Source organism: Chaetodon trifascialis, chromosome 10 (genome assembly GCF_039877785.1).
Source record: "Chaetodon trifascialis isolate fChaTrf1 chromosome 10, fChaTrf1.hap1, whole genome shotgun sequence".
NCBI classification, from domain to species: Eukaryota; Metazoa; Chordata; class Actinopteri; order Chaetodontiformes; family Chaetodontidae; genus Chaetodon; species Chaetodon trifascialis.
The window spans coordinates 19,635,197-19,707,285 of NC_092065.1; the positions used below are offsets into that span (position 1 = coordinate 19,635,197).

General features: G+C 41.2%; 3 protein-coding genes across 4 annotated transcripts in view; 2 read left to right on the plus strand and 1 right to left on the minus strand.

Annotated features, from left to right (window-relative positions):
- Positions 1–19,516: 19,516 nt before the first annotated feature.
- On the plus strand, positions 19,517–25,978 carry gal (galanin/GMAP prepropeptide). Of its 2 annotated transcripts, XM_070972618.1 has the most exons (7): positions 19,517–19,591; positions 19,754–19,834; positions 21,013–21,067; positions 22,799–22,870; positions 24,726–24,812; positions 25,329–25,400; positions 25,550–25,978. In XM_070972618.1, exons 2-7 carry the CDS (start codon positions 19,754–19,756, stop codon positions 25,609–25,611), a joined length of 429 nt encoding a protein of 142 aa, XP_070828719.1. In that variant the 5' UTR covers positions 19,517–19,591; the 3' UTR covers positions 25,612–25,978. The 2 variants fall into 2 exon arrangements, with proteins under 2 accessions (XP_070828719.1, XP_070828720.1); XM_070972619.1 differs by lacking the exon at positions 22,799–22,870.
- A 4,996-nt stretch (positions 25,979–30,974) lies between these two features.
- On the plus strand, positions 30,975–36,614 carry tesmin (testis expressed metallothionein like protein). Its single transcript, XM_070971942.1, has 10 exons — positions 30,975–30,983; positions 31,084–31,188; positions 31,742–31,865; positions 32,398–32,426; positions 32,571–32,656; positions 32,825–32,896; positions 33,965–34,067; positions 35,768–35,905; positions 36,197–36,291; positions 36,431–36,614. Exons 1-10 carry the CDS (start codon positions 30,975–30,977, stop codon positions 36,612–36,614), a joined length of 945 nt encoding a protein of 314 aa, XP_070828043.1.
- Positions 36,615–49,096: 12,482 nt separating this feature from the next.
- Positions 49,097–72,089, minus strand: part of pard6a (par-6 family cell polarity regulator alpha) — a 27,082-nt gene continuing 4,089 nt past the window's right edge. Inside the window, exons 2-6 of the mRNA XM_070971860.1 lie at positions 70,363–70,585; positions 53,341–53,630; positions 52,309–52,434; positions 51,389–51,588; positions 49,097–50,489 (exon numbers count right to left, since the gene is read on the minus strand). Coding sequence (XP_070827961.1) covers positions 50,168–50,489; positions 51,389–51,588; positions 52,309–52,434; positions 53,341–53,630; positions 70,363–70,585 — 1,161 coding nt within the window. The 3' untranslated portion in view covers positions 49,097–50,167. The remainder of the gene's footprint in view (positions 50,490–51,388; positions 51,589–52,308; positions 52,435–53,340; positions 53,631–70,362; positions 70,586–72,089) is intronic.

A 72,089-nucleotide genomic window follows, 5' to 3' on the forward strand; every position in this document is an offset into this window, starting at 1 on the left:
CGGGTCAGGCGGGGCCTTTCTGTGTGAAGTTTGCATGTTCTTCCCGTGCATGCGTGGGTTCTCTCCGGGCACTCCGGCTTCCTCCCACAGACCAAAAACATGCTCATTAGGTTAATTGATGACTCTAAATTGTCCGTAGGTGTGAGTGTGAGTGTGAATGTTTGTTTGTCCTTTCATGTGGCCCTGCAATCGGCTGGCGACCGGTTCAGGGTGTACCCCGCCTCTCGCCCATTGTAGCTGGGATAGGCTCCAGCCCCCCGCAACCCCGAAAGGGATAGGCGGTATAGATAATGGATGGATGGATCTAGTGATCAATTGCCCATTATGTAATGGGAAAATGTCATTCCATGTATAGTTCTGTGACGACAGCGACTGGGGCTGTCGGCTACAACTGAGATCATTTTCACTCACTCATTTACTCATATTCATGTCTTACAGGAACTGATGAAACCCTCAGCCTTATCACAGCGAGGGATGAAAATATATATACTATATACAGCATATATAGAGCAAGAAAAGAGATAGAAAATATATTTCTACGTAGGTATGCATATGTATAATTTGTATGGATGTGTTTGTGCATACATGTGTGTGTATAATATCTATCAATCATATATATACTATATGGTACTTATATATACTTTATGGTACTAATACAAACATTTGTTGTGCGTCACACAATAACATATGTAAAGGCTGTTTGTGTGTGTGTGTGTGTGTGTGTGTGTGTGTGTGTGTGTGTGTGTGTGTGTGTGTGTGCGTGTGTGTGTGTGTAGTGTTAAGTTAAAAAAAAAAAGAATATATGAAATCTGTGCATTCTTGCCTTATTATGCCACATTTTGAGTTGAAGGGGCTCTCCGGCTCTGCGGGTCGATGATATTGAGAAAGCTGCGAGCAGCGATACTGGAGGCCGAGCAATTAGTCCATTTTGAACCGGAATGTTTTGAACTGCACAAGCGACTTAAAAGGGATTAAGGTAAGATAAGACAAACAATGGGACAATATATGTGTTCTGAAGGTAATCATAAGTCATGATGAATGAAGGGCACCTTGAATAAGCCAACAGGTCCCCTGAAGATTGACCATGTAGTAAGGCCCCATACTTGAGTGTGAGTGTGTGAGAGAGAGATAGAGAGTGTGTGTGCGCACATATGAGTCACCTAATGATGTTGTTGGTTGTTATACAGGGCTAAATTACTGGTCGTGACTCATGCTGATCAGTCCAGGACAAAAACTGAACAAAGACGGGGAAAAAGAGCGGAGGTTGATAGGAGAATACCATTAAAGAATTCCTTCTGGAACCACTCAGACATTGACAGACATCACGCGGACCAATGGAAAAGCTGTTTGCTTTTCCCTGACTACCAAAAGCTCTTTCTTTTCTCTCAAATTTCCCTGACTACTATTTCAAAATTGCATTCTGCTAATGGCTGCAAAAGTAGACATCATGTAAGTTTGAACTTGTCTCCCAAGCAAAAGTCTTGGAAATCAGTTGTCCATTTCAGTTTAAAGCAGGGACACAGACATGTATTAGACAGTAAAGATCATAAGAAGCAGAGAGAGATGTTCCCACAAAGAAAGACAGCCATTATACCTTCTCTTTCCAAATAACACATAATTGCCGAAGCACAATATAATGTGTTTAGATGGCCGGCGTACGGCTCCATTTGAAGATGACCTAAATGACGAGTGATTAAGTGTAATTTGCACATATTATTAATAGTGGGAGGTGACAGAGTGGCGCTAGTCATCTGCTGGGTTTCATGCAGAGCACAGTCGATACTACTGTGATCAAACCAAGTAAAATTACCTGATGTTTAGTTTAGTTTGATTGCGATGACCAATTAGCTGAAAGAGAGCTCAATGATCAAACTCTGGCGTGTTTTCTCCTTTCTAAAATCTTGACTTGATAATGTGATATTCCATTGTGTTATATACGGTGATTCCGAGATTTTCTTTAACAATTAATGTGCACAATGCAAGTCAAGGTGCCCTGCAGTCGGGGCGATGTCATAAAACTTGATACTTTAAAGCGTGTTTCAAAAATGGAGGGGAGTGAAGCAACACTAAAAGCACCACTGAACACTTAATTACTAATTACAGAGCCATTCAGAATGAGAGTAAAATATCTAACAGTTAGGTTACTTAATTTGTTCATTTAATGTTTTTGGCAACCTGTTACTTCTGCCCCTGAGACTTCATCTTCAAAGCCTCGTTGACCTGATATCACCCTCAGGCCCCCCTCAGGAGAACACCCGTCTTTAGTGACATTAAAGTACGCTGACAGCTCAAGGGGCTTCCGTGAGATTGTTTCTCTGAGCCCAGAGGGAGAGTAACTCAAGCCTCTCTCAACCCACTACACACTGTGCCATGAAATATTGCATGTTGTAACTGTGAGACAAACACAAATGTTTTGTTTTTTTTTGGGAGTTATTTGGGAAACTATTTCAGCATGAACACTTACTTCACCTCTGGCTCAGTGCGCTGCATGAATCATTCAAAACTACCACGATTTACCAGTTTATTACATACAAACGTACAATCTATTTGTGTGATTTTTTTGCTCAGCTAATACATGAAAGAGACAAACAGGCCTCTAAATGCACCTTGTATTTGATTTGCTGCTACATTTTTAAGTTAAACCAGTACCTTCAGGGGTTCAACATGTATGGAAAGCTCCAGCATGTCAGTTTCAGAACAACTGCAGCTAAGTTACAGTCAAAGCAGAAGCACTGTGAAATCACATTATGATCCACCAACCAAAATACTTTAATTTCCCTGTGTGCATTATGTCAAACTGGGTCTTGGTTTTCAATGAGAATCGAATAACGCTGAGTCCATACTGCAATTTGGCTGCATGTCACCCCCCCCCCCCTCTCTTTTCTGCCTTTCCTGTATGTCTCCAGCTGTCACTATCAAAATAAAACAGAAATGACAAAAAACAAAAACAACAGATGGGTTGCAAATTGAGGAAAATGCTGAATGAATGAGAGCAGAAACACAGAGGGCACACAGAGATCCCTGAATGGTTTGATGTGAATCATATGCTGTGGCCCTCACTGTCACCAGCTGAAGTGACATGTTAAACAGCACTCTCCATCATCAAAACACCAAATTAAGGGCTATTGGTTTTATTTTCATGTGTCACCATCTCTAAGTCAGAACATAGCTTTACATTGAACTATATTTCATTTAGAAAGATAATTACACCACCTAGATTAATTAGTAGGAGTCTGGAATAACCAGGACTTTTGCATTTCACATGAGTTTTTATGTTTTTTAGTAGAGCAGAGAGGATGCCAGATGTTTCATAAGGTTGAAGAAGAAGAAGAAGAAGACATCCTTTATTAGTCTCACACACACACACAACATGCAGAGTTAGGGAGGGAAACTGCACACGCCATGCTTCTTGTGAAATTCTTCTCCGCATTTGACCCATCCTTGGTCTGTCCTTCCTCCACGACAGACCAGGAGTGGTGGGCTGCCAGCCAACCGGTGCCCAGGGACAGAGTTTCTTTTGTCACCATTGGTCAGGTGGTGGATCTTCTTGCATGTTTTTAGTGTTTTTTTTTTTTTTTTTAAGGAGGAAAACCCAGACGGAAACTCCACACAGAAAGGCCCCTTTCCTCAAGCAGCAGGCAGCGAAGGCATGGTGGAGGACACGCCCCTGGCACCCACGGCGGGAATCGAACCCAGGACCTTCTATCTGTGAGGTGACAGTTGCCACCATGCCACCGTGCCACCGTGAAAACTAGTTTTAATCAAGTTAAATCAAGTTAAATAAAACCCCCAAAATGCAGATAAACAGATAAAAGTAACACCCTAACAACGATAAAATAATTAAAAACAAGAAATTAAATTACTGAAAGCACAAGTAACAATTTATGAAAAGTCTGGCGAGCAGGCAGAGGCTTTTAAGTCCAAGGCTCCATGCCTCTGCTTTGGTGCTTGCAGTCTGCTTGTCCATAGAGCCTATGGAGCGCCACAGCGGGCCCTCGTCATCATGGTGTGGCAGCACTGCTGGGCCCTTGTCTCTCTTTTCCCCCATGAATCTGCCTGGTGTGCACTTAGGAATGCTGACAGAAATAAATACACAAGCTACCAGTCTCCACATGAGCACCTGGGGCCAGGTGCATAAAACTCTATGTAGACTCATGACTGAAAATGAGCACATGCACAAATTATTGTGGTTGGTGGTTTGGCGGTCTCAGTTTGGGAATCACAAGCAGAACAAAAATGACTACATTGAAAAAGTAACAGCCGATCAACCCTGTAGGTTGAGAGCAAAGGACCATGGTGGCTCTCAAAAAGAAATGATGAAACTACAAACCAGAGGTGAATAACTTTTGGTGCGCACAAAGAAAGCATGAGGGCAACAGGAGGAGGGCTGGCAACCCCTGCTTTATCTACAACCGTTGAAAGAGTAGAGCTACACAGCTCAGCGTGGAACTGTTGATGATCAAGAGAGAGACACAGATGAATGTGGTATGTTTGCCGCTTTATTAATCAGGTTACTGTAAATTCAGCAGTTTATTATATAAAATGTTCCACGGATTCAGGTGACGACGACAGAACATCTGCAGGGACACGAGCGAGAATGCATTGAGAGGCTGCTTCCATTGCCGGTGTGCACTCTGTGCCATTGTCTCCCCCTGCAGGTGGGCCGTGTGCGCGTCCTTACGGATGCCTTGATGGAGTCACAGAGAGACATTATCAGTGCAGCTGACGACATTGCAACAGAGTCAAGAGAGCCGCAAATTGTTCTGTCTGCGATAAGCAGCACTTTGAAAGAAGTGGCAAAAGAATAAACTTTATTGTCAGCATCTTTGAGCCAATTTTTGATACGCTTTGAATTACACAACTGACAGTTTACTAACCTAATATTGAGGCATTAGGCCTAGAAGTATAACAGCTGTTTAAACGACCCCTTGCTTTTTGTTACACAGAAAAGGGTCAAAATGTTCATATTTCTCTTTTTTTTTTCACTGTTTGTTTTATTCCCACCTGACTTTAATTTAGTGCAGTCAGCATCATAAATGTGTTGGAGCAGTTAGCGACTGTTCCAAAAATGTGCTCAGCCGCGGGGCAAGCTTGATTTTCTGAACTCCTGGCTAATTGTCCCAGTTTAATTTCAACATTTTTATGCCTCCCACTGCTGTTTTGTTGAAGAGAGCATCCCTTTGTGGTTGCCAGGGTTAGCCTTTTCCTGCTCAGCTTCCCGTCTACAGTCTGGAAGCCAAAGTTGATTCCAATCCCATCACCTCTCAAGCAGTTGGGAAAGAAGAAATGGGAGTTTCATTTTGGTCTTAAGAAGCTTGGGAAACTTTCTTCTCTGCTCTGCTCACATTCACCATAACTTTCTCTCTCATTTGACCACTCACTCACCACATAAACACACTACATACTGCCCTTTTCCTAAAAGAGCTGCACATCACGTGATATGCTACTTCAGTGCACTTTAAGAAAATATTAGATAAGATATTAGATAATATAAGAGAAAATGTAATATCCAGGAATTCACATTGTGATGCTACAACTGACTAGCTGTGTTGCAGTCTGGCCATGATATACCACATTGACCATACACGGACCAGCCACATAATAGGTTTAGATCTGCACCTGTTCCATTCTTCACATATTGACCCAAAGCGTCTTTACGCGTTTAGGAGTGATCCTTATGAGAAATCTCTCTCTCCTTTTTTTTTTTTTTTTTTTTTTTGTGGGGACAAAATATCTCTTTAGGACTTGTTATTGTAACAAGATACCTTACAATATACGCAGAACTTTTTTTTTTCCTGCTTTTTTTTCAGCTCTGCATTTCCATATTAAGGAGATGGAAGAAAGAGGAGAGGTTAGTTTAGAGCACACAAAAGAAGAGGAGATGAACGACTGAAGAACTTATACAATAACCAGTCCTTATCTGGCCTCCTCCTGTCACACTGAGGATGAAGTTCTCGGTGACAGATGCTTGCCATCCAACATAAATAGAATTTTAATCCAAATTTGCCGTTGTTTGTCCTTTTTCTGCTTTTGTGTGTGACTGTGAGTCATAAGATCTCTGATGGATTTCAAGTGTGTGTGTTGGTGTGGATCCCAGGATGATCCCAGCCTCTCTAAATGCTAATGAAGTGCACTGATGAATGATAGAGTATCCAGAAAGCCTTGCTTTAGACCAGCAGGGAAGCACAAGGAATAGAATCGACCTATAGCGACTGAGGTTTCCTCAATCACAATGACCCAGCAAGAGTTTAAATTTCAGCTTCAGCTTTAGGAGCTGTGTTACCTCAGGAGACCTGTATGCCTTATGTGTCATCTTTGTGACACGAGATTCATTTTATAGACACCCTCAGCTTGAAGATAGGAAAAGCTCATTCTGGTTTAACACAACTTTAAGTTTGACATCCAAATAAAGTGGTTGTGATACCGTATAAACTCTTCATTTGTTTGCAACCGGATCATCTGACTGCTTGTGTTTCTTGACCTGTTGACCTCACCATTGGTGAAATGAGCTCTTGAGCACGTTTGCCATTTTCACTGTCTTCGATTAGTTCGCTAGCATGGTAACACTTGCTAATTAGCAATAAAGACAAGGTGCAACCGATCCCGTTAGGAATGTCGTTAGTTTTGCATTATTTTTTCATAAACTAAAGTGGTTTGAATACAAATCCTGGTTTTTCATTGGATGAGACCCACTGTGACATGGACATGATGTCATGAAGTATACAAGAATCAGCGCATCCGCTGTACCTTGCCTTTCCGTTATGATGTCAAGTTGCTACAGGAGGTGTATCACTCCTAATCAAACGTTGTACTTAATGTATTGTAGGCAACAATCCTTAAACTCATTGGATGAGCAACTGACTGTGTTCACTGAAAACATTTGTGTTGTCTGCATGTTTCTGTATGCCTAATGCATTTCATTGATTGTGTGTCCTGTGCTGCTTCCTGTTAGTTTTCTGCTACCGTGTAAAGCCAGTTAGCGGCATTTCATCGGTTAAAGGACCAGTGCCATCGCTGATGATCCCCAGTTCACATGCTGGGTTTCTGGGTGACAAAAGAGACAGTTCCTGTGTTTTTCTGTAGCGGTTAAGATCTCATTTTCCTTCCCCTGCGTGCCTTTTACCTATCTCTCTCATTTACAAACCCACACACACACAGCCACACGCCTTTACCCACATTCACACACCTTGAGTGCATGGATAGCGTGGTAGTACAACTCAGCTTTGCTTCCTACCATCTTGTTGTTTGAGACGTATAAGCATGTTCTCCATTGTGCTTCTCGTATCTCTTTTTGAAGCCTTGTAGTCTTGAACCTTGTGACGTAGCCACTGACGTCCACCACACTCACACAAACACACACACGTTCACATGTTGCTTGCCTACTGTCTTTACATTTGCGAGTGCAGTCACTTGTGCTATAGTTGCTTGTGTTACTGTTATAGTTGGACAAGAGATGTTTTATTTATTATTTATTCATCGAAGGATTATTGATTGTTGGTCAGTATGGCTGAAGTTAGATGAACACTATTATATATTTAAAGAGCAGTTGTCTGTGATTATTTGTGTACATGTGTTGCGATAACAGCTGGTGGTGAGGGTCAGTGCTCGGATTCAACACTTCACTGTTCACCTGATAAATATAAAGTGGCATTTTAAACATTGGCCTTTTCAGTAAACAGCCTGTGAAACTGTATCCACTGTTTGTTTATTGGTCCCTGATCTTACGGTGGTGCCCCATTATTATTAATAATTTTATTGATAATATATACATATATATTGTCAGTAGCTATCCTCAATCTCTGTTAAAAACCCTTCCCAGTTCCCAACACTATCCACAGATCATATACATCATCATCATCATATACAGTAACTTACTATTCATGCAATATTTATACTAGCTTTCTTTGCATATTCATTCCAGCATTCCACGGCGACTACTATGGTGCTATTGTACCAAAACCATGTATTTAGGCCTACACTGCCAATGTGACCTGTATTTCGATATGGTTTCTGTCCAGCTCTTTCCATTATACATTAATTGCATGTCTAAGTTTGCTTACATTTGTTCAGCCTATCTTGTTTCCCTGTATGCCTGTAAATTTATGGCTGGAAATCTTGGTACTGTATGTGTGAACATACTTGTACTTGGCCAATAACGTTAATTCTCATCCTGGAAATAAAACCCAAGTTGTAATCAAGACTGACATGCGATGTACGATCCTTGGCTGTCCTGTTAAGGCCATCTCTCCATCTACCTTTCCAGGACTCATCCGTGATGTTGAAATAGCTCACTAGTCACATCCTTCCCTCTTTCCTCTCAGCAAGACCTCTGTTCCTTCTCAAAGAACAGAGGTCTGTTCTGCCCACTGCTGGATCTCCTTTGATGCTGAGGACAGCAGAGACAGATATGAGATCAAATGAAACTGGCCCTGATGGCCCCGTCTCCAAACTCTCAGCACCTGGTAATTGGGAATTCAGAGGGAAAAAAGGGCTTTTTTCCTAACATGGCTTGTATTCTTCTAAATTATTAATCTAAACCTGAGTTGAACCCATGTAAACCTGCTTGGTTGAATAAGTCATTCTGAATTGTGTTTGGATTATTAAAAATATAGAAAAACCATTGAAAGAAAAAAGCTATTTTTCAGTGGATTTGCTGTTTCAGAGGCCTAAATGAGCTTTTGTAAGGGGCCCAGAATGAGCATGATCAGCCTGGAGGGATTTGTCCCACAGAGGGAAGTCTTTTAACAGTACAAAACTGGAATAAAAGAGAAACATTATAGAAAAATGTACAATTGAAATTTCTCTTATCCTTAGGTTAGTATTAGTATGTATTACCACCTGAAAGTTATGGAAGCTTCAGAAAATCCTTCAGTATACTGTTTTAGTATACAGTATACTGCTTTGGCGTTTACACTCAGGTGTCCATTAGTTGCCACAGCAGGATATTAGTTACTGTTTATATCTTGTTATTTATTTTAACATGCCTCTTCAAACCTGTTGATCTCCATATTGCTGTAGTGTGTCTTCAGGGTATAAAATGTACTCTACCTCTGTTGGTTACAAACACATATCACACCTAAATGGTGCAGCCCTATTTGGAGTGTTAACACAGCGAGTAGTTAATGAGCGTCTGCAGGCCCTCTGGCCGCTGGTTGTCAGAAAGTTTTAACAGACCTCCATTGATGTTACCTGGAGCTGGATGTCCTGTGGAAGATTAATTTCTCACACACTAAGTAATACCAAACCTTATTTTAACGACATAGATCCAAACAGGTCGATAGTTCGCAGTGTACAAGATCGATTCATAACTGTCACTCTAACCAAATTCAGACTTACACAGTGGTCTGTACTGACAGCAGTAAGACAAGATTGAGGCAAACCAGAGCAGGAAGATCAGGTTCAGAGTGTGTATGCTATGCCGATTGTAACTTAATCCATCGAGCTCCACAATGAGGAATCATCCAGGATATACAATCTCCTCTTTGACTCTGTCTAATCAAACAACATCATGTCAGCATCAAAACAAGGCGGTATACAGTATTCTAAGTTCTTGGTACAGCTGATTAAGAAAATAAAGTTCCGATCAGTAATTCAAATATAAACCAAAGGTTAATGTACAAGCAAGACTTCTGACATTTCCTGATGCACTTACGATGTACACTCAGTCGTCACTGAACAGGCAACTCCTCCAAACTGTGAATCATGTGTCTACAGGCTCAGCATTATAAATCATGCAGAGTCAAGAGGTTCACTTAGTGTTTAACTATACATTAGAATGACACTTCGTGTGAGTGATGTTAAGTTTGATGCGATGCCATGACATGGTGATCACAATCGCTCCTGTGACTTCTGTACACAGTGTACACACTGTACACTCTCAGAATGTTGAGTTTGAGAGACACCACAGAATTGGTACACTGGTTGGGGTCCGTGCTGCTGAAACTGAACCGACATTGCTGATAGAAGGGCACAATCACTCCAAAAGAAATAGAAGAACTCGCTTTTAGTGATCCGAGTCTGCGTGCCAAAACCTAACTGACACTATCACCCCAACAAAAAGTGCCAGAACTAGCCCTTATAAGTTGGTCCAACTCCAGGGGCTAGCTATGGCAGAACGGGCCCACAAGCAAGCCAGTTGACAACCTGTATAATGTTATGGCTGACCCTGTATATGGCATACATGCACTTGTGCATAATGTAACACAAAATTTTATTGTGTTCAGCATGACACTAAAACTCCTCTTGTCATGATTTGCTTTTTATAGGTAGAGCAAACACAAATTATTCATTTTATTGAAATAGAAAAACAATTTATTTTTAGACTACCAAATCAAAATGATTTGATTTTTATGCTTCTGTAAAGCACTTTGAATTGCCTAGTGTATGAATTGTGCTATACAAATAAATTTGCCTTGCCTTGCCTTGCCTTACCAAACTATTGAATGTATGTGTTTTTCATTTTCCCATCAAGCCCCCATCCAGACATGTTTTAAGCCATATAAGAACACCTTGTTTCAATAATTTGGACTAATGTGTGATAAATGATATCTCCTCCCCCTCCCCCATGCATTGCCCCATACTTACCCTATAACATCCATATTGCATATTGTAGCCGTAAATGGGAAAATTCAATGAAATATAGTTACTAGTTTGACATATCCTGATTTGTGACAAGTTGATAATGGAGTCAGAATCTGATGTACACAGTCTGAACGCAGGGATTGATTCGAGTGTCAGAGCTGCAGGCTGCAGACTGTAATGGTGAGGAAAGTAGTTTCATGGCACACACTCAACCACTTCAACGGAGCATCAGTCAAATGGCCACAGTGTACTTTGGTGTTGTTTCTGAACAGGTGCATCCCTCTATCCACACTCTACCCGCATGGATGTGTAATGCCACGGAGCACTCACTGTCTCAGAATGGTTCCAAGAACATGATGGATAATGCAGTTTACTCCCATGACCTGCACAGTCCCAGTAGTCTCAACCAAACAAGAGTGCTTTCAGGTGTCGGGCTGCTCTGAAGGGGTGATTTACCTTGTACTACACTCTAATGTACCAATGTACCGTGTTAATACAAAGGAATTTTGATTGATTTTTCACAGGTGTCTTAGCTGTATTTTGAATTGTGTATTGCATTGTAGGAGCTAGAGCCTCCCCTAAGCTCGAAAGATGCCAGATGCAGGGGCCATCACACACACTGGTCATTAAGCTCTGCTAAGTTTCATTCAGATTTTGGACTTGGAGGAACCTTTCTCACACTTCTGTGGTAAAAATTAAGAATTAACTTTACATTTTTTCAACTTAAATGATTTATGTTTATGACTGATGCTGGCTGAGTATAGTGTTAGTTGGAAAGAGTTGTGTAGCTTTTGTTTCCTTGTGTCTAACGTTACCAAAGCCAGGAATATTTTTCCGACTGACTGCAGTGACACTGAATGTTAAGTAAACTGTTCAAGTAATGTTGACTTACCCGCTATCTTGCTTGTTTGGAAAAGAAATTTTGGAACCAGCACACTGATTATTGCATGCATATTACAGCACATTGAAAGGCATGATATTAACCTGAAACAGCTGATCAGGTGAGGCTGTGGTTGACTGCTAAATCTCATTTGCATATGAGCGTCTGAGAAGGCGTGTCATTTGTCCTCTTTGCAGTGTGGTTCCTCCTTCCTCTGGGTCCCCTCACAACCTGATCTTTGTCCAGAAGCATCTGAGTCAGCTGAAGCCCCGATTGACACGTCACCCTGTTAGCCTCTTCATTAGCCAAGTCGAACAGTAAACCTTCTTTTTCTTTGAACAATTTGAACTTGCCTGCTGCAAAAACAGATAAGTCAGTCTAACCATTAAGTTGGCTTGGAATGCTGAATATAATATTATTCACTGACTATCTGAAGCACTGCAGATCACACAAACATGTGAACAATGTGTTCTTTTATGTGGCGTAATGACTGTAGAAGAAGGTGTTCCTCATTCACCTGCTTTGCCAGACGCAAGGGCAGGAGAAACTTTGAAATGGAGTGTGTGTACAGTATTAAAGGGCTTGTATCTCAGTTGAGTTGCCACACACAAGAGGGTCTGACTGTTCCTCTGATGGATGTTTTAAGACTTTAGCATAAAGACATCCTTTTCATCTTGTATTTCCAGATGGGGTGGAATGTCACCCAGATAGCACCTGTTCATCTATGTGGAATTGCAAAACAGTCTTTTCCAGGTGAGGGAGCACGCGTTGCAGACAATGTACTGAAAGGAATTGATGTGATTGATACAGACCAAAGTTAGGATTGTGAGGGTGATAAAGGGCAGGATGCCTACACAGAGATCTGTTTTACTTTGCAGACAAATTATTTAGAGATGTGATACCTTGAGAACTTCAAAAGTATGGTGTTCGAACAGAGACATTAAAATGTCTCTGGAAGAGTGCATATAAGCAGAGCCCTGTGCACAAGGCCTTACGTTCAAATGGTCATGTAACTACATATCATTGAAGGCTGCGATTTTACAAGATGCATTAGAAGTATGTTCAGCCTGTTGAAATCACACTCGGGTACAACATCATAGATAACCCTGAACATCCTTTTCACCACCTCATGGACAGACAGCAGAGCTCCATCTCCAATAGACTGCTCCAGCTCAAATCATTCCTGCCACGAGCCATCACACTTTACAGCAGCAACATAAACAATTAATCCACCAACCTCACAAACCCCAATATTTTACTTATTATCTGCACTACTGCAATATTGCACATACTTCTTATTGTTTACATTTATCATCTGAAACTGCACAAATTTTTTGATGTAAATATCTGTTTATATTCTTTGTTATATTGTATTTTTATTATATTATTATAATATAATCTCATGTGTATCATACTTTATGATACACATTACATAACTATATATCTTGTTGAGTTAAATTCACTGCTGTTATTCCTGTCTATATTTTTTCCTACTTTTTTTTGTAACTTTTTAAACAATTCTTTTTACATTTTGTGTTTGTCTGTATGTTTAATTGCTACTGCAACAAAATAATTTACCAAATTGGGATCACTAAAGAAACAGTCTAAAGTCTAAACAATAGACGGCAGAAGAGGCGCTGTAATTACATTTCAGTACTGGAAAGCATCAGAGCAGTGCTACAAGGGGGAAGTGAAGCTTAGCAGAGTTATAACCCTCTTCTTGTTAAAGATGGTGATTTCACTGATGAGCATATCATTAGATCTAATGTCATAACAAAAGGAAAACATAGGTTGTATTCAGTAGCTTGTTCACACTGGCATATGGGGAGAGGTGGCAAGAGCGGACACACACGTACACACACATACAATCGTGGCTTATCACTTTTGAGGCCATTGTATTGACTTACATTCATTCCTGGAAACTAACCCTAACCAGAACTATAATGACAGCTCGCCTAACCCTAGCCCTCACTCTAACCTAAACCTAAACCCAAGCCTTCAGCCTAAAATTGAATGATTTATGCTATGGGGGCTTGCATTTTATCCACGTAAGAAAGGTGAGTCCCCGCAATGTTACTCTACTACACACAGCCTCTCGCTTGGCATGAGTCCATTTGATGTAACAAGAATATTTAATGTTCTGTTAAAGAAAAATGACACCAACACTGAAACATTTCAGGGTTTTTTTTTTTTTTGGTCTATTTTAGCCACGCATTTGAAAATCCTGAAATTTGTTCGGATTTCCAGTATTGTGACTGCAAATCTACTGAATTATCCATTTTAGGGTTACCAAAAGTGTCCGTGAGTGGAACAGAGAACATACTGTGAATGTATGGAATTATCCTTTTCAGGATGAATGGAAATGTCTGTGACTGGTACACTGAATATACTGTCAATCTACAGAATTTTCTGTTCCAGGGTCTGTTAACTTTGCAAAAAAACAGTAGTGGTACTTTTCTGCCAGACCATGGCAGACCACCTTTCTATGGATTTCTTTCTGGCACTGTAGCTTCTTCTGTGGATTTCCAGAGCAGAAGGAAATGCATGTGATTATTACAAAATCCATTTCATCCATTTCAGTGCAATACACTGTATGTAGCTTGATGAGATGGAACGCACAGGAGCATAAAGCCTTCTTTTTGTTCCCTCCACAATGGAAGTAAAGCATGTTCATGATCATTTATAGATACAGAATATATAATAATCAGCTTGTTTAATTATGCTGACACTTTTTTGTGTCTTTTAGCTTGTTGTTTTGATTTTACAGCCTGAAGCTTTACTGTTTTGGTTCACTCTCATCAGCCTGGTTTCCAGGGATGATACGGCTCATGTTAATAAAAAGGCAAAAATTGACTCCTGGCCTGTATTTAGACTCTCAGTCCGGGCTCTTGCATGAATGTCAGATCCACTACACATCCATCCACCTTTTCAACTTCAACAGCCGTACTTTGCAGCTCTTTAAAGGACACACACGACACACAACTGTACTTCCTTTCTTATAGTGGCTTGCATGAAGTTCACTCCTTCTAATCTTTCCTCTCATACTCTTCCTTTTGTTCACCTTCTCCACTCTCCTCATTCTCATTTCATCCCCCTCTTTTTGTGTTCCTTCCCATCTTATTGACATGTGACATTTTCTTCTATTTGTCCTGGTATCACTGTCTCGCTGTGTCTCTGCTCCATCAACATCATCATCGTCATCATCATCAGGTGCCCTGACTCTGTGGTAATCACCATCATCTCTGCTACCAGTGGGCATCATTACAGTCAGTAACAGTAAATCTTCAGGGGGTGCTGCCCGGCTCGTTGCCAAGAAGACCCGTCCACAGGAAAGTTGAAGAGAGAGACACAAAATGTCTTCCTCCTTCTCTGCTGTATGCGTCACCTGACTCTTACACGGTCACCAAGTGTTTCTTTTAACCACCACAGGAAAGTTGTAAAAAATATCCAATATATTTTGTATGTTTTCTGCGATTAACAAAATTGGGTGAATTTCATTAGTGTGTTTTTTTTTTTTTTTGCTCTGGGCTTGTGAATGGGTTCTAATTATCTACAAATATAACTAAGATAATAATAAAACAAATCAATATTACTGTTACTGAAGGTTGTTATCTGCTCTCAGAGGCTTTAAGCCATCATCCCTACATGAAATCCCTCTGTATGACAAGCCTGGATAGACACAGAGGGGTGTCATTCAGTGCACTGATAAACTGCAGTAAATCTACACTGAAGCTGTGGTGGAAGTTTTGTGTTTTTGCTTTCAGAAATCAGTCATTTTTACCTCTCCTCTTTATCATAGACTGTACAAAACATGGACGTAGTCTGCGTCATGTCACCTGAAGAGTTAATGTGAAGCTCAGTCACAGTGCCTCCAGTTAACACAATCTTGGCAGTGCCCAACTCCACCAAACTGTCGGTCTCGCTCGAATAAACAATGTAAAATAAATAATGTACATTTGTGCAGTGCTTATAATCCACCATACTTATTGTTATACTCATTTAGCGTGCCTGATGTGCAATGTACATTTGCAATGATTAATCCAAACTGAAAAATCATTTTCATATTTTTACCTGAAGAAACTGTATCAGGTAAGGTTATGACCCAATAGCAGTACAAGCATGAATATGGAGTCTTTTAGAGTCTTAACTGAGGCTTGATGCTCCGCCCGGAGTGAGTGACAGTTTCAGGAATTGTTTGGCAAGACAAACAATTGGCCGTCCCCCTCAGTAGCAGATCCAGGAAGGGCAAGGCAATAAACATAGTCAGGTACAGAAGGCTGAGGTAATTACCAGGAGGCAGAAGAGCAGACAGGTAGGCAGGTAGGGCCGATACTGAGAAGGCAGTCCGAAGATGATTACTGGAGAGTCGTGTATGAGGGCGAAGAACTGATCTGGCAACGGGTGAGAGCGGGAGAGCTGCTGAAGTACTACACTTGGAGAGGAGTCTCAGGTGTGTGCTTAGGTGAGGCGGGTGGGCATGGCTGAGAGGTGAAGGGTGCTGAGCAGGTGTGTAGATGAGGGAGAGAATGGCAGCAGGTAAGGAGCTGACAGACTGTGACAGAATTTAAAAAAAACATTTTCCCCACGTCTCTCCAGCGATTTTTTTTTTCTGCTCCTCTGCTTCGAAAAACTGAACAAATGCAACATTTCTTTCCAGAAAACAACAACCCACAGACCTCACTGTGAGCAGTTTCCACTGATACAGTAACAATCCAAGTACAACCATGAAATGGTTTGACTGATGCTAAGGTTATTAGATGCATTTTGTTTTTCTGTGCCACAAGCAGCAGAGATATCAAACACTCACCAAATAAAACCCAGACTAAAACGATCTGCACAGACGGTATTACACCAGGGAACCATCAACGATATGTTTCACATGTCACCTTTCATCTCACATGTCCTCTGTCAACTATGTAATACATTCAGGAACAAAAAGCACTCACCATCACCCAAACAATTTTCAGCTGTAGCAATACGTCCTCCAGTAAACAGTCGATTGTGCTCTCTGCTCGGATGCAGTAAGAGCACCGTGATGCGCCTCATTTTAACTGCTTGGTAATTGTGTGTGAATTCAACCATTTGTTTGCTTTGCAGAGATGGGCCTGAAGACCATAATAACTGAGTGTTATTGGAAGTGATTTTTAGTATCAAGGCCAAATTAGCTGTGGAGGTGGTGTCCAAAGAATCTTAAGGCTTCAGTATTGCACTGGGTCCTGACGAGGGTGAAACATTGTTTAATTTCACAGTTCAAGTTTCTAACATGTGCCAAAATGTAATCATGTTTATTTTGATGATGTTTTTCAATCCAATTAAAGGAAGAGAAAGTAAATATTAAAAAAAAATTTAAGTGTGAATTAAATCTTACCACATTAAAATCCCAATAGAAATCTTCTCGCTGGTATTTTGAAGACAATCTAATCAAATGGCAGTAACAGGGACTGTGAACCCATGTACATGTGTTTGAATGTTGAAATAACACAGTTACTCTTGATGGGCAACTTTGAAACAGTTTTTCCCGAACATAGAAGCTCACTGAGGTCTTCTAAAACATCACAGGCTCATATCTGATGACTCTCAACATTTTGGGAATGGGAACAGAGTCCAAATATCCAAAAACAAAAGCAGGGTCCGGCAGAACAACAATCTAGGAAATACACTTATAAACTGACAGGAAACATGTTACATACAGGGACAGAGGTGAAGCAGATCAAGGGCAGAAAACACAGGAAGAAAGAAAGCCTGGTGACTGGGTATGGACTAAGCAGAGAACTTCAGGTGAACCGCCTGGGGCTGAAGAATGGAGGAGGCGGCCTGAGAGCTGACCTGATGGTTCCTCTCCATCACACCATGCTTCATTCACCAAACACTGATGTCTTTCTTGCCTTCATCAGGGCGGTGTGTGAGTGTGTTTCCGGCTTCTTTATATGTAGTCTATGAATTAGTCATGTGACCTATAAATCCCCATAAATACAACATTAAAAACAAAATCATCTTCATCTCTATGCATCCTTCCACACAGAATAACAGGAGAACTTGATACGCTTGTATGGGAGGTTCATCTATGTAACGTTACATAGTGCTGCAGTGCTGAAGAAAACCCCATTAAAAATAGCATGAATTTAAGCTTTAGGAAGTTTACAACCGGTGTATTCAATTAGAATTCAAAGAGGTCCAGTTAGATAAATCATGCTCAAGCAAAAAAAATCACCATCATCATCATAATGTCTAACGTTGTGATTCAGTGCCATGTGTATCGCAGTAGCCTACTGTAGTAGTTGCATGTGCGTCTGTATGTAGTCAAAAACTGACTCTCACATCAAATAAAGCCATTACAATCAGTAATATTTCACCAGTTTTCACTTTCAGATAGAGGGATTAAAAACAAGGAGTCTGAATAAATGTTCTTTTCTCATTTCAAGTAAAGGGCTGCATTTAAAAATAGAATACAGGGGAATAAAGGAAGAATAATCTGGAGGAGATTTTCAAATTGACTGTAAAAATGAAAAATCTGAGCAATCTCCAATTAAAAAGTAAGTTCATTTCAAATTATTATTCTAATCTAGTTTTACCTTTGCATTTATGCACCTTAAACTCACTTAGGACTTCTGTGTTAATCACACAAAATAAGACGTATAACTCTTCAAATGAGAAAGAAATGCTCTGTGGACAAATTTAATCCAAATACAGTGCATGCTGTGAAGTGTAAGATAACAAAGTCTCTAGATTATTGAATGATGAGTTGGACATTTGTATCATTTGAAGTTAGAGGAGTGAATTATGAGTTAATTTAATGGAACTGATTATGAGATTTTACGGTGTATTGGAGTCTGAAAACTTCAAATTCAATATTCCCACATTCCAACATGTAAACAGGTAAAAATGCAGGCAAAAGGCATTGAGTGAGCTGTTAGGTAGAATATAACGTTTTTAAGTTTATATTTCAAGTAAGTTTAGATTGAGAATAACAACTAGGAAACAAGGCCCGTGCCCTCTGAATAGTGGATGTTCTCCATAAGATTTAGAATCTCTGAGAAAAATCTCTTGATTTGTTAACATAAGCAGCGTATTGTGTGTGTCCACTAAAGACTGCAGATTTTTTACCAGAAACATGATTCTGTCCAGAGTAAAAAGGCTCGTAAAAATGGGATCAGACAGGAATTTTGGAACTGATCAAGATCATTTTCAGCATGATTAGCAGTGAGTGGTTTGGTCCTCTTTGTGATGTTCAGTACCTGGTTTGTACACGTATCCACTTGCAGTGCAGTATTGATTTCCAACAATTCCAGCTTTTCATGAGTTAATAATGTTTATCATAAAAAAAAAAAGCCACAATTTAAAAACTGCCATATTTAAAGATCATGACTTAATGGTGGTGGAGGGCTCAGGGGTTGATGACCATCAGCCTGTACCATGGAGGACAACCCCAGCTGTCACTATAACGCAATACAGTTCAACAGCACCGCAAACTACATTCACTGAAATGATTCACAGCTGAATCAACACCTCTCTTAAACAGGTTTTGGTTGAGCAAAAACTGAACATGAGGACCTTCATGAGAGGAGGATTTATTCCAGGACTGTCGGATCAGACCTCACTAGTTTGAACAGGGTGGATTCTGATCATTTTTATTTCTAAATTGTCGTCAGATTAATATAAAACGGAATAAATAGAAAAGCGAGAAATTAAAGCAATCATAAAACATCATCCATCATCCATAACCTGTGGGATGATGATGGGCAGGAGCAGCCAATGTTTCAGTGACCATCTGCTCCTTCAGAGACGCATGAAGCTCCTGCAATAAGCTTGTTAAAGTCAGATATCAGATTAGGACAGACGTATTTTTCCCCTTTTTAAATTCAATCCCGTGTCTCTGACGGCGACAAAGAAAAATCTGATGATGGCATTATATGCTGTTATTGAATTCCATTATGCGCTGTGTTCGTGACCTGCCCATCCTGTCTGTAGGAGGGGGCTGCTGACGCGGGCTGACAGCAGCAGGCTCCGGCTGGAGTGACATAAAAGGTGGATGGAGTCCTCGTTTCATCCAAAGCACTGTGGCTTACACACACCGAGCAACTTCTGCTGCCGGCTTCAGAGTGGAACACACAGCGGAAAGTCACATCGAAGGTAAATGTGATGCTTTGGAGGCTTTCAGGGACGCTTCTTCTGTTATCCTGCGGGAAAAGTTTGCTTATGTGGGAAAAGTTGATCCTGATAGGATTCACGGTCAGTCAAAATGTTTCCTAATGATTCTCTGTTGACGGGTTTCTTTTCTCCTCTCTCTCTCAGATGCAGAGGTGCTTTGGGATTTTTTGCGTGTCGCTCATCTTTTGCGCAACTCTCTCTGAGACCGTCGGCTTGGTCATTGCGGTAAGATGCCCAACTGCAAGATTCACCACAGCTCAGCTGTGTCAACGAAATCCAAAGAGGTGTCAAATCATTCAGAGATACAGTATTACATTAATAAAATACCAAAAAGACGAAAATAACAATGTAAAAATACCAAAATATTGAATATGAAATAACAATATACAATAATATAAATGTATGAAATTCACAATTTATAACAACAAATTTTGAAAAAACAATGACTGCATCTAAAGGGAAAGATGTCCATATGCTGTAATGGTTACACTGTAAAATGTGCAGTACAGCGATAGGAATAGATGTGGCAGTGTTGTCCACAAAAGTCAAATATATGCATGATATATTACGTTTTGAGTATTTATTTTATTGAGGTTTACTTGTACAAATACATCAGAAATAGACAAAAGAATACACCAAAACCTAAGACAATAAAACTTAAACGTAAATATAGTTGTTAATATGGGAGTTGGTATGACACTCTGGGGTAAAGTTGTCTTTTGGGTTTGTGCACCTGTGCATGTTCATGGATAGACTAAAGGGTTTATCCAACCTTGATTAAAAAAGGTTGGGACGCTGTCTAAAACAGTAATATAACAGAATGTGATCATTTGCTAATCCTTTTTGACATCTACTCAATTGAAAACAGGACTAAGACAATATATGTAATGTTTTATCTCATCAACTTCATTGATTTTTGTGAATGTCTGCTCATTCTGAATCTGATGCAGCAACATGTTTCAAACAAGTTGGTTCAGGAGCAGCTAAAGACTGAGAAAGATGTGGAATGCTCCAAAAACACCTGTTTGGAACATTCAACAGGTAAACAGGTTCATTAGAAACAGACCTGATAGTATCATGATTGGGTATGAAAGGGGCTTCCTGGAGAGGCAACAAGCGAGATGGAGAGAGGTCAACAGAATTGTTACTGAATGATGGTGGGTGGACTATGTAAATGAGTACATAAAAATGGAAAAGAGGCAGAAGGAGAAGAGTTCATTCATTGATCTGACTAATTCATTTATTTAGCCTTCAAACATCCAGCCGTTATCAGCATATTTTAGGCTGTAAGAGACTTAAGACGCACTCGATGAAGGAAAAGAAACACTGTCTCAGGCAACACTGAACAGTGAACATATGTCTTATTCCGTGGTCTGATTGTTGTGTGTCTGTGGATTCTGCAGGCGAAGGAGAAACGTGGCTGGACTCTGAACAGCGCTGGCTATCTGCTAGGTCCCCGTAAGTACTACCTGTGTGCGCACACACCCTACTGTTACACCGCATCAAAACCTCAATTCAACACTGCTGGAAATGTAGCTTTGGATGATGCGTCTTAAAATGTATCACCTGTTTCATTCCTCTATTATATCCTATGAAAATGTGCAACACATTTGATCAGAATTAATTGAATTCCTAACACATCATCTTTGTTAAATTCTTAACTAATTGTTGAATTATTCTGGTTAATGTTCCTGGTATGGGAGGCAATAACCTGGACCTAACAACATCAGTACGTTGCTCTTCATATTACCGTTGCAGCTGTAGATTTTCTGGTTTCTGCTGATAAACTTTTTTCTAGCAGAATGTAATCTTTCTATCTCTTTGCATCATTCTGCCTCTGTGAGCTCAGACAGCATCTGGTTTGTCTTGTTGAGTTCTTTGAGTTTTTAAAACGCGAAGGCATCCGATGACTTAAATCCAGGCCATGATCAATGTCAGCAGATAAATCCATGTAACACCTAAACATTCAGACTTCTTTTACCAAAGGCTGAGCCAGGAGTGAGGTGCTCTCTGTAAAACACAGAAAAAGAATAAAATAAATGGTGCTTGGAAGGCTATAAGTCAGGTTTTTCAGGAGGAAAAACACAGAAATTGTGATGATGAAAAGTGATGATACATAGGCAACATTTTGAGGAATTTCAGCCCCTCAGCAGAGACGCAGCAGATATCACAGGAAGAACATGAAGCCAGCACACATTTAGACAACAGAGCATTTTCACAGCAAGATATTTGACTTGTCCAAGCAGGAAATTATCAATCATTAATCATTAATATTGGCTGAGTTCTTTTTGGATGAGCCAGTTTCGAGGCTCTGGTGTTGTGCACGCTCACTCACTGACATGGCTGACTGTGACACTTAACAGATTTCAGCCATTGTTATTGTCATTATTTCCACCTGTGCTTCTCCTGCTCTAAAACATCTGTTAACAATCTGAACTACATCTCCCAAATTTTTTAAACGTACAGTCACATTTTCAATTTTTACGAGACTGGCACTAAATCTGCTGATGAAAGGTTCCATGTCACATTATGGCTGTCATGGTGATTCTCACAGCCAATAAGCTCATTTCCCCAAACTCTAGCTTCATCAATAAATATTTATTTGTGCACCTTTAACCACAGGTCAGGGATGGACAGGGCTTTACTCCAGTAGACATCAATGATTTAGTGTCAAATAAAGACCTTACATGCACCTACGACATCATTTTTTAAATAATCTAACACAGAGAAAGATTGAAGAAGAAGAGCTGTGACTAGTCCGTTTGAAATGCCTGCTGGGTGTTTTTAAGGAGCCCGGCGCTCACCCGTGTTGCTTGAAAATGTTGCCTATGTAACGTGGCTTACAAAAGAGACTGTCGAGCTCATGTTCTGTGAATCAGTGCTGTTCTGTCCTCTTATCCCTGTCCACTGTCTCCATTGTGTCAGCTAATGCAGTGCAATTTAAAGGCTGCCTCATTACCTTTAGAGGACACATTAAGTGAACACTGGTTATCCAGATGCACGTGTGTGTGTGTGTTTGTGTGCATGTGTGTGTGTGTATGGTCTTACCATTGTGTGGGATCCGAATCAGTCAAGAACCGGAACCCTGGAAATGTTGTCCCTTTGTGTGTGTGTTTATGTGTGTGTATGTGTGTGTGTGTGTGTGTGAAGCCCAGGTAAAGGTTGCTCCTGCCTCATCCTGTGTTTCAGGTCGTATTGATCACCTAATTCAGATAAAGGATTCTCCCAGTGCCAGAGGCAGAGACGAGCTGGTCACTCAATGTAAGATAGAAACATACGGCCGCTGCAGGGCCTTGGTGTCAGGCCAGGAATTGCTCTGTCCAAACATCCCGCCTCTTCGCTGCTTCTGTCACTCATCAGGGGAGGACGTCTGTCATCCTACTGCTGTCTGCGCTTATGCATCCAAACATTGCATTTCTCTCTGTGCTTAAAGCAAAGGAATTCATGTTGACCTTCTCTGAGTGTCTGTTGGGTTAGGAAAGGTGTTGCACAGAGGGATTATGAAATGCTGACAGGACGGGAGGAACAGAAAACGTCCTGCCGCTCTATCATTTCAGCATTCACACATTTTTCTAACATGGTCACCTTCACTGCGAGCTGGTACAGCATATTAAATAGCCTTAATAAGTACTAGTGGTAAGTTACCAGAAATGTACAAACATTTATGAACTGAACTGATTGTATGATGACACCGGTTGTTGGTACGTCTGTAGCTAAAATGGAGGTTTTGCACCTGTTGGAAATTAACAAACAAAGCATTTTTCAGTCAAATTTTTTTATTTTGAGTTTTTACAGTAATTTGCTCATTAACATTGCTCTAACGCTGAATGCTTTTCAACTGGGCCGTTTTGATGTTGAATCCATGAAATTCATCATAATTGAAACTGTAAGTTTTACTTTTCTGGAAAATACATGATAAAGCATATAATTATCTACATTTTTAAAGCACTATAAGACATACTGTGTAATAATTTGGACCTTGCAGACTATATAATATTAAATGTAAAGACCAAAACACTGAGGGTCCATAGAGAGTAAAGGAGCAGTTTTTATATATAAAACCATTAAATACATTATTTTTCTGCTCCTGCGTCATATATTTTAATTGGACTTTTAAGCTTACAGTTCAACACACACACACACACACACACACACACACACACACACACACACACACACACACACACACACACACACACACACACACACACACACACACACACACAGTGTGCAGAGGGCATCAGGTCAAACACTACTTCAGGTAATGAGAATGCACCTAAGATGAGTCAAACAATTCCAGCCACTTATTGTCCCTCCTCTATGGTCACACATCATGACACAGACACATAGCTGGAAAAGACTCAAAATCAAAGAAAACGGTGTGATAAAGTAGATATTTTCTGTAGTTTAGTTCATTAATTTAATCATTAGCAAATGTACATAACTGAAAAAATTGTGTGAGCCATAGTTTCTACCTCTCCTACTATTACTACTACTGATGCACCCAGCACCATGGCTAAGCAAATGACTTTGCTTATCCATTCTTTTATTTTCATTTCTCTCATCATTATTATTCCAATGCATCTCCTTGTGTTAAACTGCAGCCCATCCTATTTTAAATGTGAGCTTTTTTAATTTATTCGGTTGTTCGAATCTGTTTTACTGCAATTCCATGAGCCAAGCCCTGCAGGTGGTCCGTAAAAGTTTGAAAATTGAACCCAACAGTTACAAACCAAATACCATGCTGAAATAACCACGTGTACAACAATGTCCTTTAGCTCTTCTTACGAGAATTAGGTAGAGGTGTGCACTGTGTATGTGTGTGTGTCTAATGTATGCTGCTTCTGAAACAGTGGGATATTTAGCAAATGTGTGTGTTTTTGGTTGTAATTGGTGTAAATTTAGCACACAACAGTTCAAGATTGGTTAATTCAAATAACTTTCTTTTGTCAAGAGATATTGTCTATTCAAGCGATTATATATATAAATATATATATAAAAAAATCATTCATTTCAAGTGATCTGAGCTTAGGCCTTTAACCACTGGAATCAAATGTTCTTTTCACCCTTCTGCTGTTTGTACGCCTGTCGACTGTGATCACTCCTCATTGTCCAGATGGAATAGATGGACACAGGACACTAGGAGACAAGCCGGGGCTGGCTGGAAAGAGGGACATGGGCCAGGAGGAGGACTTCAGAACAGGTCTGTCTGTCCGTCTCTCAAACACAGAAACGGGACAATCTTCCTTTATCTGCTGAACACAAGTTCAAAATGTCAGTTCTCCTGCTGCCTTAAAAACGTGACTGAAGTTCAGCTGAACAAAATTCAAAGTGCTTGTAAGTTGCTGAAAATGTCAAACCAGCTGAACTTGAGATGACATGTTCAATAAAGATATCACATTCAAAAGCTGTTTAGCTACACGGACACATACTGAAGTCTGCTAACGTGCTGCCTTCAAATTTCATTCTTCTTAAAGTTAGTCACTGGACTTTCCCATGGAGCTGATTTACTTTGTATCATGCATTGCTTGGATCAGTTTCCCCATAATTCACATCTGTTATTTTGAAGGATATTAAATGGATTCCTCCTTGTATCAAGATATTTTGGTATCTGAGATTTTCATTTCCCTGTATGTTGTAACCAGACATCCTGTTAAACTGTGCTACCAACTTTGGATGACATGATAACAGGCTGCGCTTTGTTCCTGTGCCTCCACAGGTTCCCTGAGGATAGCAGATGGAGACATCATCCACACTGTCATTGACTTCCTGTCATACCTCAAACTTAAAGGTATGCTTATTGCTTTTGTTTTAACTTACTTGAACAATGTATATACAGTAACAGCTATGAGGATTTTGACACTGGTTGAACCTGACGACTCTTGTCTGAGTATTGTTGTCTCTGCACTATGAAAACCATGTTTGTGTGTGTGGTTGCAGAGATGGGAGCCTTGGACAGCCTGCCTTCCTCTGTGACCTCAGATGAACTGGCCAATCCCTAATGTTTCTGCCTGTCTGCAGTTCAACTCTCTCTACCCATGTCTGTTTCTGCTGTCCACTGCCCTAAATGTCACCTTGATGTAGCTCCATTCACACTCTGACTCTGAATTTGTCCTGGTACCAAAGATCTGATTCTGTAACTCTTTGTGACGGAGATTTGATTGTCCCCCAATACAAATTTCAGATCTTTCTGCTCCTGTGTAAATAATAGTATATGTCTGCCAAAGGTCAGTTTGTGTCTACTGACTGTACTGTAGGTGGATGTGGGTAACAGGGATGTCTGTTGAGAAATCAACGCTGTATTATCATCTTAATATGCTCTCATCTGATTTAAAAGAATGGAGTGAATAAACAAACAAATGGCACTGGACTCACTGGACAACTTGAATTTATTCTGTCATTATTTTGTGTACCAAAAATCTATCTTCTGACATTGGGCGTCTGGGAAGCGCAGTTATTATAGTGGTACCTTCATCCCAGTTGCATGTGATGGAGGTGAGGATGGAGGAAATGTTGATAACGGCTGCTCTATGAATCCTCATCCCAGTCGACCGAGCCGCAGCAGTCTGCAGCGGATGCAAGAAAGACTGAACACAACAGCAACAAACAGAAATGATCAGCTAGGATGATCATAGAAGATACAAGAGTGTAGTATAACTGTACAATCTGACTACTGAGATTTTTTAAAAATTCTGACTTTGATTTCAAGCAGCATTCAAGAGGCCCTCGCACCTTCGTGCACGGTGGGCTGTGCGGCAGCTGTGGCCTTGTGTTCTCATTTTGGCCTCATTTTCATGTTTCAGACACTGCGCAAAAGAGTTCAGTGACACTTCCCGTGTCCACTCCTACATAACAACTGCTAATTATACCTTATGTTCCAGTGTATGAAGTGTGGACCACACTGGGAAAATTTCACGTAATTCAAATGATGATTGTCATACAAGGCTTACTTTCTGTTGCCAGTAGGGTGCGCAATGACTGTGAAAACGCAATCTTAGTACTGAAGCATCATCAAGGCTCCTCTGACGCCCGATGATATGTAATATTGGTATGTAGATGTCTTAAGGTTGGGAATCTTGGGACAGACTTGACCACATGCAGTAGAGTTATAAACCACTTCCTATTTCGTGGCAAAACACGTAAATTCAACTCCTTTCTTCACAGCTGTTAATCATTAAGATCTTTGATATGCACTGACCAAGTTTGCAGTGGACTGGATTAACCACTGAGGAGGATTTCATTAAAGTATGACCCCTGTTAATACCAAAAAAAGAGACTAAAATTTCACAATCAGTTCAAAATAGCTGATTTCCTGATGGAAATCCTTCCTCCTAATGTTACCACCTGACTGTCCTGTGATAACACCTGTATTGTGAAGTGGTCTATGATGATGTACACATGTAACAGTAACAGCGAGACAACACACTGTTAGCTTCATAATGTTGCCACCAGGCTAAAGTGTTCAATAATTAAAGCTGTCTTTCCTCGTCCACACAGGAAAACAACACTACACCAGCACTGGCAATTTTCCCCACTCTGGATAGTGTTTAGAAATCGTCCATTCAGGGCCGTGTAAAAGCTGGGTAAGTGTAGATAATAGGCCAAATAAAGAGAAAAAGATTTGATTTGAAATTGTTCCGTATAATATCACCATGGTCTGGCAGTAGAGTGAAACCAGGACAACAACTGGTATCAGAAAAAAGGCTGACTTGCTCGTCTCCTCTCTTTGCCTGCCCATATCTGTTCCTCAGGCCCAACCCACCGCCCACCACCCTTTACTCAAGGTCCAGTGTGTGATGATGGTTTGACAAGCCATTCTACTTCCATGTCATTCTGTCTCATGTTTTCATTGTTTCTTGTCAAGTTTGTATTTGTGAATGTCGTTGGTCATCATGTTAAAGTTTACACTCCTATATCCTGTATCTCTGAGTAAAGTCATGTGTTTGAATGGTTAGGTCACCTGTAAAACTGCAACAAAGGTGAAAAGAAACATTTGAAAATGAGCTTATTTTGATGTAATGCTCTGTGGTGTTCATCAATGTGTTTCTCAGAATGTGAATTGTTGAGCCCTCCTCACTTTGTGAGGGAATATTTGTCAGTTTGGGATGTCCCCTGCTCTGATGCAGATCTGTGTGATGCAGACACCAAACTGGGTGTTTCCAGTGGAGATAAGTGTGCAGATGCTTTGACTTCTTCTCAGGGATCAAGCAGCAGATGACACAAAATGAATGTCGATGACACGATGTTTTTCTTGACTGTGTGGATGCACAGCTACAAACAAAGGACCAAAAGCTCTTCATTCAACCCATTTTTAACACAGTGTTTCTAAATGTAAGTTTATTGTAAGGTCCGTGGTGGTGAAAAGGAGGAAGCTTTCATGAGCAGGAAACTTTCCACCAGATGGCAGTGTTGTATCACTTGATTTGTCTGTCTGGACCAACAACAGTGGCTTCCCTGCATCTTGCAGATAATGCACATTTCAATTTAACAGTTAATCTATTACACACTGAGTAATTATACAAAAATCTTAATCCAATCTTGGTGCAGAGATACCGAACGTCCTGGCAATCACATGTAATGTAGGTTGTTGCTGAGACACAGCACAATACACTTGTAGACAGTACATTTGATTACAGTGACCAGTACCTCTTTAAAACAAACATACAGGCATGAGAGTACTGTGTTAAGATAGACTTGATATAGCATGAACCTGTCCTTTAAATCAGAAGATTGTATATCTTTTTCTGGGATGCTGAGATTATAATCTACATGCCGGACTGATGAGGTATTCAACACAGAGTCCAGGTTCACAGTAAAACCAGGTTTTAGCACATGTGGTGTCTGCCAGCTTCATACTATACACTGGTTTGGAATGGGCAGAGTTCATTTAAAATGTAATCATTGCTTATTTAGTCATTAATATTAATGTTGTAGATAAAAGAATCTGAATCTGATATCAATTTTGAGAGACTAATAGTAAGAAAATAAAATCCAAATTAATGGCAGTTTTTCACTGGGGAAGTTATCACCACAGGCACTTGACCAAAGCAGCAACAAGAGATAAAGTTGACGTTTTGTTCCATTCAAAGAGTGATGGGCTTTCACCCTTGTACTGTAGACATCACAATATTATCGCTGCAGCAGGCAAGTTCTCATTCATTCTGGTTGGTATCTGCCCAGTTCTGCCTGATCCTCAGTGTCACCTTTGCAGAATGATGGCCTTCGGTGCAACACTGCTGACTTGAAAGATCTTCATCACGGCCTCTACAGTAACAGTGTTTGTGTCCAAGGAGTGTCCAATGGCAGTGTTATTGATCAGACAGTCCTTTATTTCCATCAATGGACTGGACCTCCTCCAGGGCTGAGCTGATATCCTGGGAGGGAGGTTGCCTTTACGTGTTGTCGGAAGTTTTTTTTCTTTTGGCTGCAGCAGCAGGAGAAATGTGCACCACGCAAATACATTATTAAACATACACATACAAGTAGAGTTTGCTCTGATTCAAAGACTTTTATTCCTGGGATTTCGTTTCAGACCTTTTTCAATCAGTGGAAGTCAGCTACTCAACGAGGAAACATTAAAAATGAGACAATCCAAAATATGAAACAGCATACAATACAAAACAACATAGTTGCAGTGAAATAACAAAGTAAAAACGTATTTAAGCGTCCCTGTTTTGAGCCGAACAAGTGCATCGTGAAATCTAAGTTATTTGCTCTTTCTTTTCTCGCTTTACTAGAAAGTTTTCATAGTTTCGACACTTCTGATCAGTTTGAAGGCACCAGTCTGTTAGACTCAACGGTGCGCTGAAATTATCAGTTATAAGAAGAGTGCGAAAAAAAGCGCCGAGCAAGCAAGTAGGTAGCCAGATATATTCGTCAATATATTCGTTTTACTGACGATCTTAGTATTTTACACAAGTAACAAAACCAGCGCTGAAATCACAGTAGACCTGATGAAACGTGTTATCAAATTAACCCAACGGTAACGTCTCCAGGCTGAACAGGCATCACTCACCGGTAACCGGTGACGTAAATCTCTGACTTTTAATTGCCACTGCACCTTAGTCAAAATTGTTAAGTTCATATTGACTCAGTAACTCGATAAGAAGCCAGCTGTGACATTCAACTAACATTTGCGTTAGCTGACGTAATAAACACAACTTAAATGATGCTAACGTTAATCTAACGTTAAACTGTAAGTTCAGTTAGCTAGATAGCGCGAGGCTAATAGCGACATGCTAGCCAGTTATCGAGCTAGCGTAGAAAAAAAAAATCGTAATTTGTGGAGAAGAAAATGCCGCGGAACTGTTTCAACTATGAACAATAAACAGGTGTCAGCAGTCTGAAAGCATAGTGTTACAGCGTTGGACGTGGAGGATCTACAGAGTGTAGTTTAATGTGGGTTTCAGCAATAACGAAATGTAGAGACGTTAGTGAATAAAGCCAGGGTACGCACTGTGTGGTAATTAGACAATGAAAACAATATTTTCTCAGACCAAGAAAGGTCCTCAAGTAAAACCTTTCAAGTAAAATACTGTATAGCATCCCTGTCAATATGTGGATTCAAAATTCAAAATTAAAATTTACGGGGAAATAACGGGAGAACAGCCGGAGAGAGGAGGGAAATGTGGGAGATAGCAGTTGTAAACGGGAGGTTGACAGGTTTTTGTTGCACCGACTCGGAAATGAAAGTGAATCCCACTGAAAAGCTATTATTTTCACAAACACTTAGAAAGACTTTCTGTCAAAATCCCCAACTAACAAATTCTGGGTTGCAGGTCCCCCTGTCTGTGTACGTCCACTCAGTGTCAGCTGACTTACCCAGACCACATCCTGGAACCCCAATCAAGTCAGTATCACCTCATCACTGGGTGAGTCTCCTTCCCTTCATAGTGGTTGTGCTCCATTGTCGCATGTTTGGGTCATTCAACTAAGTGAGTGTTACAAAAAGTCAGCCACTGCTTGAAATCCTGATGCAATTTAATTTCTCTACAAACCAAAACATATGCCCTAAGAGTAATTTGAAAGACGCTATGATCACATAAAAATGCTACACAAAGGTAAACCCCCTGTACAAACTTCACAGGTCATTATCAAATAAAAAGTCTCTGCTGTTCAAAATGTCATTATTGGAGTTATAGTGTTGCTTGGGCAGATACAGTGTAAGATTTAATGACGTGGGGGTCTGACCCATGCTTCAGTGTGTACAGACATACTGTGTGTGGGAGGGAAATGATGTGTTTGGAATGGTAATGTGACTTGAGGCAGTCTTGGTTTCCTCAGCCCTGCGCCTGGTCTACCAGACGGCAGCCATCACAGCACAGGCTCTGCTCCTTGGTTTATTAATGAAGCTCTTCACTGGAGCATGATGCCAGTCAGTATTCACAATCATTTAACCGTTTTCATTGATCTCTTCAGAATTTATATATTGCTCATTTGTTAAATGTGTGTCTTTGCGTCTCATATGTTTTTAGGGGGACTTACATGGCCATGTAGCCATTGTCTGTGCACCACAGGCTGTGGACCATCAGCAGTTTCATGAGGGATTGACTGGATTTACGTCTCATCTCAAACAGCCTGTAAGTTCTAGCTTAAACACATCTCTTCTCCAAGAGCCTGACTTTGACAGTCTCATTAAAAAGGAGTGGGTGTCCTTCTTAGAAATGAATGACTGCCCAAGTCATCATCAACTCTTTGGGAAACAGGGAAAGCAGCTGTTTTTTCCAAAAAGAAGAAGAAGCTGAGCTGGAACAAAAAATCAAATAACTTAAAAAGATGAATGCAAGCAACCAAACAGAGGAAATCAATGCATATATAATACACATACATAAAAGACAAGCACAAAGTAAACAGCCGAAGCGAACACACTTCTCTTGTTTGCTCTATTGACAGTAGCCAGTTGATTATTGGATTCATCCATGCTGCCCCTCACATCCATAAAACATTTTTTGTTACCATGCTTTTTCAAAGCGGTGAAAAATCTAGAGCGTAACATCCTGGTCTGACCATTGGCTTGCAAACTACCTTCAGCAGTTAATCAACAGTCAAAATAGTTGCCACTTAATTTTCTGATTAACTTGTTGACTTATTGATACTCAGCCAATTGTTACAGCCTTCCCCTTATCGGTGTAGGTGGTGTGTGATGTGAGTGGAGGTGAACAGGTTGTGCTGGTTAACCCCTGTGAGCTAGAGCATGTGTTCCTTAGCCTGGAATCTGCACCACAACTCAGAGATGATGGCCCAACTCAGAAGACAGGTGAGGACCAAGCTGCATAAAGTACATGTTAGTTACAGTTTAAGTTATTTACCCGTTTAAGTAAAGATGCATCAACGACCAGGTAACAAAAGAATAATGGTGTGTTCCAGAGCTTTGGGATGTAATTGACAAAGGCTGCATCCCCGATTTCCTTTCAGCTGCGGCTGGAAACCTCCAATACGCAGAACTTTGACTAAATGGAAGCATACAATTTGCAAAAATTCTCATTTCACTCATGAAATCTTTGTTTAAAAGTAAATGAAACTGTGAATTTGACCAATTATTTTGTTGCAACTTTTGCATGAATCCAATCAGCATGAGCAGCACAAACTACACAGAACCTGAATTAATCCAGAGAAGTGTGTAATACTCATACAGATAGCTGAAATTCATTTATATTAACATGTTATGACAACTCTCAACACAGCTATAGCTGTGAATGACTCACCCACATTTGTCCACAGTAAAATCTTTTACTTTGTTGACTGAACTGAGGTTTCTGTAGTAATTCTCTGTTCCTTTGTGTTTCCAGGTGTGAGTGTGTTGGAGACTCCCGACCAGGTAAGAAAACAAAGTTTGTTCCATTTCTGCCTAGAAATCAACTGTCTCTGTGGGACAGCTTCATATTTATCATGACTGACTGATCAATGAATTAAATGATTAATAGATCATTATTCATGTATTTAATCATTCATTCATATGTAGCTTCCCCAGTACCAGCAGGCAGCTCGTCCTCTGTATGAGTCCAGAGATCAGACAGCCAACATACAACCTCAAGCCCCTCCTGCACAGTAAGAACTTTTAAACTGAAACCATTTTCATGTACATCTAAAAGAGGCAGCATTGTGAAAAATGATTTATTGCAATGTTTTGACTCAAAGGCCTACATTCAGTATCAACATGTCAGTATTTAACGTCGACTTCACAGCTAAGTATTTTCTCTGCTTTTACCCCCATAGAACTGTTGGAACTTTGTGTGAATCAAAGTCCAGGAAACCCTGCCACTGCACCAGATCCCAGTGCCTCAAACTGTGAGTGGACCGTCTGATTACTTTCTTTCTTTATTAACTTCATGCACTGCATGAGTGGCAACCTGTTGGAGTATCTCTAGCTCACCGTTGAGCTTTCTTCTCTAGTTTCTTAAGCTTAGTGTGTTTTTTAGTACTTCAGATGTGCAGACTACTCTTTTTAACTTTAATGTGCACTCAGTATGCTAAACTCACTGATTTTGCCAAGTCTTTCTATTGGTTTTTGTGTTATTTATAATCACACCTGAGGATCCCAGGTGCAGCCATGGACCCATGATCTATACCAGGGATCAGCTGATAGGGCTCTGTAACACAGCAATGCTTCCCAAGAAGGGACCCAATGTTCTCTGTGACCTGAGGAGGACGAAACGCTGAAACTGTGCCGGGGGTGAGCGCTGTTGTAGGTGGAAACTAGATAAGCAAGTCCCCCTGATCATCATGGGAAATATGAGATCTCTCTCCAATAAGAGAACAAGCTAGCAGCACTGACTCATCACTAGTGGCAATATTTAGAGCATAGCATTAGCATTATACATGGTATAATGGGAATGTCACGATTAAAGAAAACTACAGCAAAGACACTGAGCTGTTATTCATCAGCATGAGTCCATATTACCAGCCGAGGGAAGTCTCACATGTTGTCACAATAGCAGTGTACGTATATTCTCTGCAAATGCCTGTGATGTCATCCACTCAGTTACAAGTGGGCTGCATACATGATATATGCATATGCATATGACATATTCCCTCCTTCTTATTCCTTGTGACTTAAATCATGCCTTCCTGTCCTTCAGCCTGCCCACTTTCACTCAATATGTTGTATGCTACATCAGAGCAAATAAAACACTGCCTTTATTTTATGCCTACCCCAAGGAGACATGCAACTCACCTCTCCCTCTCCTTGGAATATCTGATCACAACCTGGTGCACCTCCTGCTTATGGACAAACCTTTTGTCTGTTTTATGGGACACACACAGAGGATGAGGGACTATGGAGAGCGAGAAAGAAATGAACACATTAAAAGAAGTTTGGCAAAAGATGAAGTTTAATATGTTTTTATTCTCTTTCAGGTACTGTGAGTGTTTTGCCAACGGAGTGATGTGCAGCAGCTGTGACTGCACTAACTGCCACAACAATGTGGAGCATGAAATGAAGCGTCACAATGCAGTGAAGGTTTGCAGTGCTTTTGGAAAACATGTTCATGTCATAAAACTAACAAATACAGAAACAATTGCATTGCAGTTTACTGAAGTGCTTGATAGGAAGCTTTTAAAATGCACATAATAAACCAGCGATCTAAAACATTCATATATGCAATAACCAATTATAAGATTGGAAATGAGGCACACTTACACCCCAACTTAGACTCCCTTTATGAATTAGATCTTTCAAAAATTCTTTGAGGCAGAATGAGTGGGATTTTGTGAAAAACCAACATGTAGACTCATACAAAAATAATCCCTCTCAGTCATAACTTAAGACCCTTGAAGAGTGTGTATCCGCAGAGACCCTGCCCTCCACCTGTGTTTTCTTATGTTGTTGTGTTCAGCACATCTCTGCGGTCAACCTTTGAATCTGTAGCCCCGAGCCAATAACAGCGTGCTGGGTGTGAGGGCTACAGGCGGTACACTGGTCTGTTTTCTGGCAACCACAGCCATGATTGAGGCCGGGAGGAGGCAGAGCCGACAAACGAAGCTCTGGTGAAAATTCAGGCAGGAGGACCATTCTCCTGCTTGCTTAGGCCTGTGGTTTATTTATCATACCATCCTGCCATTCACTCCTTTCACACATGATCCCTCATAATTATCTGGGACTGTCAATTGAGATTTCAGCTGTTTTAATCAGCTGGTCACATCTATGCAATAGTACAGAGACATGCTGTCACTGAAACTGTTTGTACTGTGTAAGGTGATTACTTAGTGGGATGCTATAAGCTTAATGGAATACTGTCACCAGTTTGCTGAAAAACATACACAATACATAATACACAATAACTATTAGTAGAAAAATACTAAGAAAGAATCCATAAACAGGGACATTTTTATTGAAATAAGAAAGGAAATAAGCAAATGTGCACAGCCAATATGTGCACAGTAATGAAAGAGAGAATGACCCACCAAGTCATTTGAAACTACAAATTTTATATGTGAAAGAAATGATCAGTAATATTAATTGGTCAATGACACAATTAGTATCAGATATAAACATAAGAAGTGGAAAAGGGCAAAGAAGTACATTGAATTGCATTGATTGTCCAAGCAGGGTGCTGATATTGACCAGTATTGGTGATTTACTATATATAATCATCATCCAGCTGTGGGATGGTACTGGACTGTTGACTGCTACGCCAGCTAGCTACTTATCAGTCAGTAAGAGCTGAAACACTATCGACTGTTGCCGGCTGCTGGTGTTTGATCTGCAGTAGATAGTAAGACGTGGTGAGCAGGCCTGACAGCATTGATCGTGTATAATTGGTGCCTCAGTCAGGGTGATGGGTGTCACACTATTACCGGATCTGTTTCATCAGGACTGTTACTGGAACGCCCTCATGGGGAGACATGTTCTCTCTCACTCTCTGCCGCGTGTCTCAAACAGAAACTTGTTTTTGTCACTTTGGGGCAGTTTGTTGACTTGTATTAACTTCGTAGAGGTTAACCACTACCAGCTCATGACAAATATTAGTCACCTGGACATTAATCTTCCCTTCTCAGTAAATACTTGGTTGATAGCATCATGTACACTGAATGCCATGTTCTTATATTTCTCACTTGACATTTGCGTAGCAGTAAACGTGTTTATCATTGGTTGAACAATGTAAACATCTTTTCCCTGTTCCTCTTAATGTAATTGTCGCTGGTGTTGTCATTATGTAGTCACGTTTAGCTCGCAACCCAGATGCCTTCAGGCCTAAGATCACTGGTGGGAAGTCAGGAGAGCTCAAAGGTTGGCACTCCAGAGGCTGCAATTGTAAACGCTCCGGCTGCCTTAAGAACTACTGCGAGTGCTACGAGGTTTACACACACACACACGCGCGCACACGCGCACACGCACCAACCACACCCACTGTGACCCTAATTAGTTTTCAGGCTTTTGGCCCAGCAAAGAATTAATGCATAATCTGAAATACATTCATTTTATCGGTGTAGTATAAGGTCAAAAGAGAGATGTGGCTAATTGCATCTCTTTTTAAATGTACACTAGAATACAAGTGAGCACAAATCACATGCAATTGTTTGTAGAAAATTGACCATTTAAGCACATTTTTTTCAGGGGGAATTATACTGTTGTGTGTGTGTGTGCAGGCCAACATCAAGTGCACCTCCAGCTGTAAGTGTGTGGGCTGTAGAAACTATGATGAAATGGGCCTTGAAGAGATGACTGTCAATGTCAAGGACGAGTGAGTCAGTCAAGTTTGATAAAGTGCATCACAATACGTCATGGCTGCTTTAGTGACACAGTTAGCTTTACAGCTGTGATGCTAATGCAAGCCTTGATCTGGCACGTCAACCTAAAGCCATGTCTAAATTCATGTTCAGACGGCCTCTGTCGGCGATAAACCCTGCTGTGGTGGAGGCTGTGTGTGGCTGTCTGCTGGTCCAGGCTCAGAAGGCTGAGAGGGATGCCCGGAGCGCCGCCCAGGCTGAGCACATGGTCCTGGATGAATTTGGACGCTGTCTCACACAGATTGTCAATGACATGTTCAAGAAGAATACATACTGATCCTTCAGAATTAGACCGCGGAGACATCTCTGGGTCATACTTCAAAACCTGGTTAAGATTGAAGAAAAACAGCTGTGTTTTCAGCTAGACCAGTGTGACTTCACACTGTGGGTTTGGAAGGGTTTAGAGAGTGAATTTTGATTATTATTATTTTATTGTTAATACTGTACAAACATACAGTCGAGCTCGGGGGTATATTATCTTTAATGTAGCATTATTTATTTGTATGTTTTCTTTGGCGCAGTGTGGCTGCTGAGCATTCAGCATTGAAATGCAGTGTAGATGGGCAGTTCCAGTGGTTTATGCCATAAATATTGTTATATACATTTACACAAGTCATTGGCTTTTCAACACATTGCTGGTTTTTAGAGATAAAATAAAATGAACTGGCCGTTCTGTACATGTAAATCAATGTAAGAAATACTAACACTTTAACTCACTGAATTTATTCATTCTTCTGTACTCAGTAGTGCTGTTGTTGTTGTTGTTGTTGTTGTTGTTGTTACAATTGTTATGTGAGTACATGTGTACCTGTATTTTTAAAGCATATTTATTTATTTACTTTATAACTTAATTTATAGGCTTAACAGGTTAATTTCATGTATTTATTTATAGAACAATGCACTTTAAACAGCATTTCTATGAATTGGCCTTGTGTAAATTTCAGTTGCAGTCCTTTGGCAAGATGTTTTTAAACCGCAATAAACCAAACTGAAACTAATATTTATTGTATCTGGTGTTTCACTGGCCACCGTGTTTGAGGGTACTTGGAGGTAGAGAATCTTACTTTTACTGTATTATTTTTTAGAAATACTACTACCTCTGCTTCCAGAAAAATTTAACCTGACAAGAAAAGTATTGTTTCATTATTTGGCTTTTTTAATTTAATTTTTTAATCTTACTAATTCAATTAACTGGTCAGTTATATTTTTGTGTACATTTGATTTTCCAACATGGAGAGCTCTATAGTCATAGAACCTGAAGTTACAATGTGTAACCAATGTTGTAGGCTCCCTCTAAGAGCTGTTTATTGGGTTAAGTGCTAATGCAGTCAATCCCAGATGCCTTCAAAACAGCTTTTCCAAAACCCTTACCAAAGAAACCCAACCTAGGTCTGCTCCAGGTGCCGCAGTCGTAAAGCAGAGTTTGTCTTCCTGTAAGCCTGAGGTGTGTCGCCAGCCTGGTCCATGATGAAGGCTCACAGAGGACTTCCACCAAGTCACATTTAAAGTGAGGAAGCAGAGACCTGTGGCGCAGCTGACCTTTGGCCTTGGACTGTTTCCCCTTCCTCTTCAGGTGCATACCCCATCAGCTGATACAGCATGTTCAGTATGTGACTGTTTTCTTAACTTAAAAATAATCTTTCATACTTCTATTTGCATGTTCTGGTATAATAATGTGCCTGACCTCACAGTAAAGTTGTTAGTTTATACTATAAGGGTAGTTGGAGTTTTTAATTCTCAACCAGGAAAAGTGCAAAATGTCTCCAGAGCTTGAATCTGTCGAAGAGCTCAAAGGTCCAAATTTACTGCATGTCCTTATTTTTGCCCTGTGTCAAATTCTTGTTTTGATTATTTTAGTTTATTGTACACACACAGTGCTTATTCATAGGACAGTAAATAGGTGCCCTCCCATTAACAGCTTATTTATATTTCCTGAATGTACCAAATCCAGATGATTAGAATATAATGTGAGTAATGATGGAGGCTTGGACGCTGTTGTGAAGGTAATCAGTGACGCTCAGCTCTGAGAGCTTTCAGAAATATGGTCATTTCCCGATACTGGGCACACTCTAATGAAAATTGAAAAAACAGCAGCAAAATGACATACCTCTGTTTGTTCCTCACTGGGACAACATCGCACACACACAAACACAAAACTCACCACTCGTAGGAATCACACAGCGGATCCACGGTATTGATGTTCCTCACTGCAGATCACGGCTGTGACGTCAGCCTGTGTTTTTGTGCTGTTTTTTTTAGCCTCTAGTAAACAGGAGTCCTGCCAGGCCTCACGGGGAGCAGGATCGAACCCGTTACTGCTGCTGATGGGAGATATAAGCAGCCTGGAACATCGGTCTGAACCGCACACACATGCTGTGACTGGACCGGCTGCTCTCTCTGCAGCAGATATGGTAAGTTCATGCTTTAAATGTTCTTTTTACATTCGGTCTAATGTGAGTTTATTCTTTGAAAGCTGTGCCAGCGTAGGTACGTCTGCTTGCTCTAACCTTGATTGTAGCTTTGCAAAAGTTGTTTTCATGAAATTAGCTAACAATCTATGTCTGAAATGTATTCGGTTGAATTACTTTAATTTGTGTAAAGTTGGCCAATTTACTGAAGAAAACTCTTGTATTTATGCAGTTATTTATTCAACTATGAATTCATATTTTAATAACTACTCATGACACAATAGATAGCACAGATAAACAATTGAATCTACTTGTGTACCAATACTAACACTCCTAATGTACTCCAAATTACTTTAATTTTACTTTTACTAGTTATTGATACCAGTTTTTATATGACTAAATAAATGATAAATGACTACTAAAATCACCTGATGAATAACAGCAATAATAAAAGCATTTGAACACTTTTCTGACACAGAACGCAGAGCTAAGTGCTTTACAAAACAGGAAAATATATTTAATACAAAGCAGACAATAACATAATAAAATGAATTAAAAGGAAAAATAAAATAACAAAGCAGTGACAGCAGCAATAATCATGATAAAGAGAACTACAATAACAATTCTAATTATCAGAACCACCAAGACCATCATTATTCCTAGAAAAAGTGAACATGTAGTTGGCTGCTAGTTTCTCACATTGTGAAATCTTTGAGGACTCTCTGTAGTGGGCACATGTGGACATTCAGGAGATCAGGCTGTTTTAGGAAGCTGCTGATTCAACTGCCACTTGCCACTTTGGACGCTGTAGTTTGTGCCAATATTGAATCTGTGAGGTGTTTCTAATAGTTTGTCTACCTATAATACACATGGATGAGTTTTATAGTATACTATCCTACAATCTGTGCTTCTTTAGTGGTGAATCAGCTGCATGAAGATGAGATTAAACAAAAGGAATCTTTCTAGCTAATCTGTTAATGTGAAGTTTAATGAAAGCCTGAAGGAAACAGCACATCAGTTCTAGTCATAAATTATCATTCTATCTCGGCTCCAGTCTGCAGCTCATATCTTTTTCACCTTTTTTGTCTGAAGTCTGAACCTTCTCGACGTTGCTGCTTCCTCATATGTCACCCAAAGCATATGAGGGCTCACAAGTTTCACTGTATCTAATCATGCTGACACATTAACGTCCTTTCAGCCTGCGACGGGACATGTGCGGTGACTCCGCTGTCCTGACTTCACTCCACCACCATGCAGCCAAAACAGAATGACAGAGTGAGCGATCACAGAGCGTTTGATTTGAGCTGTCTGTGTGTTCTTGTTCCAGAAGATAAAAGTCATAGTTGTCTGGACGTGTACTTTAGTCATCTCCCTGTTCGTAGAGACCTGTCATGCACAGAAGGTAAACCTCAGCAGCTGCTCACATTTTCCACTGGTCTCCTGTGCGACGCCTCTTACCAAAGCAAACTGCTGTCTCTTTCCCCTCAGCTGAACATCCACTGGGGTCCTCAGTCCATGATGTACTTGAAGGGCAAACGTGAGTTTAAGCACAAAGCAGACGCTCTGGTGACACTTTGATTATTAACACAAATGAACTGAAATCATGTGAATCACTTGATTATCACCAGAGATGGATTTCCAACTCTGATCCAAATGTATTAGACTGTAACATTATGGATACATCACAGCATCTGAGCACGTCTCTTAAATTTACTAGTTGAGTTTCTGTTGTTGTTGAAACTGTAGTTGGTTTCTTCATGATGTTCCTCCTCTGTAATGTACTGTTCATTTTGTCAGTGTACTCTTACTCTGTTCCATATGTTTCAGACAGATGTTCTCATGTGCCAGATCAATGCCTCAAATGGAGATTTACACAGTGATTACACAGAAAATCTGCACACACTCACTCTGATTGCACAAGATCTGCAGGAGTACCATGTTTTATGACAATGTCTCAAATGTAAAACTGTAAAACTGCAAATATTATGCATAGTAATTACAGCTCCCCTGTGTGGCCAGTTGGTGTTATGTTTGGTGTAGGTCTAAATCTGCAACAGTAACAGAACAACATAGATCCGTCCTGTTTGGACTCTACAAGCCTTAATAAATGTGACTATATATGAAATACAATTCTAATGTGTCCTAGTAACAGTTTCAGGTTTTGTATGAACAGAGTTCTGTTTCAGTATTATGTGTGTGAGAAACGGCCACTGTCTGCACAGCAACAACGTTGTAACGTTTAATCCGGCTTTCTGCTGCTTTTGTCTTCAGATGGCAGGAGGTTTGTGTCGGAGGATGACAGCAGTCTTTTCAAGGAGGGTGTGCAGGGCTGGTATGCAGTGCTCAAAGGTGCAGTACAGCCTCACTTCATCCCTGTCTGTTGCTTCAGATTTACTGAGTTTGCTTCCTTAAAACTGCTTCATTTTTTGTTTTAACAATATATCAACTTACTAGTGATGCTCAGAGTGGCGAACCCACAGAGAGTGAGTGTCACAGCTCTACCAGGCTGCAGCTCATTGACTGTGTGGTTGAGCCTCAGCGCTCTCACCTGCAGCAGATCAACCCACTGTACACCTCAGCAGACACTCAGTTTGAGACCAGCTGGTGAACATAGGGGGGCATTTAACAGCTAAAGAGACAGATATTTGATGGAGACCAAATCAGGCCAAAAATAGAGTGAATATTGGACACGAACACGACTTCAAACGAATGCTAATGTGTCTCTGTATCTTGTGGTTGTTGGCAGTTGTTTGCTAAATACTTGCTCAAGTTTCTAGATTTGCATGATTGCTTTTTATATGCATTAATCACAACCATAATTATCTATCACAGTGCATCAAGATAAACCAAAAACTATCATCCGTGTGTATTGTAAAGTATCCAAAGTGCGTTTGAGTTATAAGCACCACAGGTTTGTTACAGTGAATCTGAAACACTGTGAAGACCTTTACGGATACTGATGGCTATGATAATGTCAGCTTTATTTTTAAAGCCCTGTGTGTGTGTGTGTGTGTGTGTGTGTGTGTGTGTGTGTGTGTGTGTGTGTGTGTGTGTGTGTGTGTGTGTGTGTGGGTGTGTGTGTGTGTGTGTGTGTGTGGGTGTGTGTGTGTGTGTGTGTGTGTGTGTGCAGGCATCCACAGGCAGCAGTCCCAGGAGTTCAGTAAACCCAGTCGCATCGCGAGCTCAGAGAGAGTCCTCATCCACTACCTGCAGGGAAGATGAGACACACTGTCAGACGGTCTACACATGGGAAATAAACTAACAATTCACTGACCACATGTCCAAAACACCAAAGTTCAGTTCACAGCAGTCAGGGTCCAGTTTCTATTGAGCGTGACAGGCAGAGGCAAGAGGTGCTACAATCCAACCAGACCATCAACAAGTTATCATGACAGCTCTACTTATGTTGTTATAGTATATGAATATTAAACGTTTCACAGTTCCAGTTTCCTCAGTGAATTGTTATGTTTACCTCTTTGTATTTTTCATGCATGAATAATGTTCTATGTACAGATTTCTGCTTGCTGTATATAAAGCAACAGAAGAGGACAAAATTTATCTGAATAAATGATGGAAGATGCTCTTTACATCTTTTTTGCCCCGAGCTCTCTGGCTGCAGTGTGTCTTTTTGACCACCAGAGGACAGCAGTCGATAGTAGGAAACCTGATTGGTTTCTTTCATGGAGAGGGTAACTGACATAAAATATTTTGTACTCAGTGATATGAAGTAAGATAATTAGAGGCATGAAAACTTGCAGGATCAAATATAATTCATCATCAGCCAGCTTATACTCATTCAAATACTCTCAAATGTGACTGCTTACTGAGTAGATTTTCCTCTTAGGTAGATGTAGGCAAGCATTACACAAACAAATATTATTTGGTCACTAGATATAGTTATTAAACACATATTTTATGTGGGTATATCTAAGATATAGTAGATATATCTAACATGGAAATATTTACATGTGCTTTATTAGATTATGGTTCAAACTGATTAATTTTATCTACCCCAATATTACAAATCACACATTTGCCTCAAAAGGCAATGTGTAAAATATACAAAACTCTCTCTTCTTATTCACACGATGAAAAACTCTGCCGAAAAACCCTTTCATGGGGGAAAAAATGGAAAAAAAAAAAAAACCTCAGGAAGAGCAACAGAGGAGAGATCCCTCTCCAGGATGGACAGACATGCCATAGATGTGATATGCAGGACTAATTAATAAACCAACATAGTCAAATTTTTTTGGGGTGAGCAAGTGAACCCCGGTGTGAGACACACAGAGGTGAGCAGACTGGAGTCTGAATAAAGAGAATTATTTATTGCAAGGGCAGAAAGGATGGAGGTGGAGAGGAGCTGGAATGGCTGGAAACATTGAGCTGAGTCCAGAGAGTGAAGAGCTGGAGTGGGTAGACGCAGGGGTCCAGGGCTGCAGAGCAGGGCTGGCCAGACGAAGGGCTGACAGAGCAGACAAAAGAGAGGAGAAATAGGATCAGCCAGAGGTAAAAAGCTCATATATACTAGAAAAGGCTTAAAACGCAGACTGACTGAACAGGAAGCACGATCTGGTGGTGTGGACACAGCAGAGCTGAGTCCTTATAGGAGTCCTGATTACAGGATAGGATGCAGCTGGATGCAGCTCCGGCTGCAGCACACCTGTCTCCACTCAGGCAGTAACACACCATACAGACACAGAGACCGAGAGAAGCTCGGAGGGAGACAGACATTGCAGTGCAGATGTGTTCCAGGGGCAGATGTATATATATTTAATGTTTTATCTCATCAACTTCATAGATTTTTGTAAATATATGTTTATTCTGAACTTGATGCAGCAACATGTTTCAAACAAGTTGGGACAGGAGCAAATGAAGTCTGGCAAAGTTGTGGAACGCTCCAAAAAAACCTGTTTGGAACATTCCACAGGTAAACAGGTTGACTGGTAACAGGTGATAGTATCATGATTGGCTCAGTCATTCACAAGCAAAGATGGAGCAAGGTTCACCACTTTGTGAACACATGATTGTAGTAAGGATATTACTGCATGTGCTCATGAACAGCAAGCAGATCTAGCAGCTTGGTTCACTTTTAGCAGAGCTCGCTGGGTTACTCCACTGATATATTGTGGATGACCCCCATCAGTCACATGATCCCAGCTTTGCAGGCTGGAGCCCTCCAGTGTTGTACTGCAAGTTCTGACCACGTCACTGTATTGAATGAAGGCATTTTGTGCAGCTGTAGCCTGATAAGCTTCTGTGGCAGCTTAAACCACACCCAGAGAACCTCCATCTGAGCACTGTGACCTCTCTGTCCTCCTCATACACTCCACCACTCAAAGCTCCATTTCCTCCAACCATATAAACAGCCTCTATTAGCCTCAGTTAAGCAAATAGCAGCAGTGTTTGGTTTAGCTAATCCGGTCATGGATATCACCTCTGTTTAGGCTGATCACATTTCTGGCCAGCGCTGCTAGATTTCATCACGCTGCCGCTGGAATCAGTTTGGACATTTCTTCCTTTTTTCTTTGGCAGGGAGGCTGGGGGAGAGTGACGTGTGAACTTAAACCTACGTTCACCCTGAGGGGGGTTCTGGGATTAACCGCAGGCCTGAAAGAGGACCAGTGAACATGGTGTGAGCAGAGATCTGCTGCTGTGCTGCTCTCTGCTGGTTTAAGCATAGAGGGGGTAACTCTACGTCGCTTCAGCCTGATCTGCCACACTCAGATATGATGGTACATTGTCCTATTATGCAGTGTTCTGTCACTGAAGAGAGGACAACTGTGAACGCTCACTCTGTGAAAGATCACAGAAAAGAGAAACTTGCATGGATTAAAATACAAGTAACGAGAGAAAAAAAGGAAACCAGAGAGGAAGAAAGAAGGAAATGGAAAAACTGGGAAGGAAGAAAGAAAACATAGCATAAGAAAGAAATGAGAAGTGAAAAGAAAGAAAGGAGTGAAAGAAAAATAGGAAAGGTGAAAAAATATGACTGATGGCAGGAAAGAAATGAGACTGGTCAAAGGGAAAGGAAAGAAAACATAAGGCGGGCAGTGAAGTGAAGGAAAGGAGAGAAGGAAAGATGGGTGAGAGAAAAGGGAAAAAGGATGGAAAGAAGGAAATTAGATAAGAAAAGAGGGAAGTAAAGAAACAAAGAGGAGGAAAACAAACAAAGATAATCTTTATGCCTTTCAATAATACTTTATTTTTGATAACCAACTTATTTCATCTCCAAATGACATTCACAGTTTAGTTATAGACTCTTATACTGCAGAACCAGCTGTGTGTCCGGTGCAGGTTACACATATCACACATGTCTTCATATTATGAAACCTTCATCAGGCAGGTAAGTCCTGCCGTCCTCCATCACCTGACACCACCTGCTGCACTGAGGTGCTTCAGCTGTTCATCACACAGGACATAGCATCCAGCGAAACACGGGCATCCTCACTCAAAAAGGCACTTCCTTTGTTTTCTAAAAGCTTGTCCAGTCAGGGGAGGACATCCTTGTTTTTTTGCTTAACCACACGACCGTCTGAACCGTCTCCACATCGACCTCCTGCTGTGATGAAGATGGGCTGCATACAGAGAGTTAAACAGTGATGTGACATTGAGGGGTTTGGCAACATGATCATAACAAGCGCCGACTGGCGGTTCATCGCCGGACTTCAGCGGTGTGGTTTAGAGGGGAGACGTCGCGCCGGCTCCACCTTTTAAGTCGTTCAACCATTTGTTTGTGTTTGTTACATGAACTTCATCACAATAATGAGTGTGAGGCTGATCCAGGTACATGCTTGCTTGTGCTCTTATCCAGAATCATATGAGAAGATCAGTTTCATCCGTTTGTCCAGCACAGTTACATCCAGGATGTATTAAGCCTAGTTTAGCAAGAACACTGAAAGCAGGAGGAGCCTGGTGACTAGCATCATCAAAGATGGAGAAAGTACACCTTCCAAGAACTCAGAGCAGTCTGATTTGGGCCATACATGATGTAAATAATATCTTGGAAGCGACTTAGCAAAACACACAAAATCGCTGCAGCAGACTCAAGATGCTGCCAGCTGCAAACAAATAATCAAAGGCTTCAGATTAATGGTATATGGTTCGACAGTGCAGGGCACACTATGCAAATGAGAGAGCTTATGACAGGCTGTGAGCTGTGACAGTCAGTGCCTCATGAGATCTGTGATTGGATCCTTTACAGGACGATCCAGAGTCAGTTTTCCACAACACATTTGTGGATTTACTAGGCTGCTTTCAAATCATTTTAGAAATCAAACTGAGACTTTATTTAGTACAAATATCCTGATTATTGTCCACCTGGCAACACCTGACTGTGGTTGGTTCAGAAAAATCTGCATAATTATGACAGTTTAGGAGTTCGACAAAGTCAGAGCTCGGCTAGCAGTTTCCTCCTGTTCTGTTCTTTGTGCTAAGCTGGGATAAGCATGCCCTGGATCTGTGTACTTGCCACACAGAAATACACTGATCTCTTAATCTCACTCTGGGTAAGAATATCAGACTGTTTCTTTAATTCTGTTGTTCTCTTGATTTTTGTTCTTGGGGTTTGCCTGTAAATGACTATCAGTAGCTCAGTGTTTGTCTCCATGAGTTCAAACCCTGTGTTTGTTGGGACACAAAGTGCCAATCATATAACAGCGAGGATAAATAGTCTATACAATTATGGATTAAGTTATAAACCATGATAAGCACCAACACGTGAACCTTGGAATGACTGCGCTGACATGCACATCAATGGTCCTTCGTTTCGGGGAATATTCCAGGATTTCCAGCATTATCATGGAACATTTAGGCATGCTTTCATTACAAATCAAAGCAGAACTAAAGTTTAACCTTAATTTAGAAATACCTGTGTCTGAAAAAGACATCCTTCATCTTCAACTACGCTCCTAAAGCAACACGCCAGCAGAACATCGTGTGCATGTTAACACATTCAGCAACAACCGACCACGCACACACTGCTCATCTCATCGCCCGTCACCTTTCAAATACAATTTAAAAGTACAAGAATAAGAAAAATACTCTCCATATTTTACACATATTATAAAACGTTCTCTTACATAAAAACTTCTCCCACATAATGAAAATCTCATTTGTTTTATAATCTACAATAACTCACATTAAAATCAAAACGTGTGGTTGCATGTGTGTGTGTGTGTGTGTGTGTGTGTGTGTGTGTGTGTGTGTGTGAGTGAGTGTGCATTAAGCAATTGCTGACATCAAACTTTGACAAAATATATTCAGGTCTGGTGCACTTGATTTATGTTTCCTGTAAATAAATCAAGCACTCCTCATGCGCTCCTTAAAACGCATGCAGCTGTTCACTGGTTGCATTCTAATAAGCAGCATGACAGTGTGTATTACCTGGCGTCCAACATAGATTCAACTTGGTTTCGTGTTGAGGGTTTCATTTCCAAGCTCAGTACCTTAGTTTAACGATAATAAGCAGCGGGGTTTGATTGGAGGTGCTACATCTGCTGCCTCTATGGCAGCTCTGCCTGCCTGAAAAGCTTCATCTGCATTTTAATTGTAATTTGAAGGAGCAGGAGGCAGTTACATCAGGCTGTTCTCTACAAATAGTACTGGGATGTGGCTGGAATAACAGGTCTACTGCAGGGAAATACAATGCCCATCTGAACCTTTAATCAGGTAATTATTGAATGTAATCCTGTTAATGGTTTATATAAGTATATATAAAATATATGAATGGGTGTTGACCAGGAGTTGTTTAAGGGGTTGGAGAGCTGGGCAGATTCATGGTACTTTGAAAAGGTTGTGGCTCTTATGAAAATCAATACTTGTCTTTTTCCTGTGAGACTTCACATAATGCGATGACCTTTCAGTATGAACGGCTGACCAGAGATTATGACGTCTCACAAACTGCTTCACTCCCTCACAAGGTAAGACACAATGAAAGAAGTACATAGACCACGCAGCAATGCTTCTCAACATTTATCTACCGTTTTCCTGGAAGTATATTTCCTACATGTCATCCTACAAAGCTGGCTACGCAGGGTCACAATGGAAAGCTAGAACGTCCTGATTGGTCAATTGTTCAATTGTGGTTAGTCAGTATGTCCTTAAAAGTTAGAATGCTAGCTGTTCTTACCCAATCAAAAGCCAGCCTTTCAGTGGATTAAAGGGTTTCCATGTCTACACAGCTTGCCTGACTCTTTGTATTCACACGTTGGTGTGTGTATCAGCCAATCACGAAGTGTTACATTCTGAATTTCTACAGAGAAATAAATAGGGTAATTTAGAGGTCAACCATTTCAGTCATTCCAGTTTGCCACATCAACAGGCTCTTTGCTGCGAGGAGTGACTCGAACGTTATCTTTGTGCTTCAGACCTGCATTAAGTGCTGGTTGGGAAGGATCTGACCTTCAAAGCTCTGCTGTGTCACTGTCTGACTCTTCATGTCCTCTTTTGTAGCCCGGCTAACATTACTGTAAGGTTAATGTATCATCACTCAGACTATCCAGCGACAGCTACACAGAGTGACCCCTGGGAAATGCAGTTTCCTTCGGGCCATTATGAATCACCCAGAGAACCTGATATGGAGATGTTTGGCAGAAAAGGGAATCGGCAGCTTGTGGGAAGATAAAGTCAACGTAGAAGTGTCGGTACTGTGAATCGGTGAGTACTGGCTCACTTTGAGCGCTGTGAAAAGGATTTTCTTCTACCTGTCTTCAAGCACAAGAACTGCACTGAGCAGGATTTGACTAAGATGGTACTGAAAGAGCATTTCGACTGTCAGAGGACACTGAACACAAGCAGACTGTGGAGCTCTGGATAACACTTCTATTAGAATATTATATCATAGCATACAGAGCAACTGTAGTTGGGGCAGCCTGGCAGACAGGGTTTAAGATCACTTGCACATCTTCTGTTGCGCATCATATAGCTGATATTGTTTTGTAAACATCATTGTGATATTGATTCAGTTTGACAGTCACACCAAAAATATTTGGGTGTAATTGGAAGCAGAATGTGAGACAGAGGAGGACAGTAAAGAAAGAGTGCAGTGTGCGACCACAAGGCCAGCAACATTTCTGACTGTAAGGCAATACCCCCAGAGCTCCGGCAACGAGACGTGGCCTCTCTCTCTCTCACACGCGCGCACACACACACACACACACACACACACACACACACACACACACACACACACAGAGGTTCATATGACCCTGATAAGAGGATAAAAACACTGTGCGCCACACTGCACTGCACTATTCAAACATGACAGGAATTTCCTTATTTTGACCCCTACTGCCTAATGGTTAACAGTGCATGTGCGTGGGTGTGTGTGTGTGTGTGTGTGTGTTTGTGATATGGGCTTGCATGGCTGAGGAGGGCAGGGGGACTGATGTCTCTGCTTCTTAGATTCAATATTGTCCCTCAAAATAGATTCCTGCTGCTTTCAAATTCAGTCACATAAATGCAGACTTATGCAGATTTAAATGCATCTGAAAAGCAAGCCGCAGCTCGTTAAACAGTTGACTTCTTTAAGAGAGTGACTTTGCTCTCCAAACAAAGTCGAAGGACCAATTTCCCCCCTGAAAAATACCAATGACTCACTTTGCAGCACTTCATATGAATGAGCCTCCAACCTTTTTGTTCCTGTCCTCCCACCTGTGCACCGTGCGCTCTGCACTGGACACAAAAATACCACACAGACAGGCGAAGGCTGATTCAAAGTCAGGAAAAAACCAAACTGCTCGAGCGCTGCTTGTGCTGGTCGTTGTGCTGCCAGGAAAACAGAGCCGTTAACGATAATGTGATTTTGTTCTTTCCATTGTCTTGCTGGAGTCAGTGAGTCAGCTAATCTGCAGTTAGAGTGACGTTTCTGATTGGTGCAGGTTTTGTAGAACTTCATAAGCAATTTTGGAATAGAGAAGAAATCTTAAATATTTTGACATCAAACTATGGCTTTTACGGGAACTTTTGCAATTATTTCTCAGTTGTGTTGCTCTCCATCAGACTGCATTGATCAGCTAACTGGAACATTTCCCTAATCAGAGTATAAATGATCTTTTCTGTACGGAACCTGACAATGCAGCTCTACACATTCCAGTACTTAGCCAGTACCATTTGCTTCAGACATATAAAAAGTCAGTGTTGTTGCGCCTGTAGATTGTGAAAATTGATGATCTGAGGGGCGAGCTGAACCCTGTGTCCTGTACCTGTGCGGTCCTTCGGGGCTCCACAGCTGTGAGAAACTCCTCAACTTTAAAAAGACAAACCATCAGTTTCATCAACAGGAAGAAGCTTTAAAACAAAAACGTGCTGTCGAGTCGTCTGGCCGACGGGAGAACAGCCATCTGTAGTTGTCATGGTAACAGCACTCCGCTTGTGACATTCCGTAGTCGTCACTGTGACAGTGTAGCTGTCAGTGTTGTCATGGTTACAGTGTTATTATGTTTCCGTCCTCTCTCATGCTCTCCTGACTGCTACTTGAGGTGTGGGCGGGGTTTCCGTTGTGATTGGACATCATCATGGAGCTGTCGCTCAGGGTTGCTCCAACGCTATTGGGCAATGAGACGCTCTGTGGGAGGGGCCTAACCACAGTTGGGTTGTGTGGCCTGTTGCTCGGTGAGTCTCTGTTGAGGTTAGTGTTGTTGCTGTTGGTCACCCGTTGGGAGCTGAAGGGTGTCAGGCAGTCGTTCTCCAGAATGAGGTCGCCGTCGTCATCTTCGTCATCGCTGTCGCCCTCTGCAATGCTGTTACTATAGTAACAACAGACGACAGGGCAAGTGATTATTATAGAGTTAATCTAAAAATGACACTCTACTACAGACGTGTAACACATTGTTGTGCCAAAAATGAGTAAAAGCCCAACATGCACTCTCCTCTGAGAAAAAGATCTGGCTCTCTTCGGCTGCTAAATGTTCCACCATGTTCACCAGCTAGTTTCCAACTGTGTCTGCCTGCTGAGTGCTGCTGAACAGGTGGTGTACACGATGTATGTCAGAGCTTTTCCACTGAAAACAGCTGCTGACACTGCCAGAAGCAAGACTGATGAGAGCAGTGAGACCATAACAGTAAAGCTATCTGTTGTAAATCCAAAACATGGAGCTAAAAGAGGCTTAAAAGCTTCTTTTAGATTTGGGGACTGGGGAACTGATGGTCATGTGTTATCGGCCTGTGGGTTCACCACTATGAATGACACCTTTACATTACACATAGTCATGGCATCCACTGTTTAGATACAAGTATTGATTAGTGCAGCTTTGCATTGCACATTTAGTGTATGGTTGATTAATGCTGGCTGTCTTTTGAATGTTCTGAAATGACTTTATATAACCACACTTTGAAATGATCTATTAAATACTGCACATCTATTTCCAGACGTGACGAGTCAGCAAAGCCGGACAAATCTGAGAGCAACATCATCAGGGGTAGGATGGCCTACAAAGAGCTGTCCCTGCGTCTAGACACTCTCCATTCACTGGGCAGTATATGATGAAAATTTCAGCACTATTTCTTGTTTGAATTTGACTTCGCTGAGTCTGTCATGTCGTCAGACAAGCGTGTCATTCAGTGCTGGAAATTCAACAATTTGGCACAACACAGTATTTATTACCAGTGGCTACAGTGCAAAAAGACACTCCTGACCGTATCTTACCTTGCAGTAATGGGGTTGCTCTGTGAGGCGGGGCTCGGTGAGTCATGTGATGGAGCAGAGCCAGTGGATCCAGCTGAGCCGACAGAACCAGAGTTACCCATTGAGGTTTTACTCCCACGATGCACCACATTGTTCCTCTGATTGGCTGGTTTGACCGTCACAATGAGGTTGTGACTGTTGGCCACCATCATGTCTGTAACCTGAAATGACAGACAGAGATGTGTCATCTGAAAGTAGTGCAAACTTCAAGGATTTGTTTATTTCCCCAGCAAAGTCAGTCAGTGAACCATTTATCAGATTCATCAGACATTCATTCATCAGACTACAACCGATGTGAAAAATCAGACGTGGCTCTAAAACTCGAGGCAAAAAAAGGAAAGTGTTTATCGTAGTGCGACAAAAGATTTGATCAGTGAACATCTGTCCCCTTTTACTGTCTCACTGTTAAATATTACTGTATGTACGACCTTCAATCCACAACATTTTATGTCAAAAGTAAAATGATTTGCACATCAATACAAATCCAATTTAGTTATAGTACTGTATCTTATGCTGTAGCTGGTGTCACAGTAAAAGATCTTCTTTAGGTAATTGACAAATCCTTATTCATGTGTTAGAATCATAAACTTTAATCAAAGCAATCGTAGTGAAATAAGCAATAATCAACTTATAAGTGCATGTCAGATTTTGAAAAGGTTCATGAATGTGGTTCATCATGTTGAGACAGCACATGGAAGCTTTTGGCTTTTGTCACAAAAAGGATGATGCTGAAAAATGTAAACATAATTGGTGAATTAACCCTGAAAACCTGGTTTTCTGTCTTTATTGAAAGTCTCATTCAGTACTTGATTCATCATGCTTAATCTTTTGCTGGGGCTTGGAAGGTCTCCAGGAAGATTAATGTCAGACACTGTGATTACCTGATCCAAAGATTTTCCTGCTACATCGATGCCGTTGACCTCAAGGATCTCGTCATTGACTCCCAGCAGCCCTGTGCTTTCTGCCAGACCACCACGTACCAGGCGAGATATGAACACCCCCGGAACCTGCAGAAGGTAAGAGAGCTGATTAAATCTCTCTGCCACATGTTTTACTACCTGAGAACTTAGATTTCATATCAACAAATCTATGACACAGAGAGCAGTCAACATGTCTAATATGTTTATTATTACTAGTAAACTGCCCGTTCAAGACGTGCCTGTTCTGAATGGCTGACTGTTTGGCCTGCAGCATTGCTTTTCTTTTTTTTCTTTTTGAACTTTATTAACAACATAGTAATATAATAATACCATGTACCATAAATTTAAGACAATTTAGAAAGTTTGTTTGAGGTGTTCAGATGTCTTAAAAATGTTAATATATGCAATTGAAAACATTTAAAAAGACTGTGATTATTCTATTATATGATTATTATATCTAACAACAATTTTTCTCCATCCATCCATCCATTTTCTATACCTGACTATCTCTTTCGGGGTTGCGGGGGTATGTGCCCAGCTGTCAACGGGCGAGAGGCGGGGTACACCCTGGACCGGTCGCCAGTCGATCACAGGGCAACATATACAGACACACAACCATTCACGCACACACTCACACCTAAGGACAATTTAGAGTCACCAATTAACCTAATGAGCATGTTTTTGGTCTGTGGGAGGAAGCCGGAGTGCCTGGAGAGAACCCACGCATGCACGGGAAGAACATGCAAACTTCGCACATAAAGGCCCTGCCCGACCCGGGGATCGAACCAGCGACCTTCTTGCTTTGAGGCACGCGCACTCGACAATTTTTTTTTTCTCAATTAATTTAACAATTTGTTTTTCAATTTGTCAATTAATCGAATAACTACCGATTATAGTAAAGATCAACTTGTTATCATTTCTGAATATAACAATTAATTTAGGTGGAATGTTGTGTAGAACTCTGCGTAGGTTGAAATGTAATAATCTTCTCACCTTTTCCACGCCCTGCGGTGTCACCCGCACGCTCACCCCATCTCGGATGTAGAAGCCCAGTGGTTTGTGGGTACCGTGCTTGTGGAGTCGTACACGCCGGTGCGTCTCAGGTAGGATGTCCACATCGATGATGGATGAGATCTGTCTGAAGTTCTGCGGCATGCCAATCATAAGGCCCGTTTTGTTCTTTGAGTGGGTGGAGCCTGAGCCAGTGGTGCGCAGTCCGGTTAAGCCCAGCCCCTTTTTACGCCTCTGGAGGGAGTTGGTGGCAAAAACGACTGGTTCATCCTCTGAAAGAAGACGCACAGAAGGATGGAACAGTTCATTAATTATACTGTGATGCTTTTAAAAACATTTCAACATTTCTAGTTATGGAAATTTTTTAAAAAGTAAATGTACTTTTAAGAAATATCCGAAAATATTTACATTTAAATATAACTTAGCTGTTCCATGCTAACAGTTTAGCACACAGTGCATGTTGAGTGACCGCACTCCCCATTTTAAAATGTTAATACACATTTCATGTATGTTGGTGATTGTGGGGGCAATGTTAACACTTAATGACACAGCAGAATACACAGTTATGAGTGCAAACCGGTTCAGGCTAACACTCTTTCGTGGTAGTATATATTAACTATATCGGGAGAGTCCAATACAACTATACTAAGAAAGTAATTTATTGTGCACTAGGTGTACGGTCTCTAATTAATTTAACCAGAAGTATGGACATCTATAAATAGAGAGAACATGGAGCTGCTTTGAGTTTGAAAAAATGAGGGGCTATCAAGCCCTGGGAACGAGCCCAGTCTTCTAGAAATTATACATGCTAATTGATATTTGCAGCACGTGAATGAAGTCCAACTACAAAATTCAGAGCCAGTGAAAGAGGTAGTTGATATAGTTTTATAGTGTAGTGGAGACAAGCTTCCTCTTCAGTCTTAGATTCATATTAAGTATTTTAGCTGCTTAAACCTACTCTAACATACAATAATGGAAACATGCAGATGTTGTAGTAATAATTAAAGGAATGAAAGGAACAGGGGCAGTGGACTCTAAAAGCTTTACTGAAATCTAGATTTCACAGAACTGCTGACAATGAGCTTTGATGAGGAGGCTGTGGGGATGTGAAGCCGCGGTGACCCCATTCACAGAGAGGTGAGGAAGAGGTGCCAAAGGGAGAGAAAGGGTCATTCACATACTTCCAGAGCAACATCACAGGTTTGTCTATGTAATCTAATCAAGTGGAACAGTACATCGAAATATTTTTCCTCTTTTTCGTTTGAGGAACATTAATACAACTCGGTCCAAAAAATATTATTCTCTGTGTAAAATTTCATATCGGGATCCATTACTCTGACTGTATGTGCAAGGGGAATTTCTAAATATTTGGATTACGATACTCACATAATTTCCTACTCTCACCCTTCACCATGGGCATCACCATATCTCTTTCCTCCTTCTCTCTTCTATTTGTTTTGCCACATCTCTCCATGCAGCTACAACAATGATTAGCTGACAGCATGACTTCACCAAGAAGACATTAGATTAAAAAGACAGGATATTTAATAAAGAAGTATTCCTGACTTCTTCCTCTAGAACCAATTCCATGACCGTGACTCCTGAAAACCACTTTGTGGCTACTTCTAAAACTTCAACAACTATCAATTCAACTCCAATGATTTCTGACAGTACAAGTACGGCTAAAACCTCAACTGCAAACACTCATTGTAATAAAACAATGACTAAAAGTGAAACCACACAGTAATAATAAAAACTATCTGTGCTGGTCCAGATGTTTCTCCCAATACAAAAGACCAGAATTCATCATGATCTACCAGAAATTCTAAAATAAAACTTGGTACTCAAATTATGGTTGATACAGCTAAATAATGCAAGTTAATGTGGTTGATGCTGACAATGCCAACACATGCAATGTGCAATTCCCTTTTCCCCTCTGTAACAGGAAAAGAACACAAAATCCAGGGCACAATTTCCCATACAACCAGACAGTTATATTCCTTATCAGGAGTCCTTGTGGTAAAGGACACATCAGCATGACAACCAGATATGTGAAGACTAGAAATGCAGAACATTGTTCTACTGTTAGAAATGCAAACAAATATGAGACATTGGCGACCCCTCAGGCTGGTATACTGGCCGTGAGAGAGATCAAATTTCCAGACTAGCAGGCAACCCGAGGGAAGTCCTCCTGAAATATGAAGATTATCAGATTTCTAAATTAGAGACTCACACCTTTGGGAATGAATGAGAACCGGGATTTGAGGGTCTTCCTGTGAAACAAACCTCAAGGTTCATCAATAGATTTTTTATAAATGACCTGAGTGCTTTGTATAAGTTAAAGTTTTTTCTACCATGCTATAAACACAGAGATAGACCTCTTACTAGTACTTTTCTATTTGGTTATTCTGATTAATTTGAGCCTTTGAAAGTCCTGCCCGGGTGGGTCCATGCATGGGTGTGGTGTGTGTGTTGCCCTTTACTCATCACATGGTTCTGGTTGCTCCTACTCAGCCTTTTCAGAGTGAATGGTAACTGACTGTTATTGATGCTCAATACTTTCTCCAGAAGGACAACACCTTTCTTCTGGTTCAAATGAAAAGCCTGGCAGGAAGGTGAATGATTAGACTATGACTAAGGTTTTAAGTTTTCTATTTAATTCAGAGTAGTTTAAGAGCAATCAAAAACAGTCGGCGACAACAGTCTGGCGGTCTCCAGTCAATCACAGGGCAACATATACAGACAGACAACCATTCACGCACACACTCACACCTACGGACAATTTAGAGTCACCAATTAACCTAATGAGCATGTTTTTGGTCTGTGGGAGGAAGCCGGAGTGCCCGGAGAGAACCCACGCATGCACGGGAAGAACATGCAAACTTCACACAGAAAGGGCCCGCCCAACCCGGGGATCGAACCGGCGACCTTCTTGCTGTGAGTCACGCGCACTACCTGCTACCCCACCGTGCCGTGAGCTTACATCACCAGAAAATCAGGAACAGATTAGAAAATACAAAAATATGATTCTTATAAAGCAGGAGAAATTAACAAATTAAAGGCCCGTCTCTTAAAGAGGCCTGCTCTAAATGAAGGTCTGGTTCTCTCTGTAGTTGAGGTGCATTAAGGCCTGTGTTTGAGAATTTGTGGTCCACAGAAGGCTTCAGTGTGTACTATGAGAGGGGAGAACAAATCAAACTCTTGTACGTTAGTAAGTGATGAATGTAAAATGTGTTCAATCTCACTTTCAGAACAATATTAGAAGATGATTTTAGATGTGTGCATCCCAGTGAAACTGCCACCACTCCCTATGCTGACACTTTCGCTAAGACAACAGCCCTCATTAACTTGCCTTACTGATTAAAGATTAATACCGAAGGATTGTAGACGAACTCTGTGTCTGAGCAAATTGTGGAGGGTCTGGGTCTTGGATTGAGACTGAAGCAGATTAATCACAGATAGATTTAATCTCAATCTATAATCCCATTGTTGTTCAGCAGGAGATGATTCTTTCTTTGTCTCCTTCTTTAACATTTCAGCTTCCTCTATCAGTGTGTGTGCATGTATACACACACAGACACACTGTGGATTATTACTACCAGGGAAGCACATGAGCGACAGCCTTTACTGGGCTCTGGGAGCATCTTTAAGCACTGCTGTGTGCTGAATAGGCAGGATGACAGGCGTCAGGCTGAAAGGTTATTCCATTCCAGATGTGACTCCTATATGATCCATTTATCCACTGATTTCTGCCTGTACATACAGCATATACAGCAGAGTAAAAGTAGTAAAAAACTGATTTTTGATTAAACTCAGGATCATTTGTCGGAAGCAACATTACAGACATATAAACAGAGTTTACACACTAATTTTTCCCGTTCTCCTGAGGCAATGTGCCATGCCTATCACATGACAGGGTGACAAGTCTTCAATTATACTCTCGGTTTGACGGCACCTTCTTTAAACTCTCTGTTAGACAGCTGCTCTTTGTGTTTTGGCTTTGAACGTCACAGAGAAGAATGCGACAACCACACCCACTCTGTTTTCAGCACGTCTTGTTTCTGTTTCTATCTGGCAATCACGCTCAACCAGATTATATTAGAGCTTTACATTACAACCGCTTCTCATTGCAATGTAAACTCGTGTAAAATCTGACTTTGAAGTATAGAGCAGTGACAAACAAAAGGACACAGTGAAGTGAAGAACATAATGAATGCAGATGCTTCCATACAGGGACCACATGTCCTGCTGTTTTAACAATTGCTGGTCTTACATAATAACTGTCATTTTACATAATAACTGTCATCAGGTCAGTTTACACATTCAGACTGATGCATCAGAGCTGCAACAACTCTGAGCTAAGTCTGTTGTTGTTGCCACACTTCAAGAAGATCAAAGAGTTCATATGCATCTGAGGCCAAAGACCGTCTGAGCAGAGACAGAGGTTATCATCTCCCCCCATATACAACCACCTGTTATCACAGCATCAAAATTCCTTCTTAAGTTTGGGACTTGAAGACCTACATGCATAGATTTTTTTTCATCTTTGACAGACAGGAAGGAGCATTAAACAATGACTGAGTGAAGGACAACACACTGAACCGCTGATCAGGAACCTCTGGAGCTCTGACGGTACACGACCCAGCAAATGCTGCAAGAACGCTTACTGTTGGGTGTTCTGTGTCGCTGATGTCAGCTGTATTCTCATATAAGACTCTACATATCACAAACTTAATGATTTTTATCTGCTAAATGCCAGCACCAATCAACTACAAATGTGCAGAAATAACAGAACAACGCTTCAAATATAGAAACAATTTCAATGATACAGTTTTCAACCAGTAGATGCATTTCAATCAGCATCAGTTAACAATGTGGTGAAAGAAGGCTTGTTGACAATCAGCCTTTCAGTCCATTAAACCCCTGCAGCTGAGTCCTGGGTCAGAGTGCAGTGACATTAAACAGCGCATCCAAACACTGTTTGGCTTCAATAGATTACATGTGCAAAACACAAGGCTGCACAACATACTCCCAACCACTTCTACAGACAGCAGCCATTCATGTTTTATTTTTGAAATGCATTATGCTGCTGTGTCACATTTTAAGATATCATTTGTAATGTGACATACAGTCAAAGTCTGACTGAAATAGTGTTGGATCGATGTGATCATATAAATGGCTCCACAAAATTATTCTCCAATTATTTGTTTTTATCATTATTATAATAACTCACTGTTAAAAAACACACCATCTCTCCTGGTGCTGTGTCCTCAAGTCGTGTCGCTCTGCAAAGAACCACTGTATGAGAGCAGGGATGTGATTGGCTCAGAGCGTATCTATTATTTACCTTCACCCAGCCTGTTTCCACTTTGTGCTGCTGCTCAAACATGAACCAAAACAGCTGGTAGAGACACTCAGACAGTCTTGCGCACCCAAGGCTCACCGCTTTTGTTTTCCTATGTTGCTATGAATCCAGAGCCAAACAAACCAACCTTTCGGTTATAGACCTATTAGCCTCCTTGTCAGCCTTTGCAAACTATTTAAATAAAATCTGCCTGTGCCAGCTGAGGAAAAACACCTGCTGTGATGTCACTGATCAGGGTTGACCAAAACTGGAGGCTGTGTGGTTTCAGCTCTCTGACTGAGCTAATGATACAACATTTTGAAGAAACATTTTACAGAGATTAGGAAAATAAATGTAAATTACAGCAAATGTCTTGGCAACTCACTTTTGGCATAAGAATAAGGAGACAGCTCTATCTAATCTCACTCCCTGGAAAAAGCTCTGCCAGGTCAGAACAGGACAGACTATTTATTAAACATAATGAAACATCACAGGCAAGGTCAAGGCAAGTCAAATGCAGCCTGACATGAGGCAGCGCATCAATTGGTCTTTCCCAGTGTTACTTCTTCAATGTTGGAGCCCAATGAGCCCAGTCACAACTGATAAGTATAAAACACAGTTTACGGTGCGTATGTTTCCAAAACAGATACAAAACATACAGAAGTGTGGTCAGTGAGTTAGTTACATTAGTCTGAGTTAGCGAGACTGAACTGGCCTATAGCTGCAGATACAGAAGCTGGTCAGAGAATATACACTATGTGCTGTGTTTGGGTTGGAACATCAACTTCATTCACAACCTAAATTAAAAACCATACCACCAGGACGGCTGCTCTGGCCCTGCTGAAGGACCTGGCTGAATTACAGTAACTGCAGATAACAAGAGATCTTAGCACACAAAGGCGACTGTAAAGTGTGTTACTGGTTCAGGTAAATACACCTGGAAAGCTTAGTCATACTTGGCCCTAATGCTCACTCAAAGCGCAAACGCAAGTGAAACTGGTTATTTGAAATAGAAAGAGCAAGAAACAGCATCCCAAGGAAGCAGCCACACACTCACACACGCATTTCTTGCCAACTCTCATGCTGAGCTTTTATTTAGCTGCAAAAGAAGAGGAGCAAACAAAGAGAAGACATCTTCTCTGCTGGAGACAAATACCTGACCTGCTGCATTCCTCATACAGCATTCTTTCTGTCTGTCACACACACCGTCTCCCTCACTGCATGCCTGTGTGTGTGTGTGTGTGTGTGTGTGTGTGGGTGTGAGTGCATTAGGTCACTCTCTAAGCAGCAGTATCGACCAACGGAGAGCAACATTAATGTAAGATAAAACACACTAATGCACACACGTCTCATTTCTAGGCACGCTGTCTCCATTTAGAGTGTGTGTGTGCACGCGCACGTGCGTGTGCTTCCTGACAAGGCAGACAGAACAGAGACAGTACCTAAGCAGAAAGGGCCAGACTAAAGCCCGAAGGCACAGACATTGCTAAGCCCCCTCTAAACACACACACACACACACACTGTAGATTGATAGAAAGATATTGTCGGCTTCCTCTTTCCCAAAAATATGAGATCAACTGTGTCCTTTAATGCGGTGTTGCACCAAAATCTGATGACTATTGTAATGCCATGTAAATCCTCCAGTATTTGTTGGACTGTCATGTTCCTACATTTCTGCTCTAATCTTGGAAAGTGTGTGACAGCATCATCCAAAACAAAGTCTCAGTCCAAGCTTTTAGGCCATCTTTGATGCTCGGAAACACTGAGGAACATAAAGACTGTATTTTGTGTTATGAGGCTCTGGCTTAGAGGCTGGAATTGGTCCCCGGGCAGCGGCTGCCCTCATGCTACTCAGGGACGGGTTATATGCAGAGAACAAATTTCACTACATTGTGCTGTATGTGCTTCTTCTATCTTTGAAAAATTAGAATGTACAATGTATAAAATAATAAAAAAAAAAAAATAGAAAAACCATTGAATGAGGTGTGTCCAAACATTTAACGGGTACTGTAGGCATGTGTGTATCTGTGTAATTTTGTCTGTGTGAGAGCCAATCAGAGCTTTAAACTTCAGAGTGAGAACATGTTTCTGAAGTGAAGTCATTCTCCTTGTTTTCAAGGAGCTGTTAAAAAGCCAAGGGCCAGATGCATAAGACTGTGTGTAGATTCAGGACTGAAACCCTGTGTAGGCACAAAGACAGAAATATGCCAACACATTCTTTTCATCAGGATGTGCACATGCCAGACTCTCCTTACAAATCTCAATCATTGTGGGAACAGCGCATCTGCTTGTCTTCACACAGAGGACGTTCAGCTACAAACAGACATAACTGTGAAGCAATAATGCCTATATGAATGTGAAAAATATGGGTTTAGACAATGAATAACTGTGTTATTTAAGTTTTTGACCGTATACACTGCAGAAGCACTGACCTTAGACTCAGTAAAACCCCCTGAGCTCATGTGTTTTGTTGTACAAGCCTTTTACTTTTATTCTCTTTTCCTCTATCGCCCAGTGTTTAGTTCACAGGCTTCAGCTTTGTGTGTTTTTCAGTTTTGGTAAATAAAAGGAGATTTGACATTTGACCAATTGAAATACAGATGATTCCCTGGTCCTGATCATTTCCTGCCATCATCTAAGGTGTCGTTCACAACATTCAGCTGTAGTCCCTTCTTTTCTAACAAGTGAAAAATGTCAGAGATTCTAGTCTTTAGCTTTGCAGGTGTTAGAACAGGAGCTTGAAATGGAGAAGCCTCGTGTGAGGGGTATCTTCTGTCCTCAGATACTAATATTTCTCCGGAGGATTGAGACCTTCTAACATATACTGATAGAAGTATTCTCTTGTGGTTTGAAATATTAGAGTCGACATTGATTCTCCTTCCCGGTCCTCTGCTGAATTCCCAGAGTGTTCCCTTTTTTCTGATGTCCTACTACAGCTCTCTTTATCAGATCTTATGATAAACAGCACCAAACCAATAGGGACGGGACTGGACTGTGGCCTCGGCTCCTAAACAGTGCCTGGATCAACACTTGCATTTGGAGTCCAAGTCCACATCGTTACACATCTGGCTCCGAATGTTGATTTTAAACTCGAGTTTAAACTGACGTTCTGATGAGGGCTGCAGTTATAAAGGTGCAGCTGATGGTTAGTTTTAGGTTTAGGGGACAGGGAATGATCCTCACACAGACACAAATATTAGGAGGTGTGTGTTTGTGCTGTGTCAGTTGTATATTTCTGCACTGTGGCTGCAAAAAGCTTGATAATATATATTCATAATGTCAATAAAGATCTGTGTTTCATAAGCTCGAAGAACGGCCAGCAAAGAATAGAAAGGTAAACATAATGGAATGCTTCTATGTTTTAACTGTTGGGGCTCAGTTTATTGATGTGAGGGTCATTCTTCGCTGGCGGACACTGAGAACAATAAATAACTATCCAACCAGAAACTACTGCCTGGATCCTACAACCTGACTGCTTTACTGACTAGTCTGAGTGTTGGCTGATTAAATAACTGACTGACCCGAGTGTGAAATGAACTATAAACTCATCTGCCAGTACACAATAAAATATTTACATGCTACATTTATACCATGTGCCAGTTCGATCCCCGGGTCAGGCGGGGCCTTTCTGTGTGAAGTTTGCATGTTCTTCCCGTGCATGCGTGGGTTCTCTCCGGGTACTCCGGCTTCCTCCCACAGACCAAAAACATGCTCATTAGGTTAATTGATGACTCTAAATTGTCCGTAGGTGTGAGTGTGAGTGTTTGTTTGTCCTTACATGTGGCCCTGCAATCGGCTGGCGACCGGTTTAGGGTGTACCCCGCCTCTCGCCCATTGTAGCTGGGATAGGCTCCAGCCCCCCGCAACCCCGAATGGGATAGGCGGTATAGATAATGGATGGATGGATGGATGGATGGATGGATTTATACCACGCTAAAATTACTGTAGCAATATGCAGGGGGGCCTTGCTCACCTGATCTGACCCTGTGTGGTCATTACAATATCATCTGAAATCAATATCATGATTGTCACATTAAGCTCAGTTGTGCATTATAAAACAATGTCTTATCCAGTACACCTGTGCTCTTGCTAATTCACTGAAAATCATGCATGATGACTATGTAATATTCATTAAAGATACTTATGAATCCATTTTTGCTAAATGGAGAAATCAAAGTAAAAATAGCTTCTGTTTCACATATCCCGTGACTGGCGAAGTAAATGTGCTTCCTGTTATCGCGTTCATCTGCAGGATGTTTTCAGGTGTGGAGTGACGGAGAAATGGTTGAAGTGTCTTTTCTATCGTTCCTCGCTCCATCTCAGCCATTCACAATGCGCTCGCAGTGACATGGTTGGGTTTCAGGTGCCGGAACAAACTGCTAGTGTTCTCTTGAAGCCACAAATATTTCTCTTACAGTATTTACATATTTATGTCTGTTGACTAAATCCACATTCACTCTCACTGAAAGAAGACATATGACAGTGATGGTGATGTGATTTTTTTTGTCTGCGTCAAACAAGCATGCTCCCTTATGTTTGGAAAATGTGATTTGTATGTTGTGACAAATTTGACCTTTTTCAAACAAACTGCAGCTCCTGTGACTTGCTTCACGGAGCACATTATCGCAGAATAAGTCACAGCAATGATAAATCGCAGACCTGGGTTCCATCCCGGCAAGCTAATCTCCTGATTTTGTGGATGAATATGTGAATGACTACCTGACTAACCAGCTGCTGTAAAGTTAGTATGGGGTAGGTAGGTTAGGTAGGCTGCTGAGCTAAATTACGACAAATGTGAGCAGCTGCAGCTTAGAGAGCGGCTCAGTGTTTGAAACAATGGATGACAAATGAATAAATAAATAACAATGATATTATCATGTTATAATCTGCCCCAAATGTATCATCTGTCTGAGAACTGCAACTGCCATTAGCGTGTGTGTGTGTGTGTGTGTGTGTGTGTGTGTGTGTGTGTGTGTGTGTGTGTGTAACAGTGACCTCACTCTGTAGTGCCCACCATCTGGAGCCCATTGGGCGGCCATATGGCTGAATCCAGAGCAGGTCTACAGTGGTCTGGTGCTTACAGTGAAGAGCTGCAGAGGGCACGACATGAAACAAAGAGCACATTTCCCGCTGTGAGGTGTGGTATTAATCCTTACCACCCACGTACAACTACAACTGGAATAACCAACATCACGCTTCCCTTTAAGAGACAAATTGTTGTGGCTGTGTTTTCCTCCCCACTGGTTTACATAATCATTGCTTCATTGTGCGTCAGTTTTCCACTCGACTGGTAATACATTAAGTAAGGAGGCATTAATCATTTTATTGTGATTTTAAACCAAGCCACACATACACCTCATTAAATCACTGGCACACACCTCTTCTGCGCAAATCACAAGCTGAATCATACTGAAAAGACGCCTGTGATATCTTATTGTACTCTTACTTAAGAGCTCTAATCTGCTTGTAGTTCTGACTGTGTGAATCTAAATCAATAAACACTGTATCAGGATGCTGCTGTAGGTGTGATCTGACAGCTGTGTGTCCACCTGACCTTCACTATATCTCCATGTTCAGTGATAACTGTCAGGTCTATAGAACTTGTATATCACATCCATAGTGACAACATGTCATACAACCCAAAACGTCCGAATAGCAGACCTGCTTCTCACTGTGAGTTTACACGGTGAGTAGACACAGTGTAGAATTGAATAGCCTCCTCTCGTCCCTCCTGAGCGGAACAGAGAGGGCCACCTCAGTCTGTGTGAACCACTGATACGGCTGCCAGCTGACAGCAACTTCTCCGAGTGACTGCTGCAGGAGGAGACGTATGGTAATTTGACCCTTCACTCACTTCCCTTTGGGCTTCACAACAAGAGGAAAAAGCTGCCTGCTGTAGCTCATTTTCAGTGTCTATCTCTTCACTTCTCAACAGTCAGATGGTGAGACTGTCGTTGAAAACATCATTACTGAAAAAAGGCTCATATTACTCGTTACTTTTTACACTGCAGTCTTTGTCTACTGTTACTACAGACACGTGATACATTCTCACCTGTCAATGATAAACTTCAAACTACCCCCCCAGTTTTTTTTTAATTCTATTTAGTCTTTATCTAACCAGGTTAGTCCCATTGAGATCATGGATCTCTTTTACAAGGGAGGCCTGGCCAAGAATAGCAGCAACACAGAGTTACAAGAGTAAATAAACAGGCAGTAAAACGTGGATTTCACCACAGCTTTGAAATTATTCATGGATACAATGTTTGGAAGTTTAAGATCAGTCTGTGAATTGCTCCATGCAGGACGTGCAGAAAATCTAAAAGGTTTCTTTCCCAATTCAGTTCTGACTTTGGGAAGAACACATCGCAGAACACAGATTGTGATTTCCATATTTCAGGTTTAAAAGAGACGATAAGTAAATAGGATTTCTGTCCAGAGTGGGTTTTGTAAAGAAAAACATACCAATGACTGAAGCAGTGTGCACATAAAGACAGTTTACTATGAATCTCTGAGCCCTGTGATACATGCTGCCCAGCATGTGAAGAAAAGGAGCAAAGGTATTCATGTACAACACATCGCTATAATCAATAAGATAAAAAGGTGGACTCAGTCATCAATTCCTGCCTCACACAAAAATAAAAGCCACACTTATATCTATAGTAAAAGCTTCAGCCTTTCTGTAACATGCTGTCTGTGCACCTTTAGAGACAAATGGTCATTGATTAAAACATAAACCCAGTTTGTTGACCACCACACTGCAGATGTTACTGTTCTTGAAGCGATTAAGAGCATAAGTTTTGTTTCATCTGCATTTATCAAAGATATCTCTGTTTCAGTTCCTACATACGTCTCCTCCTCTTTCAGCGTGCACCTTCCATGCCAGCAGTGCCAAAGCACCACAAACATCAACTGCCTTCCTTATGTCACCAGTCTTACTGTAGCAATTCAGTCCAAGTTGACTCATTTCAGCTGATTAGATGAATTACTATGATGGCAGTGTGTCAAGACAGAAGGCAGAGAAAAAGAGCTGCAGACACAAGCCCTCTTCCTCTCCGGCTCTCTGATGATCTCAGTCTTTCTGTCTCTCTCCTTCCCTCCATGTCTGCATCTCACTGCTCGTGTATAAATATTTGATTGCCCCCTCCTCTCATCATGTTGTACACAGATATTTTTTGAGCCATCTATAGACAGCTCTCCATCCATAACAGAGATTTCAGTCAGCGGCTGGGGGAGCATTGCCACTCACAACTGGAACATTATATAAGTACATTCCTGTACATATTTATAGACACGAGTATGTCAGCAACTGTGGCACAATTCTACAGTAAGTGTCTGAATGTGTGTATGTCTGTGTGGTGGTGTTATTTCTGTGGCACCCTCTGGCATGAACGAGACACTCGGCCCCGTTTTCTTCATCCACCCTCTCCCCCTCTCTTCCTCCTACCTTTCTCCTCCTCTGCCTCCACCTCCTTTCTTCCAATCTCTTTTTCCATCATTCATTTCCTTCTCTCTCTCTGTCTCGCTCTCTTTATCTCTCCCTCACTCACTCACTCTGCCAGTGTGTGTCTATCATTTTCCCAAACACAAACACACACATAATAAGCTTTGGGGTACTGGTACGCCAGTCTCTATTTCAAAGCTTATAATATGTACCTTTCCCCTTCAGGAAGCACAGTGAACCTGCCATTGGCTCACCTTCTGAGAACTGTACTCATTAAAAATACTCTACCAGCTGTATCATTGCCCATGGGCAACATGACCGCATTGGTTTGAGTATGCACAATTAACTTTTAGTCTCACCTAATATGGTAAACAGACTATTAGGGGATATCCAGGACAATTGTTTTACTTGCATATAAATTTTATCAGCAGATAAACACAGTTTTAAAACAGTTTTTTGTCATATTTGCTAAAACTGTCCCTATGCCCAGATAGCAGTACATAAAATAATCTGTGAAAAAAAAAAGGCTCCATTGATCCCACCTACTGCTCCTACTGCGATTTGCAAGAATCCACCGCGCCCAACACAAAACAACCAATCAGAGCCAGACGAGCGTCTGAGGGAGTGTCTGACATCTGTCAATCATTACTCACACACGCTCATGCTGCCGGCTGCTGCTCAGTCAAACGGCTCTGTGAGCAGTGTCAGGAGGCTAGTGAAAGCTATGGTGGAGCAACAGCCACCCACAAAGGAGAAACTGCCCATACTGCCGCTGCCAACAACAGCATATATGGCGACAACAACCATAGAGGTAATATGGTGACTGTTACAGTAACACAGTGCATACAGTATGTTAGCCACTGTGAGGTAGCAGCTGGGCAGAGTTAGCTTGTTTACGATGCTAAGGCTAACCTTACTGGTTGTCACGGCAGCCGTGCGGACGCCGCAGGGAGGAGGGGCTTGGAGGTAGGGCATGAGTGCAGCGGAGAGGGAGAAGGAGTGACGTGGAACTTGTGTTGGTTCAAATTTTCAGCCTAAGTCTGCTCTCTCCTCCATCTTACCTACTGCAGCTTTAATGCTCCCAAACACTGAACTGTCATTTAAGAAGCATCATGTATGCAAAGCCACTTTCTCAGACTCAGGAGGAAACTTTTCACAGCTGTAACCATGAAACAGAACTGTAACCACAACTTCCAATGTAGTACTTCTACAGTGGTAGCCATGGTAACAGTTCTGCGGGAGTGCTACAACTGTAACATCCATATGGGACTGTTACCGAGGTTACCACTGCTAATATGGAGCTGTTTCCCAACTACGCCTGTTGTGCTGCAGAATCGTTACCAGGCCACCATCGTAATATTAATATGGAGCTGTACCTTGTAGTACAACAGCAGAACTGTTACCATGACGACCACTGTAATACTAATATAGGATGCGACTGTTGGCCAGGCGACCCCTGCAGCACTGCTGCACATACTGCATTAGACATCAACCTCCTCCATATAATCCTTTCAGACCGTTGTGCACATCACACACACACACACACACACACACACACACACACACACACACACACACACACACACACACACACACACACAAATACACAAAGTGGTGGCAGTGAGTGGAGCTGGTATGATTGATGAAGTCTTTTAGAGTAAGATAATCCCACTCAGTGGCTAATGGCTTACAACACCAGATGGGCTGCTATCACTCTCTCTGTCTCTAACACTTTCACTAAATCACACACACACACACACACACACACACACACACACACACACACACACACACACACACACACACACACACACACACACACACACACACACACACACACACACACACAATACATACACACAAATGCAGACACAAATGTAAACACACTACGACAATGGCGAGTAAAGGTCATAGAGAATGAGGGGATGTAATATGGAGACAGAGCGGGGCACAGGAGCAAGATGAACTCCTTTATGCCTCGACAAAGATGCACAGAGGTTATCGATGTTCGTGGATCTACACATACACTTAACACACTCTGAAGTCCTAATGCAGTGCAATATTATATCAGAGAACTACTATGAATAATTCAAGAAGACTTTTATCGAACTGAATCTAGAAAAACCTAATAAAAAAACCAAAACTGTATCATCATGTAGCCTGAAGACTGAGAGAGAGAACACCACTGCATGAATTCTATTTAAGGCTTCGGCTGTAGGAGTCTCTCCATTCACGTGGATGTGGTGTCTAAACAGGATTACACTTCAGGGAGGAAAAATAAAGTGATTGGGCGAGTAGATTTTTAGTCGGCTCACTCACGGCCTAATCCTTACTAATGAGGTGCAGGCTAGCTTCTAAAGCACAATGGAGATTAAATTACACCATTATTTCTAATGCCATGTGCATGTTTTTAAGATTTCACTGTGTTGGATTTGATGGACTTCAGAGTTATTTCTCCATATTTTAGCATACAGCATGAAATGTGTGGCCTTGCTAAACAGGTTGTTAAAACAAAGTGTATCGATGTTGATTTCCTCCTCTTCTCTCCATCTCTCTGCCTTTAACACCTTGCTTTCTCAAGCTGTCTTCCTCTCTCTCTCTTCCAGACCACTAACTTAATCTGATTAAAGTCAAAGCTGTCTGTGATTCTGAACAACAGCGGCCTGCTAAGCAGCAGATTAGCATCATTACATCATGAATTTTGCAAGAGACAGACACACAGGAAGCCACGGTGCGCTGGCTTCAACAGTGCAGTGGAATAGGATGCAATAATCAGTCAAATACATGATGGAAGAGCTAAGCATGGAGATGGATGGATGGATGGATGGATGGATGGATGGATGGATGGATGGATGGATGGATGGATGGATGGATGGGAACAGAGTAGAAGACAGGAAGAGAAGTTCCTTCGTTTTATCCCAGCCAGCAGATATATCCCCTTGTGCCATAAAACTCATTAGTGATTCTGCTAGATTTGAATTTTTTATTAGAACTTTGGACCAACTCAGTATTTCTGAGTGGCAAATAATAGGGACAGCTAACTTCTACTGACACCTTTATCTTTTTTGAAAGATACAGTATATTTAGTCAGTGGTCACCAACTCCTTACAGACACCAGGCCATGAAGCATTGGCTATCAAGTAAACAACATGACTCTGAAGGTGGAAAAAAAAGCTGCGCAATAATCGTTTAACTGTTTTTGCAGTATGGAACTGGTTCCATCTGTCTGGCTGTCTGGCTGCACCCAACAAGAGATACTGATTTTAAATGTAAGTATATCATCAATATACAAGATGACCATAACCTACTGTACTTAGGTACTGCATCCGTGTTGTTTACTTTTACTTATTATTACTAATTATGGGAGGGTGAGGTGGGTTATTAAATATGTCCCTTCCTGCTTGTAATAAAACTTGGGTGTTCTGTGCGGCATTTTAGCCACTGGCCTACAAAGGAGGTGGTCCTGCAATAGATAATAATATGCTGTGAAAAGATGTAACCTTTATCACCAGCGAACTCACTTAAAATATCAGTATTATTTACCAGTAATTCTTCAGCTTTAATTTAACTCTTTGTACAGACAATTGTAAACATATACATTGTATTTCTGAAGAGTAAGACAGACTCATTATCAAATTGATTTGGCTACACAAAGGTAGCAGAGCAGAGACAAAAACACAGGAAACATGACATCACAACAGCCGCTTTGATGAGTGTGCAGGCTGTTAAGTTTATCTTTACTTGTTCTGTCTTTGTACGAGGTTGATTTTAACAAGTGATCGGATTAGTTCAGGTGAGCAAAACTCTTTTCTACTGCTGAACTGATGAAACTCAAGGAAAGTAAAGAGCAAACACAGCTCTGTCTATAAAGTGACAGATCACTCCAACACAATAACAGTGATGAGTTTGTAATGCCTGACAGTGTCTCTATTCAGGCTTTCTTTGCCTGCCCAGACAGCAGCATCTAATGAAGTAGACATGACCCAGAAAAATATCACAACACAGCCTACGCAGAGGGAGAACTGCAGGAAGAGAGTAGAAAAAAAAGCAGGCAGGCAGGGAGTCATCAGGTGGTGCTGTGTCTGAAGAGTCAAACATGTTTGATGAGGATAACGAAGCGTGCATCTGCAGCAACAGGTAGAGCCGTCGAGCACTGAGAAAATCTTCAGCCCAAGCATGAGTTCTAGTGAGCGGTGTGACACCAGCTGACTCGTCTTACCTTTCTTGGTTATGATGATGCGGAGCAGAGGGTTGGCAGATGAGACAGCTTTGTGGAAGTTGTCATCATTGTTGATTGGAAGGAGGTCTCCGTGGACGTCGGCGTATCCCAGCAGCACGTCGACACCAGGGATGCGATGGATGGTTTGGAGGAGGAGGTAGAACTCCTGGAAGCCACCCGGGCCATTCCTCTTTAGAGCGAAGCGACGGTATTCCGCCTCAAACTGGAGAAGACAGTGGACACAAACATCAAGCGGTGTCCCCCCCATGGATATTAAACACACACCAAAGACAAACTAGATTACAGTTTACAATTTCTTTTGAGCCTTATGTTCTATCTGCCATTTTCAATGTGTGTTTGGCTGCTAGCACTGCTAACATCAAAGACAGAAAGACTGTCAGATACATACAACTACATAACACTGCAGTAATATCATGTAACAGCATAATTCACTCCAGGAGTGGCCTTTAACACGGTCTGTCAGAACAAAGAATTCCTCAGGAGAGAAATGTATTTTTTACATCACTACAAATGTGCATGAATGAGTTCTATAATGGGAGAAAACAGGAGAATTGGTGAGCCAAGTTGCCGTTTCTGTCATTCAAAATAATGGCGTCCTTCAAGCACATGCTCACACTGGGATTGAAAATTCATACACTTTCTGTTGTATCAGTGTTCATGGCAAATATTTTTCACATTTCTTCATGTATCCTTGCTCAGAGCAGCTCTCTGTGAGCACTGAAAAAGCCTTTTGTTATATAAATACAGGCAACATTCAAAGTTGCCATAACATCAGCTCCAGCTTTAAAGGGTCAGGCCATCCACATTACAGTTTGTTCTCATCTCTTGTGGTATCTACGCATGAAGCTTTATCTTTTAGGATTTTATTAGTGTCAGTTGCTTCACTCAGCAGAGATCACTGAGGTAGATGTATGTGTCCCAGTGTCTTACAAAGAGCCAATTAACATTAATTGTCATCAAAGCCCATAATTACCTGAATGTCAGATTCTGTTCAGTACAGTATGCATAAGTTGCAATGTGCCTGTCTATAGACTATATAAGTGCACTTCCACACCCTTTTTATGTATATCTGCCACATTTTCACCAAAGCTTAAAATCCACGTTCACATGCACGTTAAAAAACCCCAGCATTTTTGTGTATTATTTGCCAATAGTCAGGACAGATGTTCACTTAGTCTGGTTTGTCCTTTAAGGTAATAACACTTCATTGTTCTCTGGAGCTGGCAGGGCAGGTACTGCTGTGTGCTCCACATACCACCTACAGCTGACAGGATACTGTGTGCACTCCTCAAGTGTTTCACAGTATCACATGCCTCATCACTGATCTATTCTTGTGCACCTTGCTCTTGCACACCGCCTTCTTCAAGGCGTATTGTAGATATGTAACTCACGTAGCTTCATTCTAATCTTCTCCTCTGTAAATCGCTGAACTCCCTCTGGACGACCAAACCTCCTCAGTCCTCATTAGGACATGTCTGGATGCTTCGATGCATCAGCAACGTAATGTGATGTGAGCGCAGAGACATGCTCATAATTGTTTTGGTAAGGTGTTATTGCACTGGGACAGGACACGTTATTTTGGGTGGGGAGAATAATACTTATATGAATAATTGAAACACTAAAATAATTCAGTCTGGTTCAATGGATTATTATGTGTAAAATTAGGTTAATGTCATTATGTAAATGGCTTAACAGGACTATTGCCT

Excerpts from the sequence above, each read along its gene's own strand:
- tesmin (XM_070971942.1), top strand. Across the intron at positions 32,427-32,570 it reads TGTTGGAGACTCCCGACCAG|CTTCCCCAGTACCAGCAGGC; the intron begins GTAAGAAAACAA and ends ATTCATATGTAG. Across the intron at positions 34,068-35,767 it reads AGCGTCACAATGCAGTGAAG|TCACGTTTAGCTCGCAACCC; the intron begins GTTTGCAGTGCT and ends GTCATTATGTAG.
- gal (XM_070972618.1), top strand. The coding sequence starts at position 19,754 with ATGCAGAGGTGCTTTGGGATTTTTTGCGTGTCGCTCATCTTTTGCGCA. Across the intron at positions 19,835-21,012 it reads CCGTCGGCTTGGTCATTGCG|GCGAAGGAGAAACGTGGCTG; the intron begins GTAAGATGCCCA and ends TGGATTCTGCAG. Across the intron at positions 22,871-24,725 it reads AGACGAGCTGGTCACTCAAT|ATGGAATAGATGGACACAGG; the intron begins GTAAGATAGAAA and ends CTCATTGTCCAG.